Source organism: Rosa rugosa, chromosome 7 (assembly GCF_958449725.1).
Source record: "Rosa rugosa chromosome 7, drRosRugo1.1, whole genome shotgun sequence".
Taxonomy (NCBI): domain Eukaryota; kingdom Viridiplantae; phylum Streptophyta; class Magnoliopsida; order Rosales; family Rosaceae; genus Rosa; species Rosa rugosa.
In genome coordinates, this window is record NC_084826.1 from 19861645 (window position 1) to 19931116 (window position 69472).

The window sequence follows — 69472 nt, forward strand, 5'->3', positions numbered from 1 at the left end:
TGGCACGTGGAGTGTACCGACAGTTTGTTGTTATTCTATCGCTTATGATAGAATAAATAAAAGAAGTTGCATGGATAGTAACGAGAGCAGCTTGTGCTCTAGTGGTTGAAGAGCAAGGCTCTTGTACCAGAGGTCAGAGGTTCGAACCTTGCCTCTCGTTTATTTTTATTATGTTCGCTTATGACATAATAAGTATAACATTTGTACACATTATATTAAGCACAGCTTGTGCTCCAGTGGTTGGGGACAAAGGTTTCGTGCAGCAGGTTAAGGTTTCGAACCTTGCCTCCCCCGTTATTTTATTTATGTCGCTTATGACATAATAAATTTAACACGTGAGCATATATTAATGAAGGCAGCTCTTGCTTCAGTGGTTGGGAGCAAAACCTTCGTGTTCGAGGGTCGGGAGTTCGAACCTTACCTCTTACAAATATTTTTGGATCTCGTATATGCTTGATATACGGACGTATATATGGTATGTACGGTATACATACGTATATACGGTCTGTACGGTATGCATACGTATATACAGTTGTACGTTATGCATACGTATATACGGTCTGCACGATATGCATACGTATATACGATATGTACAATTTCATACCGTAGCCGAGCTGGAAGTTGGTGGGCCGATTGGTAGGCCCAAATAGTAAGCCCAAATAGTGAGCCCAATTGTTCGGCCCGATTGGTAGGCCCAAATGGTAAGCCCAATTGTTCGGCCCGAATGGTAGGCCCAAATGTTAAACCCAATTTGGTTCGGGCCGGTTCGAAATGTGGATGGTCCGATTTCTTCGGCCCAATTGGCCAGCCCTAATGCTTAGCCCAAGGATTGAGCAAGCCCAAGTCATCGTCACTGGGTGACATATTTTATTGGCGTGCTTTTGGGGATGATTTGTTTTGAGTGATGCATCACTATTGTTGTGAAGAATGGTGCATGCTTGAGTTTTACTATAGAGATTTACCGTGATGCTAATTGAGTAGCGAAACACTTTGTGGGAGTGTTTACTGTGCTTGTATGCCAGTACAGAGTGATGATCTAAGTGAAGATCTATGTGATGATCTATGTGAGGATCTATGAGATGATCCATGTGACGATTTTGTGTATGTGATGTGGAGTGTTGTTGAGCAGTTGTTGTGTGAGTTTACGTTTGTGATGAAAGGATTTAGTGGCCATAGGAATGTATTTTTATACAAAGAGCTGAGGCTCTGTAGATTACTACAGATTTGGAAAAGATGGAGATTCTATGGTTAGGTCAACCTTAATTGAGAGGAATTGACTTACGCTCAAATTTCGGGACGAAATTTCTTTAAGGAGGGTAGATTGTAATACCCCGAAAAATCCAAATTAATTTCCGTGGATTTTTAGAAATGATTTCACGATAGTGGGAGCGAGTACGAGGCTTGGAGAAGTTATGGAATTAGTTCGAACGATTAATTTTCGAAAACGAACGTTATTTAGGAGGTCTCAAAAAGTGACTTTTTATACATTGGGAATTTGGGAAAACTTCATTCATGAAAGTTGTAGAGCGCGTCGATACGAGTTCGTGGACATATGGAATGCGAAAATCGGAGTTCGTATGAGAAAGTTATAAGCGATTGAAAATCGGGAAAATTCTATAAATACAAAAAAAAGTTCCGGAAATTGCATTGGAGGACAGAAATTTCAGAAACCTATATTTTCTCCCCAATTCTCTCCCGAGCCCAGATTTGTTCCTCTCTCTTCCACCGGCCATATCTCCCTCCACAGACCTCCGATCGACTTGATTCCAAAAGTATTTTCATTCGCCTTGAAGTCAGTTAAAACTTCCTAGAAGACATCAAAGTGAGAAAAGAACCATGGAAGGTGCTAGGAGGCCGAGAAGCTGCACAGCTCGAGCTGGAATTCGCCCGATGCTGCTCTTCCTTCACCGGCCGATATCTCTCTCATCCAACCTCGAATCGAGTTGATTCCAAAAGGGATTTTGCTGGGCCTGAGCTATATTACAACTTTGTAGAAGACATCGAGGGGAAATAACCAACGTGGTAGCCGCTACAAGTCGAAGAACACGGTGCAGTCGAGCTGGAAATCACCTCCTTTCCCCACCGTCGTTCTCCCTCCTCCGGCCACCTTTTGCCGTGATTCTTGAGAGGATTCTGCACTTCTAAGGATGTAGATCATTTCCCCTAAGGTGGATTGCATCGATTTCATCTGTGGAGATCGAATTGGAACGAATTCAAAACTAGGGTTCTTCGGGTTTCAAACCTTATAAGGTAAAATTCTACTTTTTGGCTTATAATCTGACTTTGGTGTAGTTATGAAAGTTTCAATTCGAGTTAAGATGAAGAACTTTCGTGTTGGGAGTTTTGTCTAATTTTGACTTTGGATGGGTGGCGGTGCCGCCACTGTGATGGTGGTTTCCGGCGACCTCCGGCCACCCCAAGGACAGTTTCTGTCCATTTTTGTGTTCTACGTGTCGATACGATCGTTTGCATATATAATTCATAATTTTTGGATATCGTATGATTAAGTTATGAATTTTTAAGTTTCGATCGATTTCGATCGTTCGATTTGTGATCTGTGAAGATCAGACCGTCCGATGGACTTGTAGTTTTGTTATGTTGATCTTATGACTGTCCCAGTGGCTTTGTGTGGTCATGGGCGAAGATCCGACCGTTGGATTTTCGTATAATTGTGAAATAGTGATTCGGAAGGCGATTCGTGAGAATCTAACCGTCGGATTTTCGTATAATTTTGAGGAGATGTTTGTTAGAGTGATTCAAGAAGATCTGACCGTTGGATCTTCGTGATAATTTTGGAGGATGATCCTAAGGGCGATCCGTGAGGATCCGACCGTTGGATCATCATATAAATTCGATCTGGCCGTTGGATCATCATTAAATTAGAATCTGACCGTTGGATTTCCGTATATGTGTGGTTTATGAATGATTGCTAAGTTAAGATCGTATCTGACTAGGTGATTGACGGTTTGAGTTAGTGGACGATTGTGGATCGTATTTTGAGCGGAATTGAAGACGCAGCGGGATTATCGAGGTGAGTAAACCTCACGTGGTTCATATTACGAACCGAGTACTTTTAATTAATTTATTTTTTGTTGTCATTGTGTGAGCTATAGTTGGTATTAATGGGCATTCCTGTGTGAATGTCTATCTATATATATATTATTTATGTGAAATAATATGTATTGTTGAAATTGTGAGATATTATGTACTGTTATGGTTGTGTTGAGTTTATTGTTGAAAAGCAACAATATTGTGAGAGGTATTAAATTTATTGTTGAGAAACAATAAATTGTTGATTTGTTGAGATATATTGATCTGTGGAGATCAATAGGTCACGGGGGTGACCATGGCATCTATTAGTGAACCACGCCCTTGTACCGGGTAGGTGGAAACTAATAGCATTAAATCGTGAACCACGCCCTCGCGCCGGGTAGGTGGAAACGATCAGTTAGAGCTCTAGTCTGTCTGCCAAATGTTGAGTGACCTTATGAGGGTAACGGGGAGTGACTCATAAGTGTATAATATTTATATATATATATATATATATTTATATATATATGAGAGTGAGAAAGTGAAGTGGTTTTGTGGTGATCATTGTAATTGTGATGTTTCTACATTTCTATACTTGAGTTAAAGGAAATGTATTTTATTAAATCAACAGTTCTTCTTGTTTACTCATACTGGCTGTAAAAAGCTTACCGGGTTTTGTGTTGTTGCAACTCCCGGTACACTATTCAAATTGTGTAGCGGGTAATCCTACAGGACAGGAGAACCAGGACGGTGATCGTGCGGTTAGAGCAATTGTTAGAGTTTTACAGCAATTGTACGTTGTGAGGTGTGTTATGCTCATTTGAGCTTTACAATATTGCTTGTGAGAGTGAATTGTAATAATGAACTCGAAGTTTCGAGATTTGGATTTTGTAATTGTAATTATTCATGTTTCGGATTTGAATTTATTATTCAAAATTCGGGGCGTGACACTCTTCAACATAAAAAGTTACTAATTTTACAAAATAACCCTTTATAGTTTTTGTCTGTATTCTCCTATGCCAACCCTCCCTCTAGGCTAGGCAGATATGAACGATGGTTTTAAATTGTAATGTAAGTGTCAACAAGATCTAGGCAGTTCGAAAGCCCCAAATCTTGGTAAAGCACCTGGAAAATGAAGGTAAGAATTAGATTTTACTAACTCCAAGTCAAAATCTAGCTTATGTAGATTTTGTTTATCATTCATCGCCACCCAAGCTCATCCCTTCCATCGCCACAACTATCTCAACCCAATTTGATTAAGCCCTCAAAAGAGATTGATAAGTAGTCATTAGAGGAATAGCAGCAAACTAAAGCTGTGGAGAGCACTATACAGGGGAGCGATTTCAAATGCTACAGGGATGGAAAACTAAACTAAAACCAAACTAATTCCAAGTCAAAAATCATGAAATTTTGAAGGCTTGGGCAAATTGAGAGAGAGGCTCTTTGACCTCAAAATTAATGAGTGATAACGTAGATCACATTCAATCTCTGCCCATCAAATATCTCATTATTCATGACGAATTAATGCAACAGGACATGACAAATTGGTATACAAATTACTATGTTAGGTTCTGCACAGCAACTTTGCCTTGGTATGCATTTAACAACTGAGGTACTTAGCTGAGATGAGTGGTCACAAACCTATTCAAGAACTAGTTCTCTGGAGTCGCAACAACATCAAAACTTGTGACGATCGAAAAGCTTGGGATAAGTCTCTTCTTAAAACTGTAACACGGTTTGTGGATTGAGACGAGTTTGGTAAATTGAGTCCGTCGGAAAACGAATTTGGTAAATCTATATGGGAAACTGGGTCCGTCGGAAAATTGAAAGATCGAAATTTTGTGGCGCTTTTTTTGGAGGACTAGGATTGCAACGTTTTAATTTTGAGAGAAATGAAATCTATGTGGGAAGGAGAGAGATTGATTAAATGTAATTCATCTGATAAGAAGGGGAGAACATAAAGAAAAGAAGAACAGAAGAGCAGACGTGAGAGAAAGGGGAGGAAAAGAAGAAGAGCCTATATATACGGTTTAAGGCAATCTTCATCATCGTTATTTACCATTATAAATATAAACGGTTTAAGGTGGATAGATTTGATTTGTTCATTCAGAATAGTGATTCACCAAAAAAAGAAAGGCATTCATAATCACTGACTAATAATTTGTATAAGTCGTATTGAGAGAGGGACCTATATATATATATTTTTTTTTTTGAGAAACTGTCAAACATTTTATTGATAATAATCATAAGAAAAATTACAACTTATAGGTGTAGAACCTACATCAAAATATAAAATAACAAGAAAAATACTAGATGCAACAAAACATCGGAAATAAAACCTAGCAAAGATACGAAGGGATGCAATTAAGCATTTGATGAGGCACCAGACAGAGTCCGGGCTATGTAAAACGGTACCAATAGTATGGTCGACCATACTTCCACGCATAGAAATACGTCGAATAGAGGGTAACCTTCTATCAAGGTAACCGCCGGTAGTGTGACCGACCTTGCCTACTCCACGCAAAATAATGCGCTGAATAGAGAGCAATCTTCTACCTAAGTAACCAAAGAAGTCATTCCAACATGCAACTAAATTTAGGGCCCAACATAACTCTCTCGGATCCCAAATGCGAACCCTAACAGCTTCGGGCTCATAAACCAGTTGCAAAACCCTAAGTAGGAAGGCCCAACCCAATGCCCTACTTGAGCAGTCCAACAGAGCAGGGGCCCAGGCCCACCTTTTGGCACCCAAAAGTACTCTTGGCACCCAGACCGTCACTGACTTCGAATTCGACCGCCGCTCCACCGCCCTTCGCCAGAGACGGAACCTCTCGGCCCCATCAACCCGATAGCACCCGATGCCACCAATGCCACTGGCCGCCGTACAGATGCCGCCCAGGACCCGATCACGGCACTGCTCCCATCGCCGTTTCAGCGCCCCGGAAGGCCGGATCGAAAACGCGATGACGGCTCCCCTAAAAGCTGACACCGGCAACCCACCATCTACCTTTCTGCATCTTCCCGTCGTCACCGCCATTGGGCACCGATCAGCCATGAGATTCTGACCCGATCCGGAAACTGACAATCTCACCCAATCTGCCAACGCCTCTGGTAGTTTGAGACATACTGGAAAACAAGAGGTCGTCAGGAGCCCTGGATCCCAGATTTTCCAGTCACCAACAGCCCCCAATCCAAATAGACGACGAAACGAAGGCGACCTCAAATCCCAGATCGAACCAATCTGAGGAGAAATAAACGGTGACGCTTCAACACGGATCGAGGACCTCGACTTCTTGGAGAAGAACAGATCCTGGACAGTACTCGGTAGCTGCGACACTAGGGGAAGTGTCAGAAATTTGCTCCATCAGAGATGGAGGAAGGTGCAGAAACGCATACCCATGGGCGGCGTTCTCTCGTCGTCGTGTAGAAATAGGGTAAATTGACAAAACCAAATGTTAAGTCATAAATGAATGAGAGGGACCTATATATATATAAGATGAGTGATTTGGATCGTCAAGCCTTATTTTTAAGATGAAGTGCAGACCCTTTTCAGAAATACAAAAGACGTTACTGGAGAAGAAGGCTTGACGATTCAAACCTATAAGAGATATATATCTTTGTAAAATGACTCCTACAAATTATTAGTCGAATTGAATGAGATTGCAAGTTGTATCATTTTAGCTTTATCCGACGCTACGTATTTATTAGTAATATTTCACCAAATTGAATTACTAAACGCTTACCAACATAGCTGAAATTTTGCAGAGTTATTACAGAGAAATTAATTGGAATACGTAAAAGACAGCCCAAGCTTCTGGCAATATTGTTGATATAAAGCATAAATGCAATCCGTAGTCTAAATGTCACTACTACAAATTTCCCCAAACCCCACTGATTTGAATTAGTCCCTATTGGGACAAAGCATACTGATAAGAGTGGCTGATGGCATTAGCCACTATGCAGCCACTAATGGGAAATCCGTCCCCTCTATTGTAGGTGCTAATGGGGCTAAGCACACTGTTAAATTATCAGTGTGATGCCTTTAACCAAAGCAAAATTCCATCCAAATCAGTGCCAAAGCAACTGATCCTAATAGCAGTGGCTTCGGAATCCACTGATATCAGTGGCAAAATCATTAAACTGGAATAAAAAAAAAAAGGTGCCAAATACTAGCTAATACTAGTATTTGGCACCTCTACATTTCATGTACTGTATACTATAATAAAAAAAAATGCATCATACAACAAATTTGCCAACTAAAAATAATTCATTACATCCAGAGACAACAAAATTTCTTCTCCACAACTGCAACCCTTCTTTGATACGGACAAACTCTTTCAAAGCAAATGGCAACATGCTCACAGTACCTGAAGTTTTAGAAAAGAAGAATTAAATTTTGCACTGTGAAGTTTTATCTAGCAAGTAGCAACACATGCATTCAATTATGTAAGAAATCCAAACATGACATTTACAAAATAATGTGTAGAAAAATACCTCATCCATAATACCATTCGGCAAATCTTCAAGCATCATATGATGTAACCTGCCCCAGCTGCAGGCCTATGCACATTGAAACAGAAAGGCAGTTTAATAAGACACTAACAGAGCATCCTGCGCGATGCCACGGGTTTGTTTATTTGCTGCGGTAACTCTAATCCAACCAATATTTGTTGTTAAAAAAATTGTTACTATAGTAAAATTATGAAACTTTTCATTAAATTTGTAAAGTAAAGAACTTTCACTCTCAGATTTTAACACAGGGTCATAAGTCAGCTTGAACTTTCTTGTATGTATATATATATATATATATTTCCGCATTCAAAGTATAAAATGAAATAGGAACCACAAAAAGAAAAAGAAAAAAAAAATGATGTAGAAACCAAGATTACTAAATTAATGTAACTGATTGTACTGAAAATGTATACATAAGTAACTATACATGTGGTCAGACTCAAGAAAGGACTAAACTATGGATCTACTGATCAACATAAATGAAGCCAAGAACATTGAAAAAAAATACACATTCATCTGCATAGATGCTATTGAATGTTAAATTGCTTGACATATGATTCCATCTTGCAAAGAAGGTTCAGAATAAACATGTTTACCCAAGATTTTCTTTTAAGTTCAAGTATAACCTGCCTAGCGTAAGAAACCTCTATATATATTGTGCTTTAGATCTGAAACAGGGGAACAAAAAGGAAGACTAAGCACAGTTTCTTTCTTTTCCTACTCAAAGCAAACCACTTGACTATTTATTTATCAAATACTTGGCTAACCCAGCAATTCTTTCTTGTGCAGTTTTATATATATTCAATTTTCATATGACTAAAGCCATTCAATCAAAACGTCTATTTCACATTTTCACATAAATCTTTATAACTGACATACATAACTCCCAAAGTTCATAAATTTAGACCCGAAATTACATAACTCCCATTCCAAACCAATCGCACAACCAAAATTACAGATCTTATCATGAAAAGTGGGGAAGAATAATATATATGAAGTGCTTACCAACTGTAAAGCTCCATGCCTTCAATTCTCCATATCGCCAAGGAACAGACAACATGAGCTCCTCATTCAAGACTGGATTCAAGTTACTCCTTACTACAGTTGTCTGAATAGTATACATCATCACCAACAAATAGAAATATCAGTATGATGTGAAACACAGTTTAAATAATTTGATAAATAGAAAAAGAGAGTACCTTTCTACAAAGATATTCATCGGGGATGCCGTACTCTTCCGATCTCGTCGGCCCTATACCCGATCTAAGCTTCGGTCGAGAATGGTCTGGATCCAGAAGACGGTGTTGACAAACCCATCACTTGTTGATAGCGCCGGTGATGACGACTTCCATATAGAACCGTTTGGTGTCTTGATCGGTATCTGATCTGGTCATGATCTATGTGCGATGTGCCTGTGTGAGAGCGTGATGGAGGAAGAGAGGCGGAAGAGAGAGAAAGAGGAATTGATGAAGGGAAAAGTGAGGATCAGAAACTATTTATATCGCAGTAGTTGTTAGGGTTCCTGACTTATAGCCAAAACGACGTCGTTTTGGTATCTTCGTTTGTTTTTGGTTCAATTCGGTTTTTGACACTGATGATAGTTGGAACAATAATATGTTAGGGTCACTATTGTCAGTGTGATGAAACAAATTCACACTGATCTTTGATTGGTTGCTCCCAAAATCACAAAACAAAACTATTCCATTTCTGTTGACACTGTTAACAGTGTCATTGATATTAAACAATTAATATGTTCTATATACTGTTCATAATACACACTGAAGGTCAGTGAGAGAGAAAAAAAAACCCACCAATCTTTTATATCAGTGTAATACTATTCATTTTGGGACTGAAGATTTTTTGGTGGCTAAAAAAAGGGTGCTAATGGGGAAATTTGTAGTAGTGTGTAACCTGTAATATATGCCATTTAAGCTCTCAAAATCTACCAGTTAATTTATAAGCATAAATTGATATTAAGCAATCTATATTCTACATTGTTCTGAAGACAGGCAATATATATGTAGTATATCTAAATAGCTAAAATATCTCAGTAAAGTTGGAATTAGTTGTTGCAGTAGGTATTCCAAAGGGCACATCAGAATAGTCGGCCCTACTGCTGATCAGCTTCTGTTGGCTGCTCTCCATGAAATACTGATCTCCTTGGCTCACACCAGAATTTCTAGAAGTAGAGCAAGACTGGGAATTAGCGACAATATTATTAACCCTACGCGGTCCTTGATGATTTCCGGTAAGGCGTTGCACCAGACCCATGAACTCCTCAGGTTGTACATGAATAATCTTGGGCGATATCAGATACACTATAACCGGATTCTGTGGGTTCGTTTTCTTCTTCGCCATCATCTTCTTCGAATTCTTGCTCACTGTAAGAGCTGCAGGCCTAGGACCCTGCAGCTGTGAATGCGGCCTTGCAATAAAACTCGTTGGTTTACCACGATTTTCGACGCTGCTGAAGTTCATGATCGATCTTAACAAGTAAGAATATCTAATAGTACGTAATGTGATTTGAAGTTTTCAACTCAGATGCAAGCAACTGATATTTGATAGCTAGCGTGAAGTTAAAAGATCGAGGTTTAGCAGATGAAGAGAGATTTATACTAGAATTAATTAAGGAAGAAAAAGATAAAAGGGCTGCTATATTTTAATGGCGCTGGTTAGGAAAAGGTTAATGAGTATTTGGTCAGCTCCATATATTTCAAGGCTATGATCATTGAATTGGTCTTTCTGTAATTAAATATTGCGCTGATTCAGTAAAGTTTGCCGGCTGTCTCTCTAGAGATCATAAGAAACAAGTTTCTGTTTCATTGGTTAATGATTAGATCGACTTGAACAAATTAATCAAAAGCAGAAACGAGACCAAGTCAGAGTAGTGTATAGCTACCTTGCCAGTCCCAGAGTCTGTTGAGATGTGTTCTTGTTGGTCTAGGACTGTTTTGCTTAGTCAAATAAACTCCTAGGTTTTAGGAGAGTCAGTCGGGTTTGTTTTAGAGACCGAGTCTTTAGCACTATCTTAAGGATTGTTGAGACGTGCTTATGTTTGTGAATTCCTGTTTGTAATGGCTATTTAAGTCAGCTCGTTTGCTATTCAATAATAAGTATAATTCAGCCATTGTTGAGTTGATCTTGTGCTTCTGTGAGTTTTGATTACTAACAGAGTCGGGGTCAAAGTCATTTTGTAAGATCAAATATGGACATAACACATATCATCATAAAGTAATTGATGATTAGCTTAATATCAATCCTAGTTTAACATGGATACAAACAGTGAATCAATACTAGTGACTTAATGAAGTAGTGTATCAATTCATTAAGGATAGTAATCCATTGCTTAGTCGACAAGAAAGGCTATAAGTTGTGATACATTAGGAATCTAATAGTGAAACCTAAACCGACAAGGAATGCTTTAATGGGAAGCTTCTTGAGGTTTAAGTCTCATATATATACAGATGAATTGGTCCCTGATTACTACCACGACTATTGCATATTGTTCTGTCCATTGAGAAGCAAGTTGGTAAGTAACAGAAGACTATATTCAGTGATCGAGTTAAGCAGTTGCATAAGATGGAATCCATGACTGTTATTGCTGAAGGTAAGCCTTAAACCTATTATGATTGTTATGCATATGTTGTGAGCATGTAACTATGGTTTTACAATTGGTATCAGAGCATAGGCTCACAAATATGAAAAATCGTTTTAGGGTTTTGAAAAACAAGCATAAAATTTTTTAAGAGTTTTTTGCTTTACGGGTCAAGTAATTGATCAGGTTACTGACCAAGTCACTGGTCATGTAACTGGTCAGGTATCTGACCAAGTAAGTAACTGACCAGGTAACTGACCAAGTAACTGGTCAGGTACCTGATCAAGGTAAGTTACTTAAGTCGACTGCTGCATCTGGTTAATTATAAAATTCACGCTTCCGCTATGATTTTTTAGCAGCAAATTGGGGAAAAAGCAAAAACAGGTTTTTCTGTGAAAATTGTTTTCGATTCATAGCATGATAATTAAGTTTTGATTGTGCCCAAGAACCCTAGTAGCATTCCCGGCGTGCGTTAGGCTAGAGTAGATGGTGACCGGATGAAATTTACAATTTCTTGATTATTCTGTGGTTTCTTGGAATCGAATCAATTTTGGTTATGCTTGAATATGCATGTTGAATTGATTGATGATATGATATTGTATCTGTGATTGTGTAAAATTGTATGAAGAACAGAAATCTCCCAGATTTTGTTTACACGTTAAAGTTGACAGATACAAGAGCTTAATTTTCTTACAAGGATGAATCTGGATAGAATGTAAAGTAAAAGAGCTCATGTGTTTTGTGGTTTTCTGTTGGCATAAGTGATTATGATGCACAAAGCATCCTTCATTGATGTTGGCAGAAAACACTGATCAGGTACATGTAACTGGTCATGTAACTGACCAAGTAACTGACCAAGTAACTGTGCCTGATCGAGTAACAAAACTAAAATTGTGTTTTGTGTTTTAAAACTATGCTTCAATTTTATCTTCCAAAGAAGTGGTCAAGTGTGGTTTTAGAATACAAAACAGCAGTATGCATGTTTGATGAAAATAAATTCGGATACTTAGAAATTTTTCTTCTGTCTAAAGATGTGGATAAATTTCTTTGGATAACTTGTTTTCATTAAACATGGCATATTGATAAAGAACTCCAGAATGTTATGCTTCTGCTCAAAAGTGTTGCTTAACATTGTTTTTGGTTATGGACTGATATAAATGCAAGTATGGATTGTTTAGGTTTTCTGTATGTTCTTGTTTTGGTTGCTTAAAGCTAAATAAAACACAGAAAACTTAAAATTAATTTTCTTTACAAAATTGAGAACTCACTTGAATTTTGTTTTGCTCCTTAGGTAACTCTTACATGAACTTGAACAGTGTCTTGATGTTAACTGGAACCAACTATAGAGCTTGGCTAGATTCTGTAGAGAACTATATGGGAATGCATGAGAACATAGATTATTGTTTCACTGAGGACAAACCTGAAGAGTTAACTGAAAAGAGCACTAAGAAGGAAACTGATCTTTACAAGAAGTGGTATAGATCCAATAGAATGGCTAAGAACCTCATTCGAACCTCTATGTCTAAAACTGTCAGAGGAAGTATTGAAGAGCCCGAGCTAGCATCAGATTTTCTGGAACACATAGGTGCTAAGTTTAAAGAAAGTGAAAAAGCTGAAGCAGCTAGGTTGACTAAAGAGTTTCATGATTTGAAGTACATGGGTTCAAGGGGAGTTAGAGAGCATATTATGAAGATGATCAATATAAATGGCAGACTTAGGGAACTCTTGATGGGGGTTAGGGATGAGCAGGTAGTGCATTATGCACTACATTCCTTGCCGAACAGTTTTAGTCATCTTAGAACCAGTTACAATTCACAAAAGGGAAACTGGACTTTAGATGAACTTATATCCATCTGTGTGGATGAGGAATCTAGGATCAAGGAAGAAAAGGAACCTGCTACGACCATTAACCTTATTGAGAAGCCTAAAAGGAAAAAGCCCCAGAATAAGCTCAAGCCTATCAAAGCCATAACTAAGAGTTCAACAGCTGCAGTGGCCAAGGAAAACAGGCCATTCAGGTTCAAGTGCTACTTTTGCAAAAGAGTAGGACACATGAAAAAGGACTGCACTGGCTATAAGAACTGGTTAGCCAAAAAGGGTAAGATTTTTTCTAATACAGTTTTTTCCTTAGAAATTAATCTTATAAATGTTGAACCACAGTCTTGGTGGATAGATTCAGGCTCACCTATTCATATTACTAATTCTTTGCAGGGATTCATAAGGAGGAGAATCCCAAAAAGTGATGAAGTGAACCTGTGTGTAGGAAATGGCATGAGAGTAGCAGTCAAGGCTATTGGAACCTTAAAGCTCGATTTAGGATTAGGAAAATTATTAGTTCTGGACAATGTTTTTTATGTACCTTCCATGAGAAGGAATTTGGTTTCAGTTTCTCTTTTAGTAAAATCTGGTTGTAGACTTGTTATGGATAGTAATGGAATTCTTATTTCTAAAAATTCTGTTCAAATTGGTTCTGGTGTTATTATGAATGATTATCTACAGTTAAATTGTTCAATGGCTCAACAAGAAATTTTACTTGTTGAAAATAACACTAACAGTACTAGCACTTTAACAGGTGTTAAAAGAACCAAACTAAATGAAAAGTCTGCATTTTTATGGCATAGAAGACTCGGCCATGTTTCAAAAGAGAGACTGAAAATTTTGGTGAAAAACAACATCCTAAATGAACTTGATTTTTCTGATCTAACAGACTGTGTTGAATGCTTTAAGGGAAAAATAACTAATACTAGAAAGAAGACTGCATATAGAAGCCAAAATTTATTAGAACTCATACACACTGATATATGTGGACCATTTAGGCATCAAACTATCTGTGGAAATGTGTATTTTATCACATTCATTGATGACTTTTCTAGATACAGTTATATTTATCTACTTTCAGAAAAGGCACAAGCATTGAAAGCCTTTCAAATCTTTAAGTCTGAAGTAGAAAATCAACTAGAAAAGAAAATCAAAACAGTAAGATCCGATAGAGGAGGTGAGTTCTATGGCAAGTACACTGAATCCGGCCAACAAAAGGGTCCATTTGCCTTGTTTTTACAAGACAATGGAATTAAAGCTCAATATACAACACCCTATAACTCACAACAGAATGGTGTTGCAGAGAGAAAGAATAGGACTCTTTTGAACATGGTTAGATGCATGATGTGTACAACAGGTTTGCCTAAATTTCTGTGGGGTGAGGCTTTAAAAAACTGCAAATTATATTTGCAACAGAACACCTAGCAAAGCCATAGAAAATACTGCTTTTGAGCTTTGGTGTGGCAGAAAACCTAGTCTTCATCACTGCCATGTTTGGGGATGTCATGCAGAAGCTAGGATTTATAATCCAAGCTTGAATAAACTTGATCCTAAGACAGTTAGTTGCTATTTTATAGGTTATCCAGATAAATCTAAAGGCTATAAATTATATTCTGCTTATCATTCACCTAGAATTTTTGAAACACATCAAGTAAAGTTTCTAAGTGAAAAAGTTCACAATACAAACCTTGAGGATTTATCCTCAGATTTTGAGGAAATTGTGTCGGATGAGAATATAAGCGTAGCATTGCCTTTAGAACAAGAAGTAACTGATCAAGTCACTGGTCGAGTAACTGACCAAGTAACTGATCACGTACCTATAACTAGTCAAGCAACTGACCATGTCACTGACCGAGTAACTGTCACTGGACAAGTCACTGACCATGTAACTGGTCAAGTATCTGACCAAGTCACTGGTCGTGTACCTGTAACTAGTCATGTCACTGACCAAGTAACTAGTCAAGTACCTGTCACTGGTCATGTCACTGACCATGTAACTGACCAAGTAACTGTCACTGGTCAGGTAACTGACCACGTAACTGACAACCCTCAGCCTAGAAGATCACAGCGAGCAAGAAAACCAACTTATGGGGGGGAAGATAGTGACTACATTGTTTATCTGCAAGAAGCAGAAATTGAAATAGATTGTGCAGAGGACAATGATCCAACTACATTTAACCAGGCCATTGAAAGTAGTGAATCTCATCAATGGCAGCTAGCAATGGAAGCAGAAATTAATTCCATGAGTCAAAATGCAGTTTGGGAATTAGTTGAACCTGACCCAAATCAGAAACCTATAGGTTGTAAATGGGTTTTCAAAACCAAAAGAGATGCAAATGGCAATGTAGAGAGACATAAAGCAAGATTAGTTGCCAAGGGTTTTACACAAAAGGAGGGCATTGATTTTACTGAGACCTTTTCTCCAGTTTCTACAAAAGACTCGTTTAGGATAATCATGGCTTTAGTTGCTTATTTTGATATGGAGCTACACCAAATGGATGTTAAGACAGCTTTTTTGAATGGTGAACTAGATGAAGTGATTTATATGAAGCAGCCAGAAGGTTTTGTGCAAGCTGGAAGTGAAAACTTAGTATGCAGGTTAAGAAAATCAATTTATGGCCTTAAACAAGCTTCTAGACAGTGGTACAAGAAATTTGATTCTGTGATTTCTACTTTTGGATTTACAGAGAATCTTGTTGATGAGTGTGTTTACTTGAAGACAGTTGGGAACAATTTTATTTTCCTAGTACTTTATGTTGATGATATACTTTTGGCTAGCAGTAACATTAAACTGCTTAAAGACACCAAGAGCTTTCTGTCAAAGAATTTTGACATGAAAGACTTAGGAGAAGCATCCTATGTACTAGGCATTGAGATTAAAAGAGATAGAGCACAGAGACTACTTGGTTTGTCTCAACAGAATTATATTACCAAAGTTTTGAAGAGATTTGGTATGGAGAAGTGTGCAACTGGAGAAGTCCCCATGTCCAAAGGAGATAAACTAACCAAGAAGCAAAGTTCCAAAAGTGATGTTGTGAAAGAAAATATGGAGTCAAAGCCTTATGCTAGACTTGTAGGAAGTCTCATGTATGCACAAGTCTGCACTAGGCCAGACTTGTCTTTTGCAGTAGGGATTTTATCAAGATTTCAGTCTAATCCAAGCCATGAACATTGGGTAGCTGGGAAGAAAGTGTTGAGATACCTGCAGAAAACTAAAAGTCACATGCTAGTTTATAGGCAAGTGGAGGATCTGAACCTCGTTGGATTTTCAGATTCTGATTTCGCAGGGAATTATCCAGACTCCAAGAAGTCAACTTGTGGATACGTGTACATGCTAGCAGGAGGTGCAGTTGCTTGGAAAACCATGAAGCAAACTCTAGTTTCAACCTCCACCATGCAAGCTGAATTTATTGCAGTATATGAAACTGTGTGTGAAGGACTTTGGATCAGGAATTTCTTGATGCAGACCAAAGTGTTAAGTCACATTGTGGCAGACACACTTGTGATTTATTGCGATAATGAAGCTGCAGTTTTCTTTAGCAAGAACAGTAAAAGATCAAATAATTCTAAGCATATTGATTTAAAGTATTACAGTGTTAGAGAAAGGGTTAAGCATGGTGAGATAGCTGTTTTGAGCATTGACACGAATTCACAGCTAGCAGACCCCTTCACCAAGGCATTGTCAGTAGCAGCATTCCAGAAGCATACAGCCAACATTGGAGTTTTAGCTAGTCTAGATGCTTAGGTTCAGTAGAGAGTTAATCCAGTTGGAGCAATTTAAATTTCTAAGGTTTTTGAGTTCTTGTATTTTTTAGTTGTGGTCTTTTGACTTTATTTATCACAACTTGTTTGTAATGACAGATTTTATTATTATCAATAAACTTTTGAGGTATTTCCAGTTATGATTTTGCTGCAGCTTTATTGTTTTATTTTGGAAATTATCATCTTGTTTTGAATATCATACTTGCTATCAGATGGCTTAAATCATGTGAAGCATGATGTTAAGGTTCAAGCAATATTTTTTAAGCCATCAGTGTTCAGTAAATTTGCTTGAGTTTCTGGTTTTAGAAACATAAAGTAGGACCTGATATATGTTTACTTGTTGATACACATTAACATATATTGTATCACTTCTGGTTGAACATATGTGGATTGCAGAAGCTTATGTTAGTGGTTTTGAAACTCTGCATTTTTGTTAAAATGTATACTGTTTTTTGCTCTGCATAAGTAACTGTGATCTGACCATGTTGGAATGGATTTTCGATTTGAGTTTGTTATCTGGCGCGCACTTCAGTAAGTTAAGTAGGTTTTGATGTTTTCTGGTGCAAATCATCGAGCATGATATGTGTGAGTCCAAGGGGGAGATTGTAAGATCAAATATGGACATAACACATATCATCATAAAGTAATTGATGATTAGCTTAATATCAATCCTAGTTTAACATGGATACAAACAGTGAATCAATACTAGTGACTTAATGAAGTAGTGTATCAATTCATTAAGGATAGTAATCCATTGCTTAGTCGACAAGAAAGGCTATAAGTTGTGATACATTAGGAATCTAATAGTGAAACCTAAACCGACAAGGAATGCTTTAATGGGAAGCTTCTTGAGGTTTAAGTCTCATATATATACAGATGAATTGGTCCCTGATTACTACCACGACTATTGCATATTGTTCTGTCCATTGAGAAGCAAGTTGGTAAGTAACAGAAGACTATATTCAGTGATCGAGTTAAGCAGTTGCATAAGATGGAATCCATGACTGTTATTGCTGAAGGTAAGCCTTAAACCTATTATGATTGTTATGCATATGTTGTGAGCATGTAACTATGGTTTTACACATTTTTCATGTACTTTTCTCTTTGGCGTGCAATTATTTTAGCAGAAACTTGGGATAATCAAACTGTTCATTTGAAATCATCGTCGTTTAAAATGTACGACCAAATCTCGTTAGAAAGAGAGAGAGAGGACTGAGGGAGTGACTGAGCGAGGGAGGAGAATATAAACGAACGGGCAACATTTGGTTGTTTTCTGAAACTGTCTCCATCATATAATTCATAACCAAGTGTGTTTTCTTATTTCTTAAAAAGGAAAATTAAAGTCCTTCAATATCGTAACAAATTTTTTTTTTTGAAAAGATATCATAACAATTTTATTTATTATTATTATTTTTTGAATAAAGGGTGGTGCGGCTGCCCTCAAGCCTTCATTAATGAAACTGTCGAATACAAGGGGGGACAATGAACCAAAACTACCCCTGATTACAATATGCAACTAGAGAACATCCTGAAATACTATCATGAGTCTCTACTAAACAATTGTATTCAACAAAGCACCAACTAGCAAAGAGCGCAAGAGCGCTCTACTGGCAACTCTATTTGCTTTGACATAGGTCACACAGCAGTGACACAACGGAAAGATAACTTGATCGGCAACTCGATTACAGCTTAGCATAATTTCCATACACACAGCTTTCCCATCATGTTGCCACTGGAAAGTACATCTAGTGACTATACAAAGTTGATTTTCCCAAAAACCTTCACACATTTTCTCGGAGGTAATCTTATGGGTCTCAAAAAATCTTTGTATTTTGGTTTCGTAAAGAAACCTTAAAACAGAGGGAAGTAAAATACTGAAATTAGATTTTTTTTTTTTTTTTTTTTTTTTTTTTTTTTTTTTTTTACTGAAGAACTCATAGCATTGTGTATGACCCTAAACATGAATTAGAATAGTACATATATAGACGACTCTCTATGAAAACAATATGAGCGCCAAGTAATCTATACCAAACAAAAACACTTCGCTTTGTAGGCAATCTAGTCTACTTGACTCCACACGCGAGCATGCAATTGCAGTACGATGAAACCAAGAACATATGTAAAGGCTAGAAGAGCTTTCGCTAGTATAGACTGAAACAAACAAACTTAGAAAACTAGCCAAATAGGTGGACCTTCAACCCAAACCCATAAACTGGAGAAGGAATAGGTCTGTGAAAGAGCCCAAAAGTCCTCCGCACTCTTAGGACTCCTTAGGGCGTTGGGCACCCAAACCCATGGAACTCAGAAACCAACATGGAGCACCAACCTGCAGCACCGCCACCTGTCTTCTCCCCTGTCTTCCTCAGCCAAGTTTGACAGGACTCGCTCCGGATTTCACCCTGAAATCTGAAGTGATCCTACGAGACCCACTTTAGGGAAAATCCAACCAATTGAGAAAAGGATGTTGAGTTCGAAAGGAGTCAATGCGTGAGTTGTGTTCCTTGAGTTGAAACAATGTTGAGTTTCGAAAGGAATCAAAGTGTGGTTAATTTGTTTTCCTTGAGTTGAAAAGGTGATTTCGTTGTGTTTAGTTTTGTTGCTTTAGAAATCTTGAGCATAGATTCTATAAGCATGTGTGTTTGCTATGTTTATTTTGAGTTTAATCACACGAGCTTAAAAAGCTTACCGGGTTTGTTGTTGTTGCAACCCGGTGCACTATTCGATGGTGTAGGGATTAACACTGCAGCTCAAGGCAATCAGGGTTGAGGCTGAGGTGTCGTTTACCGTGGCAGTGTTAAGTTGTGGAACCTATTTTTTGCGTACTTACTGTGTATGCGCGCAGTATGCTCCCTGTGAGCTTTTACATTATTACTTTAATGTTTTAAATTAATATGTAAACTCTCATTGAATGTAATATGTGACTCTAAGGGACGAGTCAATACTTATATTTGTGGCTTGAAGTTGCTATTGCTAAATTGAACAAAAAAAAAATTTCTCAGTATTTTTTGGCGATTTTGTCGAGCATCGTTTTTCGGATTTATTTTCTTTATTTAAAATTTAAGGCGTGACAAGATATTCAAAAGTCCACTTGAAGACCTCAGATCAAGATATTGTATTTTCTTTTGTGTTAAGCCACTGTTGGTCTGTAAATTGTTATTGTATCTTGCTTCCCTTGCTGTATGTATCGCCTCTAAACACATAATGCATATTGCCTATAAACATATCAGATCATATGCCCATTTATACTATTGGGGCACAGATCAAACTTCAACTAAAACCCACAATCAAGTCCGACTATTTCTAATCAAAGAACATAAATTTACAACTGAGTCATCGCAAAAACCCCAGCTTTGAACGATTTTAAGCTCGGAATGAAGAGCAATTAGATATGAATGATGAAATTCTGCCATACAGACTTGAAACGAGGACTTTGTCCTAGGGAATGATAGGAGAAGGAGTTGAACCAATGACTTCAACGACGCCGTTTTGGTCTGGGTTATCGGTGTGATGGGACTCCGAGCATTCATTTTTGAAGGGTTATGAGGGGGAGAGCATGTGGTCTCGTGGGTCCACAAAAAGAAATCGAGGCGTTCTTGGCCACCTTGTCCTTCTCGACCTTAATCACTTCCGGCGACACTGCAACTCCGACGAGGAGAGTCTTTCAGCGAGAGAAAGTGGAGAGGCAGAAGAAGGTATAGTGTTTGATTTTAAAATTTTGAAATTGCATTGTTGAAACCTGCTATAGCCACTACCTCGCAATCACGTGCAGTGGTGCAGATGCGTGTCCGTTGAATTTGCCCTTGTAATATGGACGGCCCGAATGCAATTACGAATTTTAATGTACTGATACCTTAAGGTACTTAAGGGGAACCCACAGAGTCACACATGAACAAACATTCCAAAAATATTCCCATGTTATTTCTATTTTCTATTTCTTGTAAGATGATATGAATATAGTTTCGTAAAGCAAAGTTAAATGTAATTTTTACGGTATACATACTTTTCGTCAAAACTACATAGAGCATCAAGGAGAGGGATGAAATCTCCTTAATTACCTAAGTTTAGTTTTGTACATTTGTATTGTCAGGCTAGAAAAACCCTAATGACTCGCTCTTAGAAATATAATTGTTTGTGAGTGGTGTTTGTCAAATTTGGTTAGTAGATATATGGGTCGAGTTTGGAAAACTGATGTATGTGATGTTCTGACCTCATAATAAATAGATATTTTTTATTCTAAAAAAAAAAAAAAAAATTCACGGTGTAATCGTCTTTAACTGTAATTTTGAATTGGAATATTTTGGTTTTTCGATAAATCAAAATCATATAGGGTGAACAAAAGGAATTGGTTGCAATTGGGTGGTAATAGCCGAACTCATGGGATGCAAGAGATGAATATGCATGAATGGTTTTGTGTTTTTCAAATTGTTTTCAACATGGAACAAGACATTTTGAAAAACAGAAAACCAAAGAGATAAACTCTTGATAAACAAAGGGACTGAAACACAAAAGTATTTTCAATGTCCGAGTAGGAACAGAGAACCCATATATATAGAGGAGGAAAAGGAAGGTTGGTTCACTCAAAGACCCCTTAATCTCAATTGGAGTAGGTAAACCCATACCCATAATTTCAGATTGCACATGTAAACCCATGCTCCTAATTTCAATTGGGAATACCAATTCTATAAGCCAAACACTCCAACTCCTTAATCAAAACTGACACAAGAAGGGAACCCATGAAAAACCATTGACTTTGTGAAAGAGATGCCATGTATGAGCTTACTTGAGCCATGATGAAGAGGGGTCTTCTTTTGATCTTCAAGATTGAAGCTTGATCTTGGACAAGACAGCAAGCTAAGATGGGATTGGGAAGCACGATAGCAAGGCAGCAAACTGAGATGAGATATCAAGTTTTAATTGAACTAATCTTCAAACTTGACCTTGGCTTTCGACAGCAAGACAGCCACACAAAAGAGAAGAAGAGCAATTTGCAATTAAACTATTATGCCAAGATGGGGAAGCTGACAGCAAAGCAGCAAACTAATCTTTGAGACTTCAAAGTGGGTCTTCGACAGCAAGACAGCCACACATGGTATAATTAAACATTTGTGGATGTTTAAGGACTTGGGCTGCATACTTGGGCTTCTTAGAGAGTAGTGTTTTGTTGAAGAAGGAATGACAACACAATACTAACATAATGAAATACATTTGTTTCTCCCTATAATGCTTGACTACTAATACTTGGCACAAGCTTTAAGACGTTATGTACGTGCCACTCTGCCTATAGAGATCAAGAATGAAAATCTTCTTCCATTAAAAAAAACAAAAGTGGAGTTTTTATGTCATTGATAAAATTCACGTTTCTTAAAAAAAAAAATAAAAAAAAAATTGTAAATGGAAATTTTTACTTCCTGTACTCTAGACTCTATGGCACCATTACTCCCTCATAAAAGAAGAGACTTGGACCTTTCAAAAAAAAGAAGAAAAAAAAGACTTGGAAGGTCGAATTCCCAAATCCCAACGGGGTGCGCGTGGAGGGGAAGAGAGAGAGAGAGAGACAGACAAACGGTCATTGACGGAGTGAACTAACGTCGTTAGTACAGGAGGGAAACGAAATTCCAAATCGTTTCAAATAAAGCCTCGAACCTATCTTTTGCCGCATTTTCCCACCCAATCTCTAGTTACTCTCTCCTCCCTCTTTTGCCCTAAAATTTCATTTTGGGGCAAATCGACCCAAAAACCACAGCGGCTTTTGATTTTCGATGCCTCTTCTCTGCAACTCTCTTCTCCACTGAGGTTAGACATTCTTCTCTCGATGCTCAAAATTGTACAAATTGCCCAGATTCCGATGCAATTTTTCTCGTAATTCATTTTCAGCTGTTCGAATCGGGATCTCCGAACGTCATTTGGATTGCGCAGATTCGTTTTTTTTGGTTTCTTTCTTCGAAGTATTGAGTCGATGCTCTAAATCATATCTAGGTTTCTAAATCTTGGTGAAAGATCTGCGGTTCGAGGTGAAGGTATGGCCAAGGTTGCTCGACCTGGTTCTCTACCTCCCGCTGCTCTCAAGGTTGGTGGCGGAGCGATGAAGGCTGGCCCAGTCAAAAGAAAGACGCCTTCAGAACTGAGAGTAAGTTTTTTCGATTCGTGGTTGTTCTCTTTAGGCTTTGTTCTTCTTGATACTGAAATCTTGTTTCATTGTCTGAGTGATAGAACTTATTGGTTATATTTTGCCTATTTTCATTTCTTGTTCTGGTTGGAAACGTTAGCACTCATCAATTAATTGTAAACCGTGCTACTCAATGTACTATTTGTTATTGGCTCGTGAACATTTACGATTAATGCGAAGACGGTTTTAGTGAATCTCCCATCCCAGGACTCCAAATTAATTGGAATGGGCACTGGGGAATAGACAGGTGATTCAGTATGCTATACATATCACGAATAAACTGGAGTGCCATGGTGCTACATCTGCGTATTGTAAGGACAACTTGATACATAGCCTAGTGCTCATACTACTGAAGATTTAGTTTGACATGTATATTCAAGAAGATTTGGGCATCATATAGCAGGCTGTAATATTTAAGAAGGTTCTCATTTATAATGTCTGCATGCCAGGAAGAGCAGTTGAAGCGGATGAATGCTGCGGAGATCATGGATGAGTCTCCAGCCCATTTGCTTGGTTCTGCAAAGTAAGATTGATCAAAGTGTACACAAACATGAGTTATTAACTTCTTTGTAGTTTTGGTTTGTAAAATTACTAACTTATTTTCTTTTTGAACACCAGCGAGGCAGACAATGGGCTTAAGAAACCAGAATTGTCAAGGATTCCTAGATATCATGACATCCGTATGGATGAAGTATATCCTGCAAAGAAATCTAGGTCCAGAATGCTATTTGGAAAGGAAAATGTCAAGGTACCTACCTATTCTTACCTACTTTACCTATCTATTTTCCTGCAATTTTTTTTCTCTCGTTTTAATTCAGTTGGTATCTTGCAAAACTACTTTATTATTCTGTCTAGGAAAGTATTTCAATGGAGCCACCTATCAGCCTTAAGAATCTCTCTGCGTGCTCTAGTCTGGCTTCCAAGAGAAAGCACCAACAAATGGGGTATGGCTCTCAGTAAGTCTTGTATATTTTGTAAAAGGTAGGCACATCTGTGTGTCATATTGATCACTCTCTCTCTTTCTCTCTCTTATCTGAACAGGCCAGAGATTGCAGCCGAAAGCACAGAAAAAGGTGTAGCTAAAGCTAATCAAGCAAATGAAAACTTTAGTCAAAGTACTTTCCGTAGTGTTACTGAGATTTCATCGGCTGGTGATAGGTCATCTGGCTTTGGATCTGTTGATGTGGTATATTTCGTGCCATTCCTGTTCTCTAGATAATCAAAGAATCTGCTTTAACAGTTTTATACTCATCTTACCAGGGTAAAGCAATGAAAGGAATGGCCGCCCTTGAATCCTCAATCGCTACTGGTTCACCTGCTAATTTTTCTGAAAGATGTGCGGATCCTTCATCAACTGGTTTTGGCAACTTTTGCTTGCCTGGTGGCAAGGTTCCTCTGGATTTTACTTTGAAAACTAGCATGCGAGTGGTTTCCTCTTCCCCAGCGAGTCGGTTAGTGTACAATTAAATGCTATTATAACAGCTTGTATTGTCTCCTGTACTTGAAGATAAACTGGATTTACATTCTGTTGGCTTGTTAATCTCTCCTGATCTTACTTAGTTATTGTTTACATCTGTAAGACCCTTAAAATAGATGAACTGCTATGCAGATTCAGTATTGTCATGATTATTTATATTGTGAAATTAGGTCACTTCATTGTAATAGTTCAATAAAGTTGAAGAAGGGTGCAAAGCATTGACATTCACTTCAAAATTCTTAGAATATTTCATATAAGAGATACTAATTAATTTATGCCATACATTCAATTTTTGATAGGTATAGAAATAAAAAAAAATATATATATAAATGAACAATGTAAATCTAAGTTTCTTTAAAAGTTAGAATCTTGAACATGGTATTGACTTGGCACACCTAGTAATTTACTTTCTTCTTGTCTTGTATTTAGAAAAAGAATTTTGGTACTGTACAAATTGGTTGTTTCTGTTAGTTTTCTCCATTGTTATGGTTAGCAGCAGGTTGGTAATTAGTCTGTTGAACTTATGTTCATTGTGTCTTTTTTTTTTTTTTAGGATTCATAAGTCAATCACACGCTCCACATTCAAATTCGATAGTTTTGAAGATCAAATTATGAGCTACCGCTCAGGGCTCACATCAACTTCTGAAGTCAGTTCTAAACTTTTACATTCATGGGTTTATCCTCAATCTACCCTGCCACCTTCTCTTATACAAGTGTTGACCTCCTCAACAGCCGAGGGAGGTGCGTTAAATAAGTTTTGATACTCAATTTTCTCAAATAATGCCCCATCTTTCTTATCCTGACATGTACTTACCAGTAGTTTCCTGTTTTGCAGTTGAAATGGATTTTTTAACAAAACGACATGTAGCATGGGAGGACTCATTTCGGAGTCTATACTACATGCTTCGAAATGGTGCCTGTAATATATTTTATGGTAATAACTTATGCCCTGATATTGTTCCCTAGCCACAAATTTCTTTTTTTTTTTCTGTATTTATATCTTGATTTAAGACCTTCTGAATACTCCTAAATTACTATAGATTGATTAGGCTTGTGCTATAACCACTAGGCGCCTAGCCTTCCTGAAGTGTGAATAGTGAATGAAACATTCCTATGCAGCATAAAAGGACTGTCATCTCTTTATTTTCCTGTCATCTGCTACTGTCATTACTGCTAAAGCTGTAGTTGTGCATATAAAATGCTTTATGCACAAACCATGCATGCCTTTGATACCTTATTTCTGGTCAAATAGGAATAAGGCATAAATTTACTTTCAGGAATCTTATGTTCCATATGAATATCTTTGAACCAGTTAGGTACCTTTTTTTTAATTTTTAGTTCTTAGTTTCTAATTTCTTTATTTTGTATTTTTATTGTGGATTCTATACTGATTGCTGTTTTCATTTACATAGTGTGTACTCCATATTTTGTGGTAATGTTTACTAGTCGGGATGTTGCTGTGGGTACCAAACGCCTCACCAATGCTTGTATCTCCCAGTCAACAAGAGTCTTGCAATCATTGTTAAGAGAGAATGTAAGTTTTAGCTGTTATAATTATTATTATTACTTTTGTGGAGAACCATACTTTTCTTTATTGCATAAAGTTTTTATTGTCTTTACTTTTGAATCCTACTTTGTTGAAGCTTGGTTTTTGAATGAATGCTGATTGCAATCTCATCCCAGTATAACCTGTTGTGGTATTTCTGACCTTAGAAGTGTTCTTGAATTTATGTGCTGTTTATATTTTATACCGACTTTGGCTTGTGTTCTATAAATCAAATTATACTTCCTTAAGTTGTTATTGATGTGTTTTGCAACTAAAATTAAGTCTCTGATCGATAACGAGGGTTGCAATTGAAAGAATAGCTCAAGGTGACTTACAGTTTTTGACTAATGTACACAGCTGGTTTATGAATTTCTTATTTCTTGGAGATCACAGACTGTCAGTCTTACTGTAGGTAGTATCATAGCATTGTAAGATTGGGTGTCATTGGAGTAGTTTTAAGTCTTTCATACGTAACCTTAGGTTCAAAGGGGTTAAGCTTGGGTCATGCAGCTGAATGAAGTGCTTTTACCCCCACTCAAATACTGAGGATATGAACCTTTTAAAATAACTGGTTTTGATCCGGCAGTCTTATTGTTATTATTACAGCATTATAAGGTTGGGCCTCATGGAGTTGTCTTGGGTCTTTCTTATGCATCCTTAGATTTAAAGGAGTGCAGTTCGGGTCATGCAGCTAGATGAAGTGCTTTTACCTGAAGCTAGATATTGAGACTTGAAATTTTTTAATGCTGTTTTGATTTGATAATGAAAACTAAAGTTACTAGATGAGTCACTATTCATTAAACCTCATAAATGAAGTCCAATTTATGTTTCTACCTTCTCCTCATTTGAAGCCTTCGGAAAATTAGTCAATATTGGTTAGAAATTGTTTGCTCTCTGACTAAACTGTGGTTAAGTCTCGTCTTTCTTGTGCATGTTTTTTTGTAAAAGCTGAGAATGGACTTTGTACCATTTTCTTGTATTTAACATTGTTTGCCATGTTTGACATTCTTCAATTGTAAAATATTGGCATCAGGATGTTGCCTTCTCTATGCCCCTTTGCCGTTCTAAAGTGGAGCAAGTCACTACAGAAGTCCTTGATGAACTCTCAGAGATGCAAGAATTGGGCCAGGTTAGTATCTTTTTTACCCCTTAAATCACAGTATATTTTATATGTATCAGATTTGAGAACCGATTAAGATTATAAATATCTTTTCCTATTGTACGGGAATTACCTTAAGGATAGACTTATTTCCTCTTTACTGAGCTGCATATATATGGGAAACTGTTCCCTGTTCTTGTCCGCCATTTGATCATATGAGTTTATAAACTAATTTCAGATAAAGAGTGGTCCAAAAGTGCCCTATACTTGATATAGTTTGTCTAATTCCAATAATAGTTACCATTATTTTGAAAAGATATTGGTAAGAAGAATGATCATGCATGACAAGCATTTTTTCATGTTTTTTGGAAGAAAGCTCTTTTATTTATCCAGCAAGGATAAGTCTATAATTTATACTCATAATTTCCAGGTCTTGGCTATTTAAGACTCTTCGCTTCTCAACTAATTTTTCTCCATTCAAAATTGTTGCAGACTCGGCGCACACGATCATTGGTTGATTTAGATAATACCCCGGAATCTTTGCTGGTCATTAGTGGGAATAAGAATGTACATGGCCTGTTTGATATTTTATTAAATTATAGGTATGCTCTGGTAAAGAAGAGAACTCTGTAAACTCAGCTACTTAGTTTCCAAATTGCATATTATATACATCTTTCTGATCTGTATTATCTTGCTGAATCGTGTTTCCATCTGGTTACATGTTTAGATCTTTCATGACTACTTTGATAGGAGTGGATGTTCCTGTATTATATTCACCTGTGCCATTTCAGAATGCTGCCATCTCTTCTCCACAGGTGGGTATGTAGCTTTTTTGGTTCCATAGTTTAGAAACTATGCTTGGATCATATGGAATTTAAAATAATTCTTATGTCACTAGTTCTGCTGACTTCTTAGACTACTTTTAGCATGTTTTGTTGCCAAAAACCTGAGTTGTATCTTTTCTTTGGAGTCTACTACTTGCAACACACTAGTGATATGTTTATATCTATTACTGATCCACAGAGAACAGATTATCTCCTTTTACATGAATGTTCCACCTGCCTTTATTATATTGCAAGCTGCTGTGTGATATATCAAATGGATTACTAATTACTATTACATTTCTACTATTATTGTTACTATCATGATTATTAATATTATCATTAATTACATTTTTAACCCTGTCGTTCAGGTTAAATGCATGGATCTGAAAAGAACAGAACAGGTGGTTGCTTCAAACAAAGGATCTGTTTCACAAGATGTTGGATCTATGCAAAGTATATCTTCTGGTCTCTGCTCTAGTGTTGAAATTAAGGATGCATTTATTCCACCATGGATTATATGCAGTGTATGTGCTGTAGTGGGATCTGAAGGGGGAAGCTTTGAGGCGAGGTAAATTTTGCGCAACTTGAATTTCATTTGAACTTTTATGCAGCCATGCTGAAAAGTCCTGTTTATCTAGGATTCATTGAAACCAAGTTCCATAAAATAGATGTATACCCACAACTTATGGTCAAGTGACATGAGTTTTCAATAGATCTTTGCCTATCCGCCACTTTTTTTATGGTCAAGTGAAAGACAGACTAGTTTTCAATAAATCACGTGACTTCAGTTGCTGCACTAATGGATTTCAAAGCACATAGAATTTGGCATGCTAGTTTTGCAGATTTCAGATTTCATTAAAGTTGTTTGCATATGGAACTTAACTGGGGCTTTGTTTGTTTTGGCATGTTTCCAGTTTCACAAATGAACCTACCTCAATCAGTTTGAATGGTTCAATAGAAGCAGCTGCTGAGAAATCTGATTCTCAAGATGGGATAGCTGAAGATTTGCAAAGTAGCAGTTCTGCTTTTGGTATTTCAAAAGCCATTGTAACACCAAACTTGCGCTTGGGTTTACTAAAGAGCTTGAAGTTTTCAAATGGTTCTTATATGGCTTCTGTTTCTCCTACCTTGGATTCCAAATAAAAAACTACTATTTGGTTTCACAATGTTGCTGGTATCATTCTTATCACTAACAATTTCTATGTACTTTGATTATGGTACTATCCAATTTGGATGGCTTTCTTTTGGTAATGTTTCTGTAACAATTGTTGTACCAATCAAATGTACCACATTGAATCATGGAAGGACTGCAATACATGCTGTACGCTTATAATGCGTTTTTGACAAACTAATTGAGAAAATGTTAATGCTATTAGCATGCCCCTGGTATGCATCGCAAACTCACCACCATATTGTTCTTGAGTCTTGAATTGTTTCAAAAGCTATTGAATATTGCTGTAGGGAGTAAAGAGATGAATGCATGGCCTTTGAGGAATGTTTATGTAAAGAGCAAAAAGAATGTTAAAGGTGTTCAACAAAAGAAAAGTTTCATATAATTGAAATTCATGTTAGACTAATCATTTGGGTCTTTGCCTTGCTGAGTCTGATTGTCTGCCGATCCCTCTTCAGTTTAGCTATACTTGTACATAGTAAAAGAGTCTTATGGGTTTCTATTTGAGACTGGGTAAAAGGGCAAAGGGGTTCAAGGGAACACCTCCTTTTTCGTTGCTTACTGGAAAAGATGACTATTTGTAGTCATCTTGTTTCTTATAAACTGTTTTTAAGTGACAAGTCTAGAGAACATCAGTTGGCACCTTCAACATCAGTAACAGTGGGAATTGAATTATGCAAGTACCCATATCTAATTCTAGTTCTGGCCGGGCAATTCTAAAAACATGATATTCTTCAGCTGGCCATATCCCTTCCTTCAGCTGGCCATCTACAGTATGGTACCATGATATTTGAACAACTCTTTCACATGCTTATCAGATACACTTGACCAGGAAAATTTCCAAGGGACTGCGATGGCATTAATATGGTAAAGAAAAGTTATTGAAGTACAACAATGTGAAATTGATCAAATAATGTCAAAATTGTTTTCTCATTTTTCTGGAGGTCAGAGGATCATGCAGAAGTACTAGTTCCAGTTTACACAGTGTCTTGTGGTCTTCTTCCTCTAGAAAGAGAATTTGAATGCACCAGCCTTTGAATCTGTAACTGTATCCCAGAAGGAGGGTTTACTCTGTTGGGCCTTCTTCTCTTCTGCTTTTTGCAACAAATGATCAATAGTTCCAGGTAAAGAAGCCTCAATAGCATTTCTAAACTTATCATACAAGTTCACCCGATCTCTCGTTCCAGACACCAGAGTGCTGGCATTTGGCCTCTTAAGAAAATCCAAGACATTCAACAAATTACTCCTGCAAAATATAAAAATCAGGTAATTATAGCTGTCAACTTCTTTTCTGTCAACTTCTTTTCTGTCAGAGTACAATGGATGTTATGAATGGACATGCAATGCACACCCACTTCCTATCATATGAAGGTGAGGAAAACAACATAACTTCAATTTGATTGGGTTTGTTTTTGGGTTCCATTTTCATCTGAAGCTAAATGGAAGCACAAAAATCTTACTATGTGTTCACATTATTAAAAATCCTTCTGCATATTTTTTCATCAAATAATTCTGCTATTTTTGCATATGCACAAATTTAAATATGATACACCTGCACAGTTGGCCTCATGACTACAATGATCTGTTTACTAACATCTAATTTTTCAAATGAATTGAGTGCTCTGTAAGGAACAACATAACCCCACAATAGTACCTAAATTTTTGACTTGTTAGGTACACACGCTGTGCAATCCACTAGCGTAGTCCTTCATCTCCTTCAGTTAGAAAATATATCTCCCAATTTTGGTGATCCAGTAGTAACTTGAGTACTTGACCAAAGAAGCCTCTTTTGGTAACTGATCTATCTGACTTCTCAAATGTCAGCAGAAGGACATGCAATACCCCCTCCTCTATCAAGAATTTTCTCTAAGTTTCATGGTTATTATCCAAAGGAACTTACCTGATGATTTACGTAACTGAAAAAGTTAATAATTTTAACACCAGACTATCAGGACTTCAACAATCCTGTGCAACCCTAGTGCCATGATTCAAGCGCCTATAGTGCCACAGTATTTCTTTCACTTGGTATATCATGTAGTAACTTTGGAGAATCCATCATGGCAATATCACAGTAATGCTTGATATACCACCTAAACATTTTCTAAATTCACTTAGCATTCCCAGCTATTGGAACTCAGTGTTATGCCCACTACGTTCCTTTAATAGACCACACCAATCAAGTGCTCATCAAATGGGTTTATAAGGCAAAACAAACTTCTCTTTCTGCTACCAAATAAGCATAGTTTACTACAGACAACCTTTTGCTACTATTCCAAGAAATGCAACAGAAGTTATGAGGATATTTTATACTATAAACATAAAATGTTGAAGAACCATACCTGCTAGCATAATTCTGCGTAATGGCAATTGATTCCTCCAAGTTGATCACCAAATGCCACCAACCATTAGGTACAAAAATCACCTCTCCAGCCTTACAAATGCACTCGATAGGTTTCCTTTTCCAAGTCTTTGTTGCACCATAAAAGTTCATGAACCATTCAATTATTGAAACAGGGCATGCCACCTCAGCACCATCTGGACTGGGATGCACCCCCGGAGGAACAACATCAGGAGGAAACAACACCCACTTCTTTGATCCCTTGATCACAGCATTCCAAGCTGATGTTGAATTAGGATCAATGTGGAACGAGGAACCTGACCCGGCTGGTCCAATTATAATCCATCTATAATCTGGCCTCTCATTACCCAAAACACTAAACAAGTCCTCCCTAAAGTACACAGGAACTTCATAATCCGAACCCAATCTTGCAACTTTTTCTCCAAATTTTGGGTCAAAAAGGTACAATGGCCTCTCTTCCCTCACCTGATCAGCATACCTAAAATAGTCTTCAAGCTTCATCTCCACCGGCCCAGCGGCAAATTGTACATCACCACACAGTTGAACCAAATAATCTCTATCCCATTTCTCTGATGCAACCCAATTGTCCATACACCCTTCCAACAGCACAGGCTTATTCGGTTCCTCAAAATCGGAAATGAATTCCTCAACTGAAATGCCCCTTCTGCGGATTATATTATCTCTCTCAAGCCATTCGGGTTTCATTTCAAGATTGGCACAGAGCCAACTCTGGAAGAGATAGTCAGAATAAAAGTCTCTCACTCTCAAACCGGAAACACTGATATTCGACACATCAAATGAAGGGTAATGAGCAGCAATGTAAGTAGATTTCCAAGAGCCACTATACAAAAGCCTATCACTGAGATTTTCCAACGCAAGGTTCCTCCAAAGGGGCTCATGATTTGCAAAGATATAAAATGATTTGCTCACAGTTGCCAAAACCCCCAAGTGGGTCCCAGCTAAAAAGGCCAGAATCTCAAGAACAAGCTCATCTGTTAGGGTTTGGAGATTACCTAAGCCAGTGTTTCTTGAGTTGACAGAACCTGGGTTGAGGTAGAGATTGCCCAGTGGCTGGACTCCATGTGTGTGAGATGGAGCAGAGGCTTTAAGATTGAAGCCTTCTTCAACTTCATCACTATCTTCTTCTTCCTCTATCTCTTCTTCTTCTTCTTGGTATTTTTCGCAAATGGGGTTTTGTTTTGTGGGAACATTTTTGCTTCTGATCTTGTTTTTGCTCTTGTTTTTCTTCTTTTTCTTTATGGTTTTGGTCCTTTTGGACAATAAGCTTTTGCAGCTGAACATGCTAGAGGGCTTTGCTTCGCTGCTGAAACAGAAACTGGAGGCAAGGAAGGGTTTTAGAAGATTGCTATAAGTTGGAAACGCGTTTCGCACAGAGAAACCTCTTTTATTTTATTTTATTTTATTTATTATTATTATTAATTTTTTTATTTATTTAATTTTTTTGTAATTTTACCCATATAAAACTTGGGCTCTCCAACAATCCATTATAGGAAGAGTCGGTCAGTTGGTCTAAAAAATATAGGACTTAATCTCAAACTAAGTCTCATATATGTTACTTTTCCAGGATCAAGACCATGAACAATAACGCAGGGCCATGCTATTGGGTTGGGTTAGCCCAACATGGAATGAAACGCGCTGGGAGAGAGAAGGAAAAGAGACAATGTCAATTTTCAGTCTGGCATATATGATACATCTCTGCTTCTTGATCTAGTTGGGATGTCATTTGGATCAAATAGCTCTGTTGCATCTTCATCATGTTCATATTCGACAATCGTATTATGGAAGATAATGCACGTCATCATGATGTATTGAAGGTTCTCCTTACTCCACCCATGAGTTGGCCCTCTTATGATTGCCCAACGAGTTTGGAGGATACCAAATGCTATTTCCACGTTTTTTTGTATGCTTCCTGCATCCTTGTGAAATGTTGTGTCTCTGGCGTCCTCAAGTTTCTAATTGCATGTACAAATGCCGCCCATTTAGGGTATATACCATCAACTAGGTAATAACATTAGCCACAATGCCTATCACCTACGTGATAGCTCACTTAAGGAGCTTCACCAAGGCATATGTCATTGAACAACGGTGAACATCCAAGGATGTTAAAATCATTCAGGGAATCTGAAAGTCTAAATAAGGCATGCTAAATCCAAGTATTGTAGGAGGCCACCGCCTCCAAGATGTTGTCGATCTCCCCTTGTAGCCAGTATGCTGCCCTGCCCATTCGGTGGGATAATTTTTCCATTGCTAGTGCATACAATTAAGGCTCCCGACCATCCCCATTTTCCAAGAACATCTTTCACTGAATCCACCGTATCTAATCTCACAAAATATAAAACGACTTGCATCAATTTTCAAGCGTAGAAGGCCAAGTTTTAATACAGGGAAGCGAAGAGTGTTGTACCCAAAGGATTGGGGGAACCTCAAACCTAGCTAGATTTCCGCAAGAAAGCCTAGAAAAACATGCAATCCAACTTTTTACAGGTTCACAACCTTAGCCCTTTGGAAACTAAAGATTGCAAGGATGGTATTAACAATTGTGGTAGTAAATGGCTTGGTTGATTTTAGTTTTAAGATAAACTAAATTGCACAAAAAATTAAACTAAGCTAATAAAAGTGTGGAGACAAAATCAATGAGAGGAGTAGAGACTTAGGCATCACACCTAACCTTACTCATGCGCAAAATGTAACCCATATTTGATGTAATAACATGCTTTGACAAATTTCCCCTTAGTGTTTTGGTGAAGCTACCAAGAAACTAACTAATCATGCAACTCAACAAACTTTAGTAAAGATAAGTTAAATTACACAACCTTAGTCCCATTTATATTTCATTAAAACACAAATGGGCTATAAACCGCAAGCCTAACACCCCCTTAGAGCCATTAAACTCACGGTTCATGCTTTAAGTTTAAAGTAAGAAATTTAAGCAACTTAACAAATCCCGTAGGAATTATTAAGACACCACCTAAAGGCTACTCATGCTCACGGATTTGAGAAGTGGTCAAATTCAAGTTTCCGATTCATTAGTTTTCTAAACATGCTTTCTAGGTGATTAAGCTAGCGAACACATTTAGTAAGCATTAAAGTTTAGAAGCCCATAGATACAAAACATGCATAAACATCAAAACACAAGGAAATTTACATTATTTGCACATAAGTTTGGCTAGGGCTAAGCCTCAAATCCAACTACTCATAATCCATGTTATTACAAAAAAAAGCCATAAACATCAAATTAAAGAGAGAAGGAAGGGACAAGGAAGAACTACCCATGGGTTTGACTCTTGGTGGAGTCAAACCAAGATGTCAAAGATCCCACCTAGCTCTCTAGATGTAAAATGATGAGAGAATTGCTTCAAGGTATGTGATTTTCAGTTTTTACAACCCAAAACAACCATACACATCCACAAAACTCAAGAACAAGCAAGAACAAAGGCTTGGATATGTGAAAGCAAGTGTTGTGATTGATTTAGAGTGTGTAGTAACTTTGGTTTTGGTGAAACCCAAGTGCCTACATACCTATTTCTCGCACAAACTTAAGCAACTATGAACTAGAACTCAAAACTATAGAGAAACTATGCTAGAACTAGAGAAAAGAGAATTTTTGATGTTGCAAAGTGAGAGAGTAAAAGAGTGAACGGTTTTGGGGGGAGAGAATGGGCTATTTAAAGGCTAAGGCAATTCAAACCAAGGGTGAAGATCAAAATGAATCAATGGTGAGATGTGATGAACAAATGTGTAAGCACAAAATGTGGATATAGTTTTGACTCCACATAAAAATGACTTAGAAAGCCATAGATATTTTGGTGGAGGAGATAAAGTTGGGGTAGAAGGATAATTGTGCAAGGGAACAAGGCAATAAATGGGAGACAAATGTGTAAAATGTAAGAAATGGATCACTTGTCATCTTTTAAATTTTGAATTTTAAAATAACCTACACCTAAAGTCTCTAACCCTAGTCAACAGCTCTTCCATGCCCTCCACACATGTCCTTGGCCGGCCAACTTGACTGAAAACGGTCAGAATCTGGCGTTGACCTCCGTTGACCAATTTTTTGTCCGTTCGCGTACTTTCTTCCTTCAATTGAATCTCCACCGAGACTTCGGAATTGGCCTTCAACTTCTTCATACCAAATATTCCTGAATAAGTATAGATCATCCTGGTAAAATTTCAGAGTTTAGTTCACCGTATTTTGGCTGGAATTCTGCCGGAATCCGTACAGGTCCTGTTTTGTAGTTTTTGTCTTTTAGTCAAAAAGTTGGACTGATCTTTTGAAGGCCATGAAATGATCCTTAGGATGTCTAGAATATTTTTGTAAAATTTTTGCTCATTTGGAGTTCATTTGATCTGGCTGCCGCTCCTCCCTCCTTGCTTAGCTCGGTTTCTCCTAATCGGAGTAGGAAAATGTACTAAAGTTGACTTTTTAATGCGATTCCAAGCTTCTCCATTATTTTTTAGCATGATAAGGAAAACATAATAAATGTATATAAATAAACAGAAAGGTTAAGCAAAAGTGTAAGATTAGGGAAATAATTACTAGGTAATTATGGACCTAACAACCATGCCACGAAGAATGACACCGCATGAATATCGGAACACGACCGAAGCAAAATGCTTGTCAAGAAGCAAAACTCATAGAGAGGTAGCGAAAGCGAACCCTGTGGGTCAATAGAGTATACTTTTTTTTTCCTTTTGATGTCAATACCTTAACAGAACAAATATATTTAAACTACCCACGAAAAGAAAATTGTAATCGGTCATTAAAGTGCCAACGAAAAGAAAATTGTAATCGGTCATTAAAGTGCCAACGAAAAGAAAATTGTGATCGATCATTAAAGTGCCAACAAAAAGAACATTGTGATCGAAAATTGTGATCGGTGATTAAAGTGCCAACGGAAAAAAAAATGTTATCGGTCATTAAAGTGCCCATGAAAAGAAAATTATTACTTCACAAAATGAAAAATATGTAGATGATATAATAGGCTAATACCATTAATTTAATTTCCTTTCATTTCACTTGTATATATTTAAAGTGCCAATTAATAGGATAATTATTATATATTCATGTAGAGGAAAGTACAACTTAGAGGAAATTTATGTCAAAATAGTTAACATAATAGGCTGGTGCGCTATAATTACTGAGTCTTTCACTGCTATATAAACGTCTCAAATTCAGGCAAAGATAACCAACTCAACGGTAGCAGCAGTCAGTATATCAAAAATGCTCTAAATCTATTATTTGCCATAGTTTCTTGTCTTTTTTTTTTTGGATACTTTTTTTTCTTTCACCATGGAAGGCAGGAAGACCAGAGGACGGCAGAAGATTGAAATAAAGAAAATTGCAAATGCAGACGATCGCCATGTCACTTTTTCAAAGAGGAGATCTGGCATTTACAAAAAGTGCAACGAGCTAGCAACCCTATGCGGTGCAGAGGTTGGTGTCGTGGTGTTCTCCGAATCTGAGAAACCATTCTCGTACGGTAACCCCTCTATCGAATCCATAGCTGACCGATTCTTAAACCTCCAGCCTCCTCAAGAAAATAGCGATGACAGGATCGCTGGTTCTCTTGTGGGAGCATACAAGCGTGCAAGATACATGGAGATACTGAACAAGCACAATGAGTTAGAAGACAAGCTCAGGGATGAACAGCTTCGAGAGAAAGTACTTCTGCAGAAAGAAAGAGCAAGAGCAAGTGCAGAGCAAGAAGGCCTCGGCTGGTGGCAGCGTCCTATTAAGGAGCTAGACTCGGAGGAACTAAAACAAATGTATGCTTCCTTCCAGAACCTCCACAATAGTCTCTCTAATCATCTGGTTCATCTCAATGTTGCCACCCATAATGTTAATAATAATAACAATATTATTAACATGCAATAATTTCTCCTCTTAGAATATGAGATTAATATCCCTTCAGTTTCCTCTCTTCTTCCGGCTTGGGCGCTGGGACGATATACAGAAGAGGGAAAGGGGTAGAGAACTAGTTATTATTAATAAGTCAATTGGTTATTGATATGTACTTGCTTGATTTGTAGTACACATCAATGCTTAGCCGTATGAAAACTTTAATTAGAAACTGATCTATGAATCTGTTCTAATGTTATCCTAAATGTAGTTTCTTATTCTCAATAATAATACAACTATATCTCGGTGGTTGTTTTCAAAATTATTGCTGAAGTTCTAGATATACATTTGGTCTTGAAATTAATTGTAGGCGTGGATGCGGGTGTCTTGATATAATGCAGATTCTAGAGAGGACCTCATTATCTTTAAAATTTAAGGAATTTTACTATTTTTCACTAGTACACGACCTAATTCAACGATTTCAACCACTGATTCTTTAAATTCTTATGCAAAAATTATTTATACAAAAAATCAAATAAATTCATAATAATTGGTCATTGAAAATATGTAGATAAAATTAGAACGAAGATGGTGCTTATCAAATGATTAAACGTTTTTCAATTTAGCTAATTTTTTGTAGGATTCATATGTATAAATATAACTAGAGAATGAGTGGTTTAAATTGTTAAACTATATATGTCATGACAACACAAATTCTCATTGAGACATAAAAACGCGATGCTCTCTCTCTCTCTAGAGAGGCAAAACCTAAGGCCGCAAACTGCCTTGATTGGAGGCGGCGGTACTGCAAATCTATTGACTCTCGGCAGGGAGGTTTTCCGGCCACGCAGTGGCTCGGTTCCTTGGGGCTGGAAGGGAGGCGGCTTGCCTTTTTCTTCTACTCTACTTGGCGGTGATGGCGAATGGTTTCGTCAGTGTCCCATGATGGTGGTCCGATGGGCTGCGCAGACTCGAGATGGTCTCTCATCGGCGTCAAGCGGCGCTGGGCTGTTCGCTCTGGGCGAGGTCGGATGGGGACTGGTTGTTGGCTGGGGTCGAGGATATCTGGGTTCAGATCCGATCGGGGACAGTTTAGAAGTGATGGAGGGCTGTGATCGAGCACTCTCTGAGGGTGTGGTGAGTGATCCCGGGGGCTATGCTAGATCGGGATCAGATTCAGGCCAAGGAACTGTTGCGGCTGCTGGAGTGGCGGCTCCGACGGCGAGTGTCTGCGGCGGCGGCGTGGCTGATGGATCGTGGCTGGAAAGATATGTGTGGGCTCATTGGGTTAGGGCTTTGGTTTACCCTACTCTTTGGGCCTGCATTTGGAGAGGATGGGTTGCATGGGCCTTGATCTGGTCTGTGGACTGGATTACCCTTATGCTATAGGGCTGGATGAATTGGGTCTATATGGCCCATAGTATTGTTTAATTTCTGTTTTGGTCGCAAAAACCAGTGCCTTAGTTGAAACCAATTTTATGTCTGCTTCGAGGTTTCTTGGTTTTTGTTAGAATAAAGGTGCGTGGACTTCCTAAAAGGTGGGTGTACTCGGGATTTTTTGGGGTTTTATTCTTCTAGGATAGGATTTCAGGAGGTTCTAAGGAACGATTCTTTCTGTCGACCCCATAGGGGTGTTTCGTTTTTGTACTGCTTGTTGAATATTAATGAATGGGTTGACCTATTTTCCATCAAAAAAAAAAAATTGTTAAACTATATATGCTAAAAATAAAAACATCCTCAAATTTGAAATGAGTTAGATCCAATGCACAATAATATCACATGTTTCCTAATTGTGCTGCCCATATTGACCCTAACCCAGTTCAACAGGCGTACATCCAACAAAAGAGAAGAAGACATGACTACAAAGACATGATGGGGGTTTTCTCCTCCAAACATCTATCTGATCACCATCAATTACTGGTTTTTTATGAGTCCAAGACTCTAATTGATATCAGTACCTTAATTTGATATTCCATTATCATCTGGATCTACTTTCTTCAATAATTAATTGTTTTTGGGAGAATAAGAAAGTGGGTGTTGTAGCTATTGATTAATTGATCCAATTTAGTTGAGTCAAGGTCAAGGTTCTTATCTTGAGCTACGAATTCAATTATTTGTGTGTTTCTAATTGAATCTCACATGGATTTCTCCCGCTAGCATGAAACGAAGTCTATTCCCTCCCATATTTCTTCTCGATTTTAATGGGTTGCTTCTATTTGCTATGGATTTTCATTAATCAATATTGTGGAACCATTTCGTTTTTTATTTCCATTGACTTCTTATTTGCTACACCCTTTTAATCAATGAAGAGCAACACAGATTATGGGTTTGCAAATGGCAATGACGAATTTGGCTAGCCATTCTTCTCGATCCGCATGTGAGTTTTGGATGTTATTGTGCATTAGATTTGTCAAACAAAATCCAACTGTTGATATGAAAACATCCGCACTTTACTCATTTTACAGACATCCGCCTCTGATCTACCCATATATATATATATATATATACAGATCCTATCCAGAGCGGAGTTCCGCTTTGAAATTACGGAGTGAACTTCGAGTTTTGGGTCGCTTTTAATTAGGTCGCATATCCACATCTCGACCGTACAGTTTTTAGGTACTAGTGTATAGATCATCTATGCAAATTTTCAGCAAAATTGATGACCGTTAAGGCATTGGTAATTGCCTTAAAGCTAGTACGGTTCAGGTTGGACAGATTCAGATCGTCAATTGGTTTAAGTGAGTTAGATACCTTAACGATCATCAATTTGGCTGAAAATTTGCAGAGATGATCTATACACTAGTATCTAAAAACTGAACGGTCGAGATGTGGATATGCGACCTAAAAGCAACCAAAAACTCGAAGTTCACTCAATAATTTCAAAGTGGAACTCCGCTCTGGATAAAATCTGTATATATATATATTTGATTCTGGTAAAAGATCTATTTTTTTGGTCATTTTAAGAGATCGCTTGTGAGATCTAAAAATATCTACCAAAAGATGTGTCAAATGTGAAATCATTGTGATTTTAGCCTTATACAACACCACAATATAAGAAATATCAATATTACAAAAATCCCACCGTATTTTTATATTTTATTATTTACCAAAATGCCACTGCATCCAAATAGCTATTGTTAATTTGTTATCAGTTGAAAATCTACTACCGTTGAATAAAAAAGCTACTGTTATTCTTCATCAAAGTTATAGTCATTCGTTGGAAAAATTACTATCATTATTCAACAAGTTATTGCCGACAAACTGAAATGTTATTGTCATTCTTCAAAAAAAACTAATGTCATTCACAATAATCTTTTGAGAAGCTATTGACGTCTTTCAAAAAGCTATTGTCGACGAACCATAAATTTAATTATAGGAAATTACAATTTTTTTTTTTTAGAATCAACAAATCAATTCTCTCATTCAACTCAAACTAGAATGACAGGGATACATACATTCCCTTGGCATCTCTATAGGTAAGTCTAGGCCCTGATATGCTAGCATCACTGATTAGACAACAAGTACTCACTTATTCAAAAGCGAGTCAATGAACTATGAAAATACATAGTAGATAGGCTAAGAATAAACTTAAATTTGGGCAACACACATAGTAAATAGACAAGCTAGTTAATTGACATAATTATCCGGGGTCCCAAATACCAAACTTAAAAGACCTAGGCTCATCAGTTTGGGCCACAATTGGGTCTAAATCCAAACAACATGCCTACCTAACTATGGAAGCAGCAGGCCTGTTAGATTGAGGCCATCCACTTGAAATGAGCCACCTAAATGATTTAGACACCCTACTAGAAGTAGGGGTCCTCTTAACGCCGACCATTATACCCTCTACCATCATCGAACTCACCACCTTATGTTCTGATTGGAGAGTAGTGCATGCTACCACCGCTCCATGAGACCGGATGCCTTTGATCACAATCACAGTATGATGGAAGGCTTTGTCACACCATTTCAAAGCCGGCATCGCTCTGCCCAGCCAATTCTAACTCGTAATCCATTTCAAACCTAGAGCCAAGCTGGCCCGCCATTCTTGACCTCTTGATTCAGCCTTGATCCATTTCAAGCCCAACTTCTGATCGCCAGACCTCTTAACCAGACACGATCCAGCCATCATGTCAGCCCACACAATTTCATCGAATGAGGGTTTGAGTCATTCCCTCCATGGTCAAATCCAGAAGCCAGATATCCATGCACGCCAATCATTGATCACAATCAGATCTTCTGGCTGTCACTATCATCTTCAAGTTCATACCATCAAGGCTTAGTGGTGATATCTGAGCGCAATGTGTTGGCTGGGTTGAGTGGTCGTCGAAAAAAGATGGCGTTGGAGTGTTGGTGCAAAAACCACAAAACATGAAGAACAAGTCCCCACTTAGGACAGAGACTGGAATCAATCGTCGAATTGGAGAACCATAGCCCCAGTGATTAGGTTTTGGAGAGAGCCAAAAACCCTTTTTCATCCTTAAATGACCATATTGATTACTTGCTTTATTTATTGAGAAATTATATATAGCAAATTACTATGAGTTTCTTTTTAAAACTTGTATTATCAAATAAGACACCCTATTGTCATTGTCATTGTCTACGAGGATTATTGTCATTGTTCTAATGTAGCACGGGGTTCAGGTTTTGTGTCCCCCCCCCCCCCCCCCCCCCCGTTGCAAAATAGTATTTCAATAAATGGAACCGGGCGTGGGGCTGAGCCTCCTAGTTAGGCTGGGTTCCAAACCCCTTTTCAAAAAAAATAAAATAAGACACCCTATATTTTTATGCCTAAGCGCCGTGAATGACAATAATTTTTCTGAAAAATAAAAATAACTTTTAGATTCATCTATAATAGCTTTTTGGTTATTAAATAGTAGCTTTTTTGTTCATGAGTAGTATCTTTTTTGTTCGTTGGCAATAACTTTTTAATAACAATAACTGTTTTGACACAGTGACATTTGCATAAATACTGAAGATTAAAAATGCAGTGATATTGCTTTAAATAATGATATTTCTTACATTTTGGTGGCTTTATGAGATAAGAACATAAAATAACAAAGATAATAAAAGTGGCTTATATGTCATTGGCTATAGAATTATTTAGAAATACTTGCTTACAAGGATCCTTATACTAGTTCTTTTTAACTAAAATTCAATTAAAAGAGAAGGAACCTAATTTTTTTTTGAAGAAGGCAAAGCCAATATATTGATCAAAAGCCAGAATGACCATTACATACCCTTCCGCTGTCATGTAAGACAGGCAAGAAGATGTGTTAGTACCCACAATGGTACATAGGAACTAGGTCACTCATTTGACATTGAATACATCATAAAAATAGCGGGATCCCCCTTTGGTACTACGCCGGAGGCGCTAGAAAAGTAGAAGGATCCGGCCCTCCCAACCTAACTCGGAAAACAGTAAATCTAGTCGCCTAGAGACCTCAATTGGTGTACAACTAGATACACTGAGAATTAAGTCGACAAGACCAAGACCCAATACTAAAACTAGATAGGAAAAAAATCCACTAGACTGCCCCATAAGAGGCCTACATAAACTAGAAAACAAACTTAGCCCAAAATAATAATGGACTAGGGCATAACCCCAGCCCAAAAGGGTCACCAAAGAGATCACGTAGGCCCATCTTCTTGGTTTGGACCAGTCCACCACTCTTCCCAGACCCGTCGTGCACCACAGTCCGGCCACGTTCCGGCCAACCACATCGTCGCGTCGCCACGATCTGCACCGCTGCACCATCTCCGCGATCCAAACCGCCGAGCCACGCTGGCGCAACCTGCATCACCACGGAAGCGCCATCCCCGAGCCAGGCCTCGCAATCCCCATCGCTGTCGAGCAAGACCCATAGCGCCGTCGATCGAAGAAGCCATCTGCGGGGATCAGTAAATCAGCCTATGCCGCACGACCATCGCCCCCGCCACCATCCCAGCCAAACCATCTGACGAACAGGGGAGAATCCCTTAGACGCAATCCTTGGGCAGTAGATCTCCCGTCCGGCAGCAACCCCAAGACGACGGCCAGGCCGGACGAGAACAAATATCAAGCGGAGAGACCGGCCTAGGGTTTCTCAGAGAGAGAGAAAACGTCTTCTAGGATATTTTTGTGTGTCTTGATTTTTTATTTTTTTGAATAAAAGTAAGAGAAGGAACCTAATCATTACAAAGTTATGCAAGAAAAGGTTAGAAACGAATGTTAGCTTATGTGGCACAATGAAATCCATTAGATTAGAAGGGGGATAAGATTTTATGAAATTCACAAATACTAACGTTAGAGGATCTTAATTTTTTAACGATAACGAGAATATTGTGTCACATAATCTCTGTCTCGGTGTCTCCCCCCCCCCTCCCTCTCCCTAAACCCTTCGATGGATTCGCGTTGCTTTGGCTAGGTTCTGGGTTTGATCATTGCTGGATTGTGGATGTAGTTTGTTTTGTACTCTGTTGTGCATCGGGATCTTTGGGATCCGGGTCGAATTTGGCTAGCAGTGTTGTTAATTAGGCATGACTATCTCTGGGACGGATTAATTGCCAACAAATGGATCTGGAGTCTAGTCGGTTGTGGCCTGCTAGGGTGGTGGATGAAGAATGTGATGTTCAGCATTGTTCAGGGTATTCGGGTATTTGGTGTCACATATAAGTCAAGTTCTCCAGTAGATCTTATTTTAATTTTCATTCCTTGCAAATTGGTGGTGAGAATTCTCAAAAAATTCAATGAGTCTAATTTGGGTTAATGTATTGTGAGCACTATAATTGCGTGCATTGGTGAGCAGAGTAATTCGTTAATTTGGGATGAAAATACTCTACATCAATTTGTAGTTGCACCAATTTTCTATTTTTAAGTAGTCAGCTTGAATTTTGTAAACGAACAATCATTTAGCAATCTTTGTTCTGCATTTTATTTTCATGTTAACCATTTAGGGTTACTTTTAGCTCCCGCTGATGTTCAAAATGACCCTTTTAACAATTGTAATAATTGTCTATGATTTAATATAATTTAAGTTCTTCTGTCAAAAGAAAAAAAATCAGTTAATCACTGACACGCCTAGTTAACCTCAAACTTCACCTTACTCGAAGACATGAATTTGGTATTCGCACAAAATCAACGAAAAATCAATTGCAGTATAAATGTAGACATGACCAATTGTTCACAATACCAAGTGATGTAAGGCTGTAAGCATTATTTGTTAAGGAATATATGCTCAACGACTTTGGCTAAGCAAGACATTATGTCTTTTAGATACTATTTTAATATTTATGTACAAAAATCTTAGCACGAATATAATATACAAAAAATATATAAATTAAGTATCTTTATACAAAAATAAAATACGAATTTTTTTTTGAATTAAAACACATATAAAATTATGTTTTTTGACAAGAAATTGATATTTCATGAGATCCAAAATTCAGAACGGCACATATCGACAATCCGACTATTATGTTTTTTTTTATTTAATTTTTTTTTTTTTGCTGCAATTCTAAGGGATTGTTTATGCGACCTACTTTTTAATCACATATCAACAATCCGACTAATCAGCTTTAGGTCTCATGAGCAGATCACATTAGTTATTAATTTATATTTTTATTAGGCCTTAAAGTATTTTAAGAAAATTATCGTCTGATGTATTTAGCGAGGTCATTAATTTAGTACATTGGCCCAAGTTGGAATTAGAAGATTTTATTTTATTTTATTTTTTATCAAAAGAAAATTCATTTAAATAAACTGTACTTACACGACAATCACAACACCCGACAAGGGATTACAACCAATGACAAACAACTCTAGACTCACACTACACATCCTCACTTTAAAGAAGAGAGACTAACATGTTAATAGATCCAACGATGAAGGTTGAATTTGGCAGCTGATCGAGCTAAATTGACCAAGATAGGTAGCAGTCACTGGGACATGATTTGACTAGTCGAAAACTATTGGGTGGGCCATCTCAGGATCTCCTGAAATCCTAAACATAGGCTAATAATGAAACGCACGGCTTTAAGCTAGCAGAAGACTGGGTTCTATTAACAAAGAACCTACTACCAAAATCCAACCACTTGTTGGAATCCATGACGACAACCTTAACTCGAAAGAGGAAAGACTTATCTGAGATCTGATCATAGACCCAAAGACAAAAGACAACTAAAGCACTCAAACAAAAATTTTACTGCAAACGAGTAAAGACCTCAAAAGCCTAGCAACCGCCATCTACCAATACGGGCCCCTCATCACTTGGTCGGGACACTACACTCAAGGTCTGCAGCCTCCAACTCTTTACACCACCACGTTGAACTGCACCACACTAATTGCGAACAACACTTGTTGCTCCACCAATTGCAACAGACTCATGCAACTGCTCCAAACTGGTCGCGATTTGCACTTGCAAATCCACCAGCCACATCACCTCATTCATTGATTCCCACTTCTGGCACTTCTCCACCAGAGGATAAAATAACGGAAGCAATCAACACCCAAGTCTGTCTCTGCACTCCAGCTCTCACCACCACACCTTCATCGCTGCACCTCCAATGTAGCCACACCTACAAGGGGCGTCGCCTACCAACATAGTTCCGCCCAGACTTCATATACCAATTTGGGACATCCACATTCCCGAGCTTCATGACGATCAGCCTTGATGTGCAAACCCCACCTTGTTCAAACTAGTCTGCAACTCCGCCACCCAAATCCTCCTTTGATACCTCCACCCCATCACCAGATCCGACTCCATGGCCCCAGGATCCTGAACAGTACCTCCACAGCGACCCCTAAACTGCCGCTCCCCTAACCGCGACAACAGTCAGCCCAGATCGAGTATGATTTCTAGCCCCACAAGCCGAGAACCAATCTCCTCCATCCTAACCACAGCTATGCCAAAGCTTCCCACCGTTTGCCTCTCTAAACTAGCTTTCTCGGCCGACGAGGACGTTTATAAGACGCGCCGTCGGATGGATCATGGAGACGCACAAAACGACCAACCTGAGTGGCGCTCTCTCACTAGGGTATATGATTTAGGTTAATTAAAATTTTATTATTTAATTGAGATTATTAATTTTATTATTTAATCAAGATTATTAATTTATTGGATATTTATTTATCAAAATTTTATTGTACTTTATTAACGATACCCATGCCATAAACTATGAATTGAATGTATGAAGTAACAGAGTAACTGCATAGAATTTTATACAAATCATTACATTACCCAAAAAATTATTAGGAAGTGCATAATCGTAACACAAATTATTACATGTCATTCAATTATTTTTTATTTTTTATTTTTTACCCTTTAGTCCATCACACCATTACATATGCCAGTGAAAATCGAAACCATTGTAAAACTAATTTACAAAACAAGTTCACACAAATACATGTTCATCATTAACCTTAAACATACCATTGACGTCATAAGTTGAGGCCATTGTTGCAGCTGCAGAAACAAAGATGAGGATGAGGTCGAAGTCTTCTGCTATTCACCAACTTAAGCTTCTGAATGGGCAGAACACTATGCTTGTAAAACAGTGGTGATAATAGGGACCCTAACCTCTTATTTATACAAGTACTTGTCCTAAGAATCCTCCCATAAAGGTTTTCCTTAAGGATCAAGTCTTGTATCTAAGAATCCTAATGCATCACAGTTTAGTACTTTCTTGTACTCCAATTAATAGATTCCTAATCCAATGATAAATACACTATCACATTAGATATCTAGGTTGATTCTTTTCCAAATCCATGTTGTATTTGATTTAATGCTTTGATGGTTTCCTAGTTGCTCTAAGATAACTTGTGATGAGTCCACTTTTGATCTAACAATCTCCCACTTGGACTATCACTGGTTATCAAGGACAACCAAAACTGAATAACATTAACTCGTTTACAACCAACTGAAGTGTGCACCAGAATAAGGAAAAGTCTCAAAATCCATTCAGCATGGTCAAAACACAGTAGCTTATGCAGAGCAAGGAAAAGCATACACTTTGACAAAAATGCAGCACTTCCAGACCACTAACATAAGCCCCTGCATTCCACATATGCTATTAAAAACAAAATGATGCAGTATATGAACATCGTGTATTTGTTGCCTCTAAAAATCACCTCGGCCAGAAAGCCGAGAGATCAAGGAACAAATGTCCTTCTTGGTGAGTAGATTGCGGGGCGTGCCAGCACACGGCCAGAAGGCCAAGTGTGCAATTGTAGTTGTAGTAGATGTAGTTCTGACTTATCAAGCAATTGTTGGCCGAGGAAGGAACTGACTCTCGGCCGATAGTTCGCTGCCTTTGGATCAAGGACTTGATGGCTGAAGGTCGGGTGAATTGGGTGTGGTTGTGAGAGTGTGAGTGAATATGAATTGTCTGGTCACAGGGCTTAAATCAATTGGATCCAAATAATAACAAGTAACTGTAAAGGTGAACTCGTAACGAATGAAATCTTCAAGATTGATAGCTACTATGCGACTACGAACAGTAAATAACATGGTCAAACAAATAAAGCATAAAGACAATAAGGAGCAAATAAAAGATAATAACAACGAAACTGAAATATGGAATGGCTGAAAATTATTAACTACTGTTTGAAAGAAAACAAAGAGAACAATTCAAAATCGATACTAGGCTACAAGGAAATTAAAGCAATTGAAATTGTAACTAGCAGAGCAAATAAACTAGGGAAACAGACGGAACTTCTACCTAAGCAAAAGGTAACACGAAAATAAGAAAAGCTTGATGGCTTGAGTTTCTGGAGTTGTGTGTATTATGTCTTCTGTCGATGCTTCTATTTATATTGGCTGCTCTTGTGACTTGAACTTATCTCTTGGCTCTTTGAAGTTGAGTGGAATTCGGCCTCCTTCTGGCTCAGTGACTCTATCTTGCTTTGGCTTCAATACTTATCGTCGGCTGACTTGACGCTGGACTCTATCTGGATCGGCTCTGATGTGTTCATCAACGGCTGCAATTAAACTTGAAGTAGACTACCTTGGATTGAACTCTCTTCATCGGCTAACGAACTTCAATTTGATTGAACTACTAACTACGTCGGCTATTATCTTTCTAAGTTGAGTTCGAGTTGGAAACTGACTAGAGGGATTTGAACAATCGGCCGATGATATTTTAGACAATAAGTCTCTTTTTAAATTGACGACTACGGGCCGGCCGATAACCAATGGCCTAACTTTCGAAACTTCCCATTGGCCTTAGTTTTTATGTGACTTGTCTTGGACCAAAATGAATTGTCCAATTATTCATTGGCCAATATTTCTATCTATCGGCCCCCAATTACCTTTTGAGCGGCTCATTGTAATTAGAAATCAATCTAACTATGCACATTAGCTATGTCTGAGTGGACATGCAAATGTGGGTACAAACAGTATTACTAGAAGATCATATACCTAAATGGTCCAACTGAATGTTTCAAAATGAAACTCAAGCAAAACTGAAAAACACTGATGGTGTTGATGCTTGTACTTTAAATCGGAAGAACATGTTCACTGAAATTACAAGACCATCTGACATTTAGGTAAATCAAGAATACAAAATAAAGTTGCAGAGCATTGCAGTAACACAACTTGAATGAAATACCTCGAGAATTTTATTGATAATCAATATTCAATAATACATAACGTTGTGATAATGAATAAATTGGAATTCACAACTACCAAAAACTTACAAGAACTTAGAAAATACAAAACTCATAAAAATTTGCTCTTACTAAATAGGCTCCCACTGAACTCAAGAACCTAAACTAGGTAAAACACCAATGTTCTCAATACACTACTAGAGAAAACCCATTTAGAGACAAAACTTTTTGAGACGGACCAATTTTTCGTCCCCCAAACACATGATTAGAGACAAAAAAAATTATTTTGTCCCTAAAAGTTTTGTCTTTCAAAACTCTCCATCGACGCTATTTAGAGACAAATAAGTTACAATTAGAGACAAAAAATATTAGTCCCAAAATTTAATTGGGGACGAAATTTAATTTAGTCTCCTATGTGTTTCAGATTTTGCCAAAAATTGATAAAATTTAAGCAGTTAGTTGCACCAAATTTCAAATTTTGGACAAAGAAGAATTAGGGACAAAAAATTTCATCCCTAATTTTGTTAGCGGGCAAAAATAAATAATGTACTAGCAACTAATTGGGAGTGAAACGATGTAGTTCCGATCTCACATATAAATAGCCTCTCAATTTATCTTAATTCTTCGAACTATTCGAGGATCACTACTCTACGACTTCCCCATACAAACCTCCAAACACCAATACCTCCCAACAACAGTGTCTCTGTCATGCAATCCCTCTCATCTATCTCCCCGGCCTCTTAGTTTCTCTTCTCCCCGTTTAGTACCCTAAATCTTGAATTAGGGCTAAGTTGTAGAATTTCAGTCTCTTTTTAGTTTTGTTATTGCTAATCTTTGTTTTTTGATGTCATAGTAAGGTTAGATGCTTGACTAGAAGACAATTGCATTGCTGGCTACTGCTAAGAATCTAATAGAACTTTTTTGAAAATCTGGATTCTTGATCATCTCTTCAAAAAAGTTCTATTAGATTTTTGATCATCTTTTATATGAATAGAGTTTAGTATATCATGATTCATTTATTTTAATTATTTTATCTATTAAAATTTAAGTGTTTGTTAGCCAAAATATTACTTTTACGTAAGTACCCCTCATATACACACTGTGAAAACAACATCAATGTATAAGGATAAACAAGTAAAATTACAAGTAATTAAAAAGAAAAAAGATATATTTTGATCTTTTATTAAAGGTCATTTGTGTTCTTTGGTTGTTCTCTTTTGAACTGAACAAGATCTTCGCGTTGCCTGGACGGATAAACCCTAACCAGATCTTCGCCGTGCCCAGGCCGGATGGCTGGCTCCTCCTTCGGCAGCCACGCCGCTCCCCATTTCCCTCCCAAGCTTTCCTTTTCTTCTCTGGTCGCCCCGGCGCAGCCTCCACCTCTCGACTTCAACATTGACGAGCTTCCGTCGCCGTACATGGAGAATGGTGTGGTTTCTTTGGATTTGTGTCATATTTGGTAATACTTCCTTTTCATATGGTTTGATTAATTAGATTTTGATTCATTTTTAAATTTGCGGTTTCTAGAATTGAAGTACATATAAATTTGGGTCGTATATATGTGTGTGTCGAGTAGTGGTATCCTCTGAAACTTCGGCTAGTTGAAAAGCACTTTTCGTCTTTGTGTTCCCACATCTTTTTCAATGTTAATGTAGTTGTTGGTTAGAAATCTGACAAAGTACTGTCTTGAATGATGCTCTAAGTGAGGTTTGAATTGGAATTTGTGATGAGTAGTGTTAGATTTTGGGTCTTGGGTTTGATTTGAGAATGAGTTAGAACTATGGTGCTTTCAATTTGTGAAACAAGAAAAGTACAGGAGTTATGTCATAAACAATTTTCATATGTGTACTGTACTCGGTCATTTATGCACTTAACCTAATCAGTTCTGCCCTTTCTTAATCATATATGTACTATACTCAGTCATTTATGCACTTAACCTAATATGTTATGGCCTTACTTATAGGTTCGCGAACTTCTTATTGTGACCGCTGCAGCTGCTGCTGATAAGGTCATTGATGTAAAGAATGCTGCTGAGGTCATTGGAAAAGGTCGTTGATGTAAAGAATAGTGGCCACGACAGTCCTCCAGCTGCTGTAGATTTTGTTTCTAGTTGAAGACTTATGAAGCTCAATTTGTTCATGTTAGTTAGAGTTGAAAAATAGTTGATGTTATGGCTTTGTTTATCACTACATTATTCATAATAAATTTGAACTTTTTGATAAATTTTTTGCCTACTGTCATTCAATAGTTTACTGAAAATTAAAATTAATTTTGGAAATAATTTAAAATTTTAGAATAAATGGAGACGGAGTGAGTTTCGTCTCCTATTTGTCTAATTGGCGCCATTAAATTTGAAAAAAAAATTAAATTTTGAAAATAAAAGGAGACGGAGTGAGTTCGTCCCCTATTCCTCTGATTGGCGCCAATTTATTTTATTTTCCCTCCATTCTCTCAATGCTCAATGAGAATGGGGGATGAAATTTCATTGAATAGGGGACAATTTTTATTTCTTCTCCAAATACATTAGGAGACGAAATTTATCGGTCGTTGCCTTAAACAATTTGGGACGAGCTTTAGGAGATGACTTTAGCCACAAAACGGTTCCGTCTCAAATTTTTTTGGGGGACGAATTCTCAGCTATTAGAGACAAAATAAATTTGTCTCTGAATGGGTTTTCTCTAGTAGTGATATGTTTCTTGAAGGCTGCAACTGACAATGCCTTAGTGAATGGATCTACAAGCTGAAAGTCTGTGCTTATACTCAATACTGAAATTTCACCTCATACTTGAGGTCAATATGCTTTGAGTTATTTGACCTTTTACTGTTTTTACTGAAGAACACAGCTGCCTCATTGTCACAATAAATTACAAGAGCATCAGAAACTATATGACTTAAAATTCTAGTCTGCATCAAGAAATTTCTAATCCATAGCCCTTCACACATTCCTTCATATACTGTAATAAATTCTGCCTGCATTGTAGATGTTGTCACTAAGGTTTGTTTCATAGTTTTCCAAGCAACAGCCCCTCCTGCAAGCATAAAAACATATCCACAAGTCGATTTCTTGGAATCAGGATAATTTTCTGCAAAGTCTGAGTCTGTGTATCCTATAAGCTTCAACTGTTCCACTTGTCTATACACAAGCATGTGGTTTTTAGTCCTCTGCAAGTACCTGAGTACTTTCTTTCCAGCTACCCAGTGTTCATGACCTGGATTAGACTGAAACTTGGAAAGAATACCAACTGCAAAAGACAAATCAGGTCTAGTGCAGACCTGAGCATACATTAGGCTGCCAACAAGCCTTGCATAAGGCTTGGACTCCATATCCACCTTTTCTACTTCATTCTTTGGACTTTGTTTCTTAGTGAGCTTATCTCCTTTAGACATTGGAACCTCCCCTGATGCAGAAGTCTCCATGCCAAATCTTTTCAGAATTTTAGCAATATAGTTTTGCTGGGATAATCCTAGCAAACCTTGTGCCCTATCTCTTATAATTTCTATTCCTAGTACATATGATGCCTCACCTAAATCCTTCATGTCAAAATTCTTTGACAAAAAGGCTTTGGTTTCTTTAAGTAGCTTTAAATTGCTACTGGCCAACAAAATGTCATCAACATAAAGTACCAGAAATATAAATTGGTTTCCAGATGTTTTGAGATAAACACACTCATCCACTAAATTCTCAGTGAATCCAAAAGAAGAAATCACAGAGTCAAACTTTTTATACCATTGTCTAGAAGCTTGTTTTAAACCATAAATGGATTTTCTTAGCTTGCAGACTAAGTCTTCTATTCCTGGTTCTATAAACCCTTCAGGCTGCTTCATGTAAATAACCTCATCGAGTTCTCCATTTAAGAAGGCCGTCTTGACATCCATCTGGTGTAGCTCCATGTCAAACTGAGCTACAAGTGCCATAATGATCCTAAAAGAGTCTTTGGTTGAAACTGGGGAAAAAGTTTCAGTAAAATCAATACCCTCCTTCTGTGTGAAACCTTTGGCAACTAACCTAGCTTTGTGTCTCTCAATATTCCCATTTGCATCTCTCTTAGTTTTAAACACCACTACAAGAACTTTCCTTATTAATAGCATTTCAAGATAGAGTTTTTTCACGAAGTGCTATAATTTATTGGTTTGACTACGGGTCAAAGTCACAAACGCTACAAATCAATAAGAAACGCTATGATTATTTTTTATAGACGCGTGTTGTTGCCACCTCATGAAAATTAAAGCGAGGACTTGCTTTGTGCAGGCGCGATCAATTGAATTTTAAAAAAATTAGTCTCCGCACAAATAATAAGGATAAGGAATGTTAGAACTTAGAAAGCAGAACATCAGTGAAGGAAAAAAAACACTTCCCTCTCCGCCTCTCTCCTATCCTATCTTTGTTCAATCTTTCAGATCTGAAGCCTAGCCAAGAATCCAAGATCTCACAAGTCCCTTCAGGTAAGCTCTCTCTCTCTCTCTCTCTCACATATCTCATCGTCTTGCTATTCCGTCTTCTATATGTTTGAAAGGCCCTACGCCGCTTAGTCAAGGGTTTTCAAGAATCTTAATACTAAAATACCTAGTAGCTGGAGATTAATTTGGGGTTTTGTATCTTCAAGTGGGATTTTGTTCAATTTTGGGTTGTTGTCCCAATTTATATACCAAAACCCTTGAAGCATCTAGATAAATATTTGGGATTTTTCTCTCTACATTCGACTCGGAAACTTTAATAGATTTGGGATTTTTCAACTACTCTTCAGCAGATGCCAAGCCTCATCGTCCCGATATGCTCATACGGCCTTTCCGACCCACGCATCCTCTTCGCCATGTCGTCGCCGTCGTCTCTCTCCAAACCTCTGACCTTGCCGCCTCCCCTAGACGCCTCCACGATGCCATTGAAGTGCTCCAGCGCCGCCAGCGCACCACCGAGTTATGCGTCCTCACTTACTTACAGTTCTTACCCTCACGGCCTCACTGCGGGGATCTGTTTAGAACAACGAACCCTAAACACTGCTCTTCACATTGCCAAATCAAATTTTTGGTAATACTTATTACAGGGTTTTTTGTTGGGTTTTGGTTAGTTGACTGCTTGACCTAAACTACTCATATTTATGCGTTTAAATTTTTGTTTTGTTTATTCATAGACATGGTATCTGACTTTAATTTGCTTTAGTTTTTGGGTTGTTAGGGTGTGGTTTGTTGCCTCTGTGTGGGTATAGAATATAGATGGAGGCAGTGTCACTTTCTGATTCATTTCTTAATTGGGTATTTTAGAAATACTTTGTCCAGGATGGTTTTAGTTGAATTTCACTAGTTTTGAAATTCTAGGCAAACTTTCATGCTTTTTGGAATCTTATTTTTCAATGAATAACGTTGAGTGTTTACTCTTGTTTTGGGTGGTTTGTTCCACTTTGTATATTTTGATATGTCTTATAGCATTTATGACTACAGAAAGTAGGTAGTAGAAGAGAAAAGAAATGTGCTCTTCTATACTCTATTTAATTGTTATTTTCTGGAAGAGTTAAATGCAGCTCTGAAATTATGATTCGGATTTTGTAGAATCCTTAGTTTCATTGCATTGTTGAACTTCACTTATCAAAAACTTATGGAGTGTTTGTTAAATGATGTGGATTGCAGTATTTGCTCAGGCATATATGGTCACAAAGATGCAGCAATAGAACACGAATAGTATGGAAGGGGTGGAATTTTAGAGAATAAGTCCTTTGAAGATGATGTATATGGAAAGGTCAATACGGTTCTAATGTTTATCATGTAGAAAGGTAATTCCAAAACCTTTTGTTCTAGATAATTGCTTTAAGTAACTTGTTATTGGCTGATTTGTAAAACATGCATATAACTTGGGAAACAGATATCTCAACTGATGCATATCTTTGATTGTATCTAACTTTTGTTGTCTGCACTTTTGTCCATATTACAAGATGACCTGTTTGGCACCATTTTGTTTTTGGAGTTCAATTTTTTACATGTTAATTTGTAGGCTCTGATGGCAATTGCTCCAAATTTCAGCCTCTGTCTTTTCCTAATTCCAAAAGAGTGATATTGTTCTTTTATTCTCTACTGATTTAAAATTTAATTGTTTCCATGGACAATTAAGTAGTGCACTGATTGTTTGTTGTTATATTTGGTCAATTGAGTTCACCAAAAATTTGAGAGTTTTAATAAACTAATCCCCTCCTTTGTTTCTGTTTTCCCTTATCAGCAAATGGAGGAGCATACCAAGACAGGACAATGAGTATCTCACTACTTGGAGGTGCAGTTCTTTTCCTCTCCATCGTCCACCATACTAAACAAGCTCAAGACTCCACAATTCCCAAAAGGTATGAAACTCTTGACTTTGCTTTCAATTTTAGGCCCTATTTTGCACTACTTTGATCCTTGTTTTAAATTAGGAATTTGTTCATCTTCTTTAATCTGCACCTAATTTAGAAGATATATATATATATATATATATATATATATATATATATATATATATATATAGTTATGCTTATTTTGCTTAATATATATTCACACCTAAATTAGAGGATATATATAAGTTGATGCTTATTGCCTTATTTTGCTTATATATATTCACACATAATTTAGAAGATATATATAAGTTGATGCTTATTTTACTTGATATATATTCAATGTCCTGAACTTGATTTAGGGAACTATGACTTTGCTCTGACCTAAAGACTAGACTTATTTTGCATGATTAAAGACTAGTCACTATTAGCTTTATATAAGCTAAGTTTTGATCTTTGCTTTAATCCAGGAAAATCTGTGATCCATGTTGAACTTTGTGCTGGTTTGCTGCAGGAAAATGGATCCTTATTTACTGGCTATCATTCTTATGGGTGCCCACAGTAGCAAAGACATACATTTAATCATTCTTTCGTAATCATTTGCAGAAATCAGCTTGCTGTATATCTATTCAATATAACTTTGCAATGAGGCTTAGTGGCTTACGGGATAAGGATGGTTTTATGTTATCTACTTTCAACTCCATCAGCTTTTTGTTTGAAACTAGTATCTAGTCCTCACACTTTTGTATAGATGAAAGAAAGCATTTGCTAGGAGTAACAGATTAGTGTCTTTATAAAGGCTTTTTTTTTTAGTAGGATTTGCTTCATTTGTACGTACAAAAGGAAAACAACTTTGGCTGAGACAATGTAGTACTTTTTAATTTATGAATGTTAAAGCTTTCTATTTTGATTGCTTCTGAAATTATGTAATGAGCAATTGTTCGTTTGTGTACTTTTGACAGCACTTAAAGATGTAAGATAGCAGGACCATTGAGTGCTATCAGATATTGTCTATAGCATTTTCTAATAGCTATGACATAGGTATTAAGAACACTTACTAAATGCTATTGATTGTTCAATAGCGTTTTGGAAGTGCTATTGATTTTTTAACAATAGCATTTATTAAGTGCTATTGAATCTTATACAAACGCTATAGATGCGGAATTTTTCATAGCGTTTGTGAAACGCTATAGATGCAGACTTTTTTATAGCGTTTCCGAAAACGCTATGACTGACCATGTACCTATTATAGCTGGGGCAGACATAGCATTTACTAAAATGCTATCGAATCCTACCATAGCGTTTTTCAAATGCTATAGATGAGACTTTATGGTGTAGTGCACCCATTTGCAGCCTATAGCCTTTTGTTTGGGGTCAGGTTTCACTAAATCCCAAACTGCATTGTGGTTCATGGACTCAATCTCAGCTTCCATAGCTTGTTTCCACTCACTTGACTGACTGCTTTTAATAGCTTGATTGAAAGTGACTGGATCATTGTCATCTGCAATATCAATTTCAACTTCATGTTCTTGCAAATAAACAATGTAGTCAGAATCTTCGCCCCCATAAGTTGGTTTCCTTGCTCTATTAGATCTTCTTAATTGGGGATTCATGTTTTGGTGTTGTTCTGCAGGCTGATGTTGAGGTTCTACAGGCTGTGGGTGATCAGGTAAGGGTGCAGGGTTAGCTTGATCATTTGCAAAATGCATTTCTTGATCAACAAGTTGATCTTGTGCATTTTGAGTTTCTGGAACACTAATGGTTGCTTGTGTATCATGAACTATAGGCAATATACTTTCAATATGCTCATTTTCCACAATTTCTTCAAATTCGGAAGATAAATCTTCAAGACTTGTATTGTGAATTTTCTCATCCAAGAATTTTACTTGATGTGTTTCAAAAATTCTTGGTGAGTGTTGAGCTGCATAAACTTTATAGCCTTTAGATTTTTCAGGATAACCTATAAAATAGCAACTTACAGTTTTAGGATCAAGCTTGTTAATGTTTGGATTGTAAATCCTAGCTTCTGCAGGGCATCCCCACACATGACAATGGTGGAGGCTAGGCTTTCTGCCACACCACAACTCAAAAGCAGTTTTCTCTATAGCTTTACTAGGTGTTCTATTGCAAACATAGTTTGCAGTCCTTAAAGCTTCACCCCATAAAAACCTAGGTAGGCCTGTTGTGCACATCATACTCCTGACCATATTCAAAAGTGTCCTATTCTTTCTCTCAGCCACACCATTTTGCTGAGGATTATATGGTGTGGTATATTGAGCCTTAATGCCTTGTTCTTGCAGAAACAAGGCAAAATGACCTTTTTGTTGTCCACTCTCTGTGTATTTTCCATAAAATTCACCACCTCTATCTGATCTAACAGTTTTGATTTTATTTTCTAGTTGTTTTTCTACTTCAGCCTTAAATATTTGAAAGACTTTAAGTGCTTGAGATTTTTCTGAAAGTAGATAAACATAACAATATCTAGAAAAGTCATCGATAAAGGTTATGAAATACACATTTCCACAGATTGTATGAGTTCTAAATGGACCACAAATGTCAGTATGTATGAGCTCTAAAAGTGCTTGGCTTCTGTATGCAGTCTTTTTCCTTAAGTTAGTTATTTTTCCCTTAAAACATTCAACACAATCTTGTAAATCAGAAAAGTCAAGTTCATTCAAGATATTGTTTTTAACCAAAATTTTCAATCTCTCTTTTGATATATGGCCAAGTCTTCTATGCCACAAATATGCAAACTTTTCATTGCATTTAGTTCTTTTAATACCAGTTAAAGTGTTACTTGATGTGTTATTATTTTCAACAAGAGAAATTTCTTGTTGACTGTGTGAACAATTTAACTGTAGGTAATCATTCAATATAACACCAGAACCAATTTGAACTGAATCTTTAGAAATAATAATTTCATTATTGTCAATAAGAAGTCTACATCCAGATTTAACCAAAAGAGAAACTGAAATTAAATTCCTTCTCATGGAAGGTACATAATAAACATTATCCAAAACTAACAACTTTCCTAAACCAAGATCTAATTTTAAGGTTCCAATAGCTTTGACTGCCACTCTCATGCCATTGCCTACACACAGGTTCACTTCATTACTTCTTGGGACTCTCTTCCTTATGAATCCCTGCAGAGAATTAGTAATATGTAAGGGGCTTCCTGAATCAATCCACCAAGTTTTTGGTTCAACATTAACTAAATTAATTTCTAAAGAAAACAGTGAGTTAGAAAAATTACCCTTTTTGATCAACCAATTCTTAAAGCCTGTGCAGTCTTTCTTCATGTGTCCTATTTTCTTATAGAAATAGCACTTGAACCTAAATGGTTTGTTAGCTTTAGCTGCTCCTGAGGTAGATCCTTTGAAGATGGTTTTGGTAGGCTTGAGCTTAGACTGGTTCTGGTATTTCTTCTTAGGCTTCTCAACAAGGTTCACTGAGGTACTCGACTCTATTTCCTTCCTAATTCTGTCCTCCTCATCTACACAAATGGCAATCAGCTCCTTGAGGCTCCATTTTTCCTTCTGAGCATTGTAGCTGGTCCTTAGTTGGCTAAAACTATTAGGCAAGGAATGCAGTGCAGTGTGCACTACATAATCATCAGTGACCCCCATGTTGAGGTCCCGTAGCTGAGCATTAATCTTAATAAGCTTCATGATATGCTCTCTCACTTTTCCTGTTCCAGTGTACTTAAGGTCGTTAAATTCCTTTGCCAGCCTAGCTGCCTCAGCCTTATCACTTTCCCGGTACATATCATGAATGGCATATAAAAAATCCATGGCTAGATCAGGTTCTTCTATACTGCCTCTAACTGTGTCTGACATGGTAGTCCTAATAACATTCTTTGCCATCTTATTAGTCTTATGCCACTCCTTAAAATATTTCTTCTCTTCATCTGAACTTTCACTAGTAAGCTTTTCAGGTTCATCCTCAGTTATCCAAAGATCCATGTTCTGGTTCATGGCTAGGTAAAAATCTACTTGGTTTCTCCACTTCTTGTAGTTATAGCCAGTTAGGAGCTGAATGGTGTTCAAGGTCACAGTAGGGATTCCTAAAGAGCAAAACAAAATAAAGCTTTGTAAGTTTTCCATCTGTAAAGTTCTTAAAATTTTAAGTTTTATGTTTTCTGTAACTTCAAGCAATATCAAAACCAAAAATAATGCAAACAGAAAACAAAACACAAGCAATGTCACATATCAATAGCCCTTTAACAAATTAATAACATGCATCACTTTTGAGCAGAAGACATGATATTCTGAAGGTTCCAAATCAATATGCCACATTTATTCAGTTCAAGTTATCCAAAGAACACAAATCATATCTTTAGACATAAATTTGAATTCTAAGTATCCATATTTGAAAAGAACATATATGCATATTGCTACCTGCATTCTAAAATCATATTGTACTACTTCTTTGGAAGCAAAAATATATGCATAATTTTAAAATACAAGATACAATTTTCTGGTTTGTTAACTTAAGGTTTTCTGCAAGATTTAATGAAGAATGCTTTGTGCAATATGTTCATTCAAACCTACAGAAAACACAAACCAAAACGAGCTTGTAAACTTGTTTTCTATCCGGATCAATGATCTTTATAAGAAACGAAGCTCTTTGTACCTGTAAAATTTTAACAATGCCAAAGAATTTTGGGAGATTTCTGCATACATTGTTATACCAAAACACAGATACAAAACTCAAAAATTCATCTCAAACATGCATATCAGTTCACAAGCAGAAGTAACACAGATATGCAAACACAAAACCAATTTCACAAGGCACAGAAGCATCCAAGAAATTTAAATTTCATCCGGTCACCATCTACTCTAGCCTATGTGCACGCCGGGAATGCTTCTAGGGTTCTTGTGCTCAACAATCCACAAAACAAAATTGAATCGAAAACTGAATTTTCTGAAAAACCTGATCTTTGCAATTTTTCCAAATTTGCTGCAATAACACTCTTCGCGGAAGCATGAATTCAGAAACAGAAGGCAGCAAATCATCCTTCTTGACATCTTAATCAGGCAACATAGGGGTTTTGAATCCCTACAAGATGATTTCATCATGTGCGTCTCCGATTCTGAATGCCCAGAAACAATCCCAGTTCATGTGACCGTTGCGATAACGGTCACTTTCTTTAGTTTCTGAATGAGCCTTTTGGGCCGGGTCCGGGCTTCGGATCAGCTTATGTTGCTTCTTGGGTCAAGAAGGGTTTTCTTGAGGTGGCCAAAACGTGGCCTCTTTATTGCAAAGCAATTTTTTTTTTTTTTTTGAAAACCTAAAACGATTTTTACATCGAAAATAAATTTGAAGAACAATTTGTGAGCCTAAGCTCTGATACCAATTGTAAAACTAATTTACAAAACAAGCTCACACAAATACAAGTTCATCATTAACCTTAAACATACCATTGACGTCATAAGTTGAGGCCATTGTTGCAGCTGCAGAAACAAAGATGAGGACGAGGTCGAAGTCTTCTGCTATTCACCAACTTAAGCTTCTGAATGGGCAGAACACTATGCTTGTAAAACAGTGGTGATAATAGGGACCCTAACCTCTTATTTATACAAGTACTTGTCCTAAGAATCCTCCCATAAAGGTTTTCCTTAAGGATCAAGTCTTGTATCTAAGAATCCTAATGCATCACAGTTTAGGACTTTCTTGTACTCCAATTAATGGATTCCTAATCCAATGATAAATACACTATCACATTAGATATCTAGGTTGATTCTTTTCCAAATCCATGTTGTATTCGATTTAATGCTTTGATGATTTCCTAGTTGCTCTAGGATAACTTGTGATGAGTCCACTTTTGATCTAACAACCATGACTATTACAATATTGAAATTATAACTTATCAACCTCAATACCCTTAATGTTTGAGTCTAAAAGTTTAAAACTTTAGGGAGCTATATCGAGTAACCCATTCAACATAAGAGACCAATATCCTCAGCATCATGGTGTATATATATAATTAAACTGATTCATTTCCTAATCGCTTCTAGTCTCATTCACAAAAAATTAAAAATCTAAATGGCCTATAAACTATAAAGGACGACACTTAATTAGTTCATCCTAGATTAGAGGTGGCAAACGGGCCACTAAGCACGAGCACGGCACGCTTAAAAGCGGCCCGGCACGGCCCAAGCCCGTTAGTGGCCCGGCACGACCCGAGCACGTTAGAATAACGGGTCGGGCTGGGCCTAAGAATATTGGCCCATTGGCCCGGCCCGGCCCGAGCCCGTAATGGACCCGGCACGGCCCGAGCACGACATATTGTGGGCCGGCCCGTTACAAACACAAAATTTCATTTTGTTTTTAATAATATTAAAAAACTACAATGATGAGATTAATTTGAATATGAGACATTTTTATTTAAAATCTCATGAGAATTCCACCAATGCTTTCTTTTATATTGTCAAAATAATGAAACAAAACATTATATCCTTGTTTTGACATAAGTATTTTTTCTAAATATTAAATATATGTTTATTAATAAAGACTAATCTCATAATAATACAACTATAGAATGAAGGAAAAAATAATAGATACTAAATCTTCATTATATTAATAAAGATTAATCTCACAATAATATACTAAAAACAATATATTTTGAGTTTTTTTTTTCTTTCTTTCTTATAGTGGAATATAAAAAATTATTAGAAATCTAATCTTAAAAAGCTAAGATTAAGAAAAACGTTGTAGAACTTAATTAATTTATTTTAATTTTCTAAATAGTTAACTAAAATTAATTTTTATTTGTTCAAATTAAGATTTTTAAATCGTACTTTATAGTGGGTAGGCACGAGCACGGCCCGTTATTGACCCGGCACGAGCACGGCCCGGCACGATATGGGCTCGGGCCATGGGCCGGGCCGGGCTTAATGTTTAAGTAAATGGGCCGGCACGAGCCCGGCACGATAATAAATGGGCCGGCCCAAGTACGGCACGAAGCACGACTAGGCCCGCTTAAAATGGACCGGGCCGGGCCGGGCCGGCCCGTTTGCCACCTCTATCCTAGATACTCTAGCTAGTATTCGTCCAAAAAAAAAAAAAAAAAAAACTCTAGCTAGTATACTATGTCTCTACCCATATATCAACATGCATGGGGCATTTCCCTTTTTAAGAGAAAAATGATGGCTATAAACTTATAAGCACATGTGAGTGAGATATATGGTGTTCAATTGGGTATATAGCTGGCGCGCGTTAAGAAAGTTGAAGCATGTGGATACTCGATAACCTTGTCATTTTGATTACTTGATAGTTCACATTTTCCTAAATATAAATTAACTTCAAAGGAACAGAATGAAGAAGTTGGTCACCATTTTAATCATGGATAAAGCCTAGTTAGATAAGAAAAAACACCTTTGTATGCAAATTAATAGCAAAAAAGCATATCCAGGCTTTTCAAAGTCTGGGAAAGGAAAGACAATAAACTGCGGAATATGCATGGTTAATAGATTACACTAAAGTTGCCAACCAAAAGAAATTTGTGATTAGGGCTTGAAATGGAAACACAATTTAGTGACATAATAATTAATTCATTTCCCTTTGCTATATAACCTTCTCAGCAGCAGTCAGTAATCCATAGTTTCTTTGTCTACTTTTGTTGATTTCTTGTCTTAGCCTTGCTTGAGTTTATTCTCACCATGGAAGGAGGCAAGAAAACAAAAGGCAGGCAAAAGATTCCAATAAAAAAGATTGAGAACGCTAACGAACGTCAAGTGACGTTTTGTAAACGAAAATCTGGCGTTATCAAAAAAGCCAGTGAAATGTCGACCCTCACTGGTGCACATGTTGGTTTAGTGATATTCTCCGAGGCCGGGAAACCATACTCTTTCGGCAGTCCCTCTATTGAATCTGTAGCCGGCCGATTCTTGCCGGAGCTACAAAACCAAAACCAAATTAGTGATGATGCCCGTGCTGTACTTGAGGCTAATCGCCAGGCAAGAGTCGATGGTATCCTCAGGATACACAACGACTTAGAAAGCAAGCTGAAAGAAGACAGAGATCGAGCAAAGGAGCTTCGGAAAAGAGAAAGGGCAAGAACAAGCAAAGATCAGGGCGGACCTGGCTGGTGGGAGAAACCTATGGAGGGGCTTGAGTTGGCGGAACTCAAACAGATGCATTCTTCCTATGAACGTCTCCAGAATGATCTATCCTCCTATCTCAAAAGCACCGCCTCTGCTGGTGGCTCCTCATCATCTGCCGGCGCAACCGGTATCCCTCCTGGTACATTGCCTGCACGCTTCGGATTGGAGTAGTGGCGGTCATTAGGTACCTTGGGTAAGGGGGCTGTCTCATTTGATCTCTGGTTTAAGATATTATTCTAGTTAATTTCAAGGAAAATTTCAAAGAACATTAATATATTAATACATCAAGTAAACCACTAGGGATAGTGGGGTGGTAGAAGGTCCCAGTCTGGAACCCTCAGGTCTGGCTTTCAAATCCCCATGAGGCCTTGGTGGCCAGCTAATGGGTGTTTAATGCCCTGTGACGTTCGGAAGGGATTAGTCCGGCTCTGCTGGGATACCCCCCGAAGGGTGTGTGTGTTGCTAACTTTCTAACGCTAACCTCCCCCAATCAAAAAAAAAAAAAAATACATCAAGTAGACTACATTTGATATAAAGGTAGACTAACACCATGTATAGGTAGACTAACTTGACTTGATCTTATCAAGCTAGTCTATCTCTGTATCGAACTAGTTTACTTGATGTATATATACATTAATGCACCATAGACGAATCCTAATTTCATAATATTATCAACATCTAAAATAAGAGGATTTCTATATGTTTTCCTTTATTTTCTTAATAAAGATTATGAGATCTTTTCCAATTATTTTTAAGAATATGGCCGGCCAATTGTAGTTAATTTCTCGTATATTGATGAACATCTAATACGCACTATCACCAGAGAAAAGATATGATGTTAAAATTGAGTTGTATTCTCTTGCTTTTCATCTCTATGGCACTATTTTCTATAGTACATCAATATACCGAGTAAATTAAGTTCGACGAGTAGTAGACTTGATTAGTATTGATACAATGGTAGACTAGCTACTTCAATACAGAAGTAGAGTAGTAGTCACAAACTAGTCTACTAATGCATGGAGTCAGTCTACATCTAAATCGAACTAATTTACTCAATGTATTGATACATTAATTTACTGTAGATAAACTCCATCATAAATTCATAGATATATGACAAGAGCCAACTTATCATAGAGATTATATGCATTTACCATGTATAAAGCCTTATACATGAAATAGTAAATAATATTTCATGCACGATCCAAATAATTTAATACTAGAATAGAATATGCATGATCGTATCACAAATTATTACATGCTCCAAAATATGTGCGATGTACGTTGAATTAATTGTTCACTTGCACAGGTAGATTATGCATGTAAGCAACTCCAACAGATTCCCTATATTTTGATTTTTCTCTACTTTAGGGAAAAATAAGCCTCTTTTCCTCCAACAGATTCACTATAACTATCCCTATTTTAGGGAAAGTGAGGAAAGAGAAAACCAAATTCCCTATATTTACAGCAAACTCTAAAATTGTAAGGAAGAATATGGAGATTTTAGAGATTGTTGTAAAATAGAGAATCTGTTGGAGTTGGAGAATAAAAAGAGGCTCAAGCTATGACTTTTGCTTCCCTATAATACAGAAATTATAGGGAAGCTGTTGGAGTTGCTCTAATATAACACAACTATATATATTGCATACTTTGGAGCGTACATACTCGATATTATTATTTGCAATCATAACACAAATTATTGCGTGCACAACAAGTTGGAATATGCTCGATTGTCACTAATAGTAAAACATGCATCACTGCAGAAGATAATATTTTCCTTTTAGCACCTGTCACTTTACATGAAGTCTATATGTTGGAGCCTTGAAAGCCCCAAGCCCTAACTGCATTCATACCAATTTTTAATCATTCATTTTGCAATCAGGTAAAAGACCCTCTCTTTAATTTAGTTTCGGATTTTTTTTCACCACCAAAACAGACCTTACTCATAAATAGAACAAATATAGTTCTAATTCCTAAATCTGAAACTCCAGAGACGGTAAATCATTATAGGCCTATAAGTCTATGCAATGTAGCTTACAAAGTAACAAAAACAATTGAAAACATAAGTATAACATTAGAGCTCCACTTTTCGTGGTGCTGCATTTTGAAACCCTTGTTTCGTGAAGTAGGGTGGCGGCTTCCTCCGTCTGCCATTGACGCTCTGGCATTGGTTATGTAGATCAGGCGGGGAAGATCGATATCTCCCTTCGATCTGCGGTGGAGAGGCCACGGTCGTGGTTCAAAGGTAGAGCTTTGAAGCACGATGGTTGGATTGGGGTCGACGTTGGTTCCTGAATCGGAGTTAGCCTTGAATGGTGATCTTTGTTGCATGAGTGCAATTGCTGCGACGACGTGGGTAGGCGGTGGTGCTCGGTTCCCTGCAGCAGATTTGGTAGTGAAGCCTTGTCGAGGTTTGGAGGCGGACTAGATTGGCAGCGAGGTTTGGTGAGCACCCACACCAGGCTCGGTCAAATTCTTCCCATGGATTAAGGTCGAGGCCCACCGCCAAAAGTGCTGGAATGACAGAGGCGGTTGTGTCTGTTAGATAATAGTGGAAGCGTAAAATAAGAAAAACTAGTTTGGGATAGGGAGATATGATGCATGACTGACACACAATATGGGAGATGTACAACCTAAAGGCATGTACAGAGCTCCTAGAGAGAGATATGGAGGAGACTCTCAAAATATCTGATAAAGGAATTCACTGTTACGATACTTCTACAAAATACTCCTCTACACCTTACCTCAACTAGCTAGACTAGCCTACTTATATAGACCTACACCAGACAATGCCATAAGTATGACAATTACAACGGACATAAGTATTAGACCGTTACAATAACCTTAAACCTTCCTAACTCTCATAACTTATGAAGCCACTAACTCTCACCATTAGTCTCATCATAATTATCACCATTATTTTCACCATAACTCAATATAATTCTAAATTAATGTTATTTCCAACAGCGTCGTGGTACCTGTGGCTCCAACGAGCTTACTAGGGTTCCCCTGCTCTCCAGTTCAAATTTCAGAGTGAGGGTAATGGGAGTTGGGCTGGGCTTTTAGGCTTAAGCCCACTTTCCCTCCTCTCTCTGATTTGGGCTGGAGTTGGGCCGAGTCTTTTGGCGAGCTTGTTGTGGGCTGGACTCAGCATAACCCTAAAACTAGGCTGTTCACTGCATTGACGGGTGGAGGGGTACAAGACAGATGCGGAGAATTAGGGTTATGTCAGAATAAATTTAGTTGTTAGTTTTTTTTGGTATTTTCCTTTTGGATTTCAGTTTTGCATTTTAGTTTTTTTGCAACATCCTTTTGGATGATAACACTAAGAAATATAATTTTTTGGGTGTGAGAGGTAAAATAAATGATAGGTATTTATAGGAAAAATTTTAGAATTTTTTTAGTTACCGTTTGTTACCGTTTTTGTTACTGTTACATTAATATTCATACATATTAATTACAAGCCGTTGGATCCTCACATTAATTGAAACCAACGGTTCAGATTAATTGACCGTTGGATTCAATTTTCTAAACTAGCCAACGGCTAGCTTCCATATGTAGCAACACTGACCATTCAATTCTGGAACACACTGCCATCACGCGCCTGACTTTTTTCCGCTACACGCCAAGAATCTGTAGAATACGCGCCTTGCTTCTCGCGTCCCTTCTCTCCACCGATCATGCCGCCGTCACCCACGTTGCCATTGGGCTGAGCTGGCAGTCGGCCAAGATCAGTCAAGTTTTCAGTCAAGCAGCTGTCCTTTTTCTTCGCCTGAGATGCCAGAAGCCATGATTCAGCCAATCAAGCTTCAACCAGTGGAAGCCATTTTTTCTGAAATGGAGGTCACCACTGTTAGCCATGGCAATCAAACTGAGCTAGGGTTTCGTGGAGACGAAGACGAAAACGAAGAGAGGAAAAGATATTTGTGAGAGAGAGAGAGAGCAACTAACACAATCTGTATTATCACATAAAGCTTGATTACAAGATAATGAGTCTCTCATGCTATATATACTACACAGCTAATTAACTAACTAAGCTGCTAATTAACCTGAGAATGAAACTAACTCTAACTAATTACTCATGCATGTCCAAAATATCCAAGTTTGTTATGCACTGTTAACACCCCTCCTCAAGCTCAGCTAGGGTGACTAGCCTGAGATTGATACAATGAGACCGAAAGAGTGGAGAAGGTAACCCCTTTGTCAAGATGTCGGCAGTTTGCTCTGTAGTGGAGACATATTCAAGGCACAAGTCATTGCGTTGAACTCGTTCCCTGACAAAATGAAAATCATTGTCTAAGTGCTTAATCTTGGAATGAAACACTGGATTTGAAGCTAGAGCCAACGCAGACAGGTTGTCACACTTGAGCAAGGGAGCTCTAGGAATAGCAATCTTCAGATCACAAAGTAAGTGTCTGACCCAACTGATTTCAGCAGCAGTATTAGCAAGACTTCTATATTCAGATTTTGTGGAGCTGCGAGACACAGTTCCTTGTTTCTTGGATTGCCATGAAACTGGACACATACCGAGATAAACTACAAAGCCAGTAGTTGATCGCCTGTGAATAACCTCACCTGCCCAATCGGCATCACAAAATGCCTTGACACAAACTGCATTGTCTAGAGCATGAACAGAACTATAAAACAAGCCTTTGTGAGTTGTGCCATGGAGATATCTAAGTATTCTCTTAACTGCAGCAAAATGAACATCTGTAGGAGTTGTCAAGAATTGACAAACAGTGTTTACTGCATAAGCAATATCTGGTCGTGTAAAGGTGAGATATTGCAAGGCCCCTACTATGCTTCTGTATGCAGTTGGATCCTTGAGAGGCACACCTTGATCCTTAGTCATCTGATAATGAGGAAGACATGGAGAGCTGCAAGATCGGACAGTATCCATTCCTGCTTTAACAAGGAGATCATTTGCATATTTAGCCTGACTGAGGAATATCCCTTGATTGACTCTAGTAACTTCCAGTCCTAGAAAATATGTGAGAGGACCAAGATCTTTCATGTCGAAGACCATACTCAACTGGGAAATAACCTCATGGATTCCTGCATTATCAGATCCAGTGATCACAATATCATCTACATACAGTAATAATGCTACCATGCCTGCAGAAGTATGTCGAATGAAAAGACTTGGATCAGAATGTGAGAACACAAATCCCAAGCTTGGGAGGAAACTGGTAAATTTTTCATTCCATGCTCTTGGTGCTTGCTTCAGGCCATAAAGAGATTTCTTTAGCAAGCACACATAATCAGTGTGTACAGGATCAATGAAACCCTGAGGTTGAGCCATATAGACTTCTTCTTTCAGATCCCCATGTAGGAAGGCATTTTTCACATCTAACTGTCTTAATTCCCAGTTGTTCATTGCAGCAAGAGCTAGGATAACTCTGACAGTACTGTGCCTTACAACAGGACTAAAAGTTTCATCATAATCTAGGCCTTTAGCTTGACTGTAACCTTGTGCAACTAGCCTTGCCTTGTACCTTGAGATAGATCCATCTGGATTTTTCTTGATCTTATATATCCATTTGCTTCCTACTATATTTCTATTTTCTGGACATGGAACAAGAGACCAAGTTCCTTGCTTTTGTAATGCTTCAATCTCTTCTAGCATAGCATTATCCCATTCAGTTTTCCCTGCAGCAGCTTTAAAGGATTTGGGTTCTACAATATCACTGATATCAGAAACAGCAGTGAAACCACTAAAGAATGGATACTCTTCATAAAGCTTCTGTTGTGTAATAGCAGAGAAACAATAGTAATCTTCAAAAGTCTTGTGTTTGACAATTCCATTCTTGGCTCTGGTTAGCATAGAATGAGTATTATAGTTTTGATCCACAACAAAATCAAGATTCTGAGGCAAGTTTCCATCAGATGCATCAATGTTTCCTCCATATTGTAAAGCATTCAATATATTGTCATTAAGACCATTAGCAACTGAGACAGCATTATGATCATTATGTATAGGCACATGACCATCTCGTACAGGACTAGCATCATTAATGTTATTGACACTGGATAAAACAACATTACCATTTTCTGGACTGGTTGCTAGAGGCTGGTCTTGAACATCATGAGGTGCACTCTCAGAGACTGGTATATCAGCATCACTGTTAGTCTGTACCTCAGGAATTTGCATATCAACAGTACCATTAGCAATTTGAACATCATCACTATATGTCCCATCATCTGCATTATCACTAGAAGTCCCAGTAGACTCATTATTACTAGAAGTCCCAGTAGACTCATTATTACTAGAAGA

The 69472-nt window shown here is 37.6% G+C and overlaps 5 protein-coding genes and 2 long non-coding RNA genes across 9 annotated transcripts; 3 read left to right on the forward strand and 4 right to left on the reverse strand.

The window, feature by feature from the left end:
* Nucleotides 1-7245: 7245 nt before the first annotated feature.
* On the reverse strand, nucleotides 7246-8986 carry LOC133723921 (uncharacterized). Of its 2 annotated transcripts, XR_009853344.1 has the most exons (4): nucleotides 8742-8986; nucleotides 8548-8650; nucleotides 7525-7573; nucleotides 7246-7397 (listed from the first exon to the last, which is right to left on the reverse strand). It is a non-coding gene; the product is annotated as an uncharacterized LOC133723921 (long non-coding RNA). The 2 variants fall into 2 exon arrangements; XR_009853343.1 differs by lacking the exon at nucleotides 8742-8986 and having other exon boundaries at nucleotides 8548-8703.
* Nucleotides 8987-9579: 593 nt separating this feature from the next.
* LOC133722994 (VQ motif-containing protein 8, chloroplastic-like) lies at nucleotides 9580-10020 on the reverse strand. The gene has a single exon (XM_062149829.1). The coding sequence runs from the start codon at nucleotides 10018-10020 to the stop codon at nucleotides 9580-9582; it is 441 nt and encodes a 146-aa protein (XP_062005813.1).
* A 9971-nt stretch (nucleotides 10021-19991) lies between these two features.
* On the reverse strand, nucleotides 19992-21769 carry LOC133722579 (uncharacterized). The gene is made up of 2 exons (XR_009852856.1): nucleotides 20470-21769; nucleotides 19992-20353 (listed from the first exon to the last, which is right to left on the reverse strand). It is a non-coding gene; the product is annotated as an uncharacterized LOC133722579 (long non-coding RNA).
* Nucleotides 21770-22234: 465 nt separating this feature from the next.
* On the forward strand, nucleotides 22235-29239 carry LOC133721400 (uncharacterized). 2 transcript variants are annotated; one of them, XM_062148002.1, is made up of 15 exons: nucleotides 22235-22510; nucleotides 22592-22844; nucleotides 23333-23406; nucleotides 23502-23631; nucleotides 23739-23827; nucleotides 23925-24069; nucleotides 24144-24334; nucleotides 24914-25101; nucleotides 25196-25294; nucleotides 25773-25894; nucleotides 26940-27035; nucleotides 27498-27607; nucleotides 27733-27820; nucleotides 28198-28397; nucleotides 28744-29239. In XM_062148002.1, the coding sequence occupies exons 2-15, from the start codon at nucleotides 22737-22739 to the stop codon at nucleotides 28970-28972; spliced, it is 1869 nt and encodes a 622-aa protein (XP_062003986.1). In that variant the 5' UTR covers nucleotides 22235-22510; nucleotides 22592-22736; the 3' UTR covers nucleotides 28973-29239. The 2 variants fall into 2 exon arrangements, with proteins under 2 accessions (XP_062003986.1, XP_062003987.1); XM_062148003.1 differs by having other exon boundaries at nucleotides 22694-22844.
* A 533-nt stretch (nucleotides 29240-29772) lies between these two features.
* Nucleotides 29773-32718, reverse strand: LOC133722560 (arginine-specific demethylase JMJ22). Its single transcript, XM_062149444.1, has 2 exons — nucleotides 31340-32718; nucleotides 29773-30246 (listed from the first exon to the last, which is right to left on the reverse strand). Exons 1-2 carry the CDS (start codon nucleotides 32659-32661, stop codon nucleotides 30006-30008), a joined length of 1563 nt encoding a protein of 520 aa, XP_062005428.1. The 5' UTR covers nucleotides 32662-32718; the 3' UTR covers nucleotides 29773-30005.
* Nucleotides 32719-36670: 3952 nt separating this feature from the next.
* LOC133722995 (agamous-like MADS-box protein AGL29) lies at nucleotides 36671-37255 on the forward strand. The gene has a single exon (XM_062149830.1). The coding sequence runs from the start codon at nucleotides 36671-36673 to the stop codon at nucleotides 37253-37255; it is 585 nt and encodes a 194-aa protein (XP_062005814.1).
* Nucleotides 37256-62733: 25478 nt separating this feature from the next.
* Nucleotides 62734-63399, forward strand: LOC133720324 (agamous-like MADS-box protein AGL61). The gene has a single exon (XM_062146579.1). The coding sequence runs from the start codon at nucleotides 62758-62760 to the stop codon at nucleotides 63370-63372; it is 615 nt and encodes a 204-aa protein (XP_062002563.1). The 5' UTR covers nucleotides 62734-62757; the 3' UTR covers nucleotides 63373-63399.
* The last annotated feature ends 6073 nt before the right edge of the window (nucleotides 63400-69472 follow it).

What these genes read in the sequence shown, in the direction of transcription:
- LOC133722994 (XM_062149829.1), bottom strand. Translation starts at nt 10,020, where the DNA reads ATGAACTTCAGCAGCGTCGAAAATCGTGGTAAACCAACGAGTTTTATT.
- LOC133721400 (XM_062148002.1), top strand. Translation starts at nt 22,737, where the DNA reads ATGGCCAAGGTTGCTCGACCTGGTTCTCTACCTCCCGCTGCTCTCAAG. An exon ending in CATTTGCTTGGTTCTGCAAA is followed by an intron (nt 23,407 to 23,501) that starts GTAAGATTGATC and finishes TTTGAACACCAG; the next exon opens with CGAGGCAGACAATGGGCTTA. An exon ending in CTGCCATCTCTTCTCCACAG is followed by an intron (nt 27,821 to 28,197) that starts GTGGGTATGTAG and finishes CCTGTCGTTCAG; the next exon opens with GTTAAATGCATGGATCTGAA.
- LOC133722560 (XM_062149444.1), bottom strand. Translation starts at nt 32,661, where the DNA reads ATGTTCAGCTGCAAAAGCTTATTGTCCAAAAGGACCAAAACCATAAAG. An exon ending in ACGCAGAATTATGCTAGCAG is followed by an intron (nt 30,247 to 31,339) that starts GTATGGTTCTTC and finishes TATATTTTGCAG; the next exon opens with GAGTAATTTGTTGAATGTCT.
- LOC133722995 (XM_062149830.1), top strand. Translation starts at nt 36,671, where the DNA reads ATGGAAGGCAGGAAGACCAGAGGACGGCAGAAGATTGAAATAAAGAAA.
- LOC133720324 (XM_062146579.1), top strand. Translation starts at nt 62,758, where the DNA reads ATGGAAGGAGGCAAGAAAACAAAAGGCAGGCAAAAGATTCCAATAAAA.